Source organism: Oryzias latipes, chromosome 23 (genome assembly GCF_002234675.1).
Source record: "Oryzias latipes chromosome 23, ASM223467v1".
Taxonomy (NCBI): Eukaryota; Metazoa; Chordata; class Actinopteri; order Beloniformes; family Adrianichthyidae; genus Oryzias; species Oryzias latipes.
The window spans coordinates 1341526-1413614 of NC_019881.2; the positions used below are offsets into that span (position 1 = coordinate 1341526).

Genomic DNA, 72089 nt, shown 5'->3' on the forward strand with positions numbered 1-72089 from the left:
TTCCCTCACTGGATCTTTTCTGCCTAAATGAACTCTCCAAATACATTTTTTTTTCTGTTACCGTTGGGGAAGCTGCTTTAAGAAAACGCATGGATTTCAGACCCGTGACCGAGTGACTTGACATGCTCCAAGAAGGAGTTAGATGTGGGGGGGGAAGGAACTAGTTTTTCCACAATGCTTTTTTTTAATCAGACTTTTAATGTAATTATTTTCTATTTCAATTCAATTCCGTTTTATTTGTAAAGCCCAAAACCACAACAGCAGTCGTCTCAACGGGCTTCAGTAACTGTAAAGTAAACATCAAATCCTAAGGATCATGAAAACAGAGAATTCAATAGAAAAATACAAAGTACGATTTGTCTTTTTGTACTGGAATGGAATGATAATCGTCATCAAAAAACATAATTTCTGCTAGTTTAGTCTATTCTTAAAGTCTCAAAAATCACGGGTCAAATTTGACCCACTACCACTAGAGATGAGGGCAGCTCTCTAACACGTTACAAAGCTTAAGGGTTGTGTGTATTTTTCTTTTAATTAAATAACCTAACAGAGCTTTAAATGTACTTCATACCTCTGGATGGTTGTAGAGTTGGGTGGAGTAAATTCTGCCTGTCCCGTTTCTGAATTCCTTCCATGAACTTATATCCATGAACACACATAGATATAAAAAATCTGAATGGACACAAACAGGTTTTCCCTCCTTGGCATGTTTGGCAGTGAGGCTGTGGCCATCAGCAAACCTTCAGACACACATCCTGAAAAATGTCTGGGACTCGTCCGTGCATAATCCCTTAACTTGTGTTGTTTCTTTGGTTCCACCGGGTTACAGAGCAAAGCTGTTCTCAGCTCCGCTTTGATTCACACGCCGCTGTTCACACGATTGGCTATGCTAACTGCATCAAATAGCAGAACAGTGGACATGAAACAAGCCTTGAAACAAGATTAATATAGGGAATCCTGGGTTTGAAGCACTGGAGTTCTTTCAGGCGCTGTTGAATTCCCCACACTATTGTCCAAATGGGTCAGCTCTTTAATTATTTTTGGCTTTTATGTCTTTGTGGACGAGAATGGCTGGTGGTGGTGGAGGTGGGGGGCTGAATGACAGAGTTAACAGGAAAGACTTTGGCTCCAGCGACCTGTGTGAAATCTAAATGTTATTTCCAATGCATTACCCAGTATTAGAATGTGACCTGTGTGTGTTATTACCTCGCTCCGTGTGTGGCGGAGAATCTTCCTCCCATCATGGCTTCTTGCCAAATATCCGATCTAATGAAGCTGAATTCATCTTCTCCGAGGCAGAATGGAGATAAATGTCATGGTCTTGGTGCAGAAGCATGAATGTCAGCATACCTGAAGACGTTGATCTCCATCACTTTACATCAGGCACATTTTCACTTCTATGTTTAAAAATCAGGATCAGGAGAAAAACTGTGTTTTTAACATCTTCTTGTGGCGTTTTTCTCGTGATGGAGAAAAATGATCAAGAACATTCAGCTTTAAATTGCATTTCTGATTATTTCCTTATTCAAATTGTTGTGAATCAGGATGTCGTTTGAGAAAGATTGTAGCTGTGACGTAGTAAACATGCTGGGCGGGGCCACAAGTCCCTGCTCCGCCCCTTTTCTGATCTTCCACCTGCAGACCAACAGATCCAGGAACGTCTTTGTTTTCCTGGTCCGAGCTGGAATCTGGATCAGAACTTGACGGATGGATCATTTTTATTGCACAGCCAATATCAGTTGGATGTAAGGGGCTGTAGGTTAGTGGGAAAGCACATAAACAGATGGATGACGGGAAGTGGGGGAGGATTTTACTGCGTGCCAATAATGCTGCCAACAACCCAGAAGGTCTGATGGACTCCTGCCACTCTGAAGAAAGTATGTCCTAAAAAACACAGTTTTTTTATTTTGCCTAAAACAGGACAATCAGAAATGAAGGAATACTAGGAACAATTTAAAACTAAAGTAAAGATGATGGAGTGAAATTTAAACTATGTTTAGTGGTTTGGAGTTGATTGGTTGGAGAAAATTGGATCCTGCTTTTCTGAAGGCATCAGAGTCAACTGTATCCATGTATCATTTATTACCTTTGGCACACTAAAAAACACTAAAAATGAAATATGAGTTATTTTCATGAACTCTTTTCAAACCCAGAAGTATGACGACTCCATCTCTGAGGCTCCGCCTTTCGCTCCTTGTGTGTGCCGCCCATTTCATGACATCATCCTGGATCCGGCCTTAGCAGCATGTCTGCGTCTCGCCCACGAAAACAAACAACATTCCAACTTTTCCAAAGATGGATGTTCATATTGGACACAGAAAAGGAAAGCCGATCACCGCTACCTCTGTGGAGAAAGTGGGTGTGTCTGTTAGCCTGGGGCGGGGCTTGCAGCACAGACTCTTCCTGGAAGGGGCGGTTCTATGAATGTGAGAACTCATTTTTGTGGATTGGGAGGGGCTGGTGCTCAGAGATGTGTGAACAGATCAAAATTCCAGTTTGGGGTTATTTATAGTGAGTAATAACATTATAATAACCTTAAAAGCTCAAAATGCTGATTTTGTATGGTGTACAGTCGGGCAAAAAAAGTATTCAGTCAGCCACCATCTGTTTAAGTCCTGCTTAAAAAGATTAGGGAGGCTTGAAATTTTAATCAAGGGTAAACGTCAAGACACCTGTCCAAAACCTCAGACAGTCACACTCCAAACTCCACTAGAGACCAAAGAGCTGTCTAAGGACAACAGAAACCAGATTGTTGACCTGCACCAGGCTGGAAGACTGAATCTGCTACAGGTAAGCAGCTTGGTGTGAAGAAATCAATTATTAGGAAATGGAAGACATACAAGACCACTGAGAATCTCCCTCCATCTGGGGCTCCCCCTAAGATCTCACCCCGTGGGGTCAGAATGATCACAAGAACGGTGAGCAAAGATCCCAGAATCCCACGGTGGACCTAGTGAATGACCTGCAGAGAGCTGGGACCAAAGGAACAAAGGCTACCATCAGTAACACACTACACCACCAGGGACTCAAACCTGGCAGGGCCAGACGTGTCCCCCTGCTTGTGCAGAACCGTCTACAGTCTGCTAGAGAGCATTTGGAGAATCCAGAAGAGGATTGGGAGAATGTCCTGTGGTCGTATGTAACCACAATACAACCTTTTGGTAAGAACTCTACTGTTTGGAGGAGAACGAATGCTGAGCTGCATCCAAAGACCACCAGACCTACTGTAAAGCATGGGGGTGGAAGCATCATGCTGTGGGGCTGTTTTTCAGCAAAGGGACCAGGACGATTGATCCATGTAAAGGAAAGAATGAATGGAGCCATGTATGGTCAGATATGGAGTGAAAACCTCCTTCCATCAGCATTGAAGATAAAACATGGCTGGGTCTTTCAGCATGACAACCATCCTAAGGTCATGTTGCCTGGGTAACGAAGGAGGGGGATTTAAAGGTCCTGGAGTGGCCTAACCAGTCTCCAGATCTCAACCCCATAGAACATCTCTGGAGGGAGTTGAAATGACGGCCCTAAAACATCACCGCTCTAGAGGAGATCTGCATGGAGGAATGGGCCAAAACATCACCGCTCTAGAGGAGATCTGGATGGAGGAATGGGCCAAAACATCACTGCTCTAGAGGAGATCTGCATGGAGGAATGGACCAAAACATCACTGCTCTAGAGGAGATCTGCATGGAGGAATGGGCCAAAACATCACCGCTCTAGAGGAGATCTGCATGGAGCAATGGGCCAAAACATCACCGCTCTAGAGGAGATCTGCATGGAGCAATGGACCAAAACACCACTGCTCTTGAGGAGATCTGCATGGAGGAATGGGCCAAAACATCACTGCTCTTGAGGAGATCTGCATGGAGGAATGGGCCAAAACATCACCGCTCTAGAGGAGATCTGCATGGAGCAATGGACCAAAACACCACTGCTCTTGAGGAGATCTGCATGGAGGAATGGGCCAAAACATCACTGCTCTAGAGAAGATCTGCATGGAGTTATGGACCAAAACATCACTGCTCTACAGAAGATCTGCATGGAGGAATGGGCCAAAAAAAATCACTGCTCTAGAGAAGATCTGCATGGAGGAATGGACCAAAACATCACTGCTCTAGAGGAGATCTGCATGGAGGAATGGGCCAAAACACAACTGCTCTAGAGGAGATCTGCATGAAGTTATGGACCAAAACACAACTGCTCTAGAGGAGATCTGCATGGAGTTATGGACCAAAACATCACTGCTCTAGAGAAGATCTGCATGGAGGAATGGACCAAAACATCACTGCTCTAGAGGAGATCTGCATGGAGGAATGGATCAAAACATCACTGCTGTAGAGGAGATCTGCATGGAGGAATGGACCAAAACCCCACTGCTGTAGAGGAGATCTGCATGGAGGAATGGACCAAAACATCACTGTTGTAGAGGAGATCTGCATGGAGGAATGGACCAAAACATCACTGCTGTAGAGGAGATCTGCATGGAGGAATGGACCAAAACATCACTGCTGTAGAGGAGATCTGCATGGAGGAATGGACCAAAACATCACTGCTGTAGAGGAGATCTGCATGGAGGAATGGACCAAAACATCACTGCTCTAGAGGAGATCTGCATGGAGGAATGGACCAAAACATCACTGCTCTAGAGGAGATCTGCATGGAGGAATGGACCAAAACATCACTGCTCTAGAGGAGATCTGCATGGAGGAATGGACCAAAACATCACTTCTCTAGAGGAGATCTGCATGGAGGAATGGACCAAAACATCACTGCTCTAGAGGAGATCTGCATGGAGGAATGGACCAAAACATCACTGCTCTAGAGGAGATCTGCATGGAGGAATGGACCAAAACATCACTGCTCTAGAGGAGATCTGCATGCAGGAATGGACCAAAACATCACTGCTCTAGAGGAGATCTGCATGCAGGAATGGACCAAAACATCACTGTTGTAGAGGAGATCTGCAGGGAGGAATGGACCAAAACATCACTGCTCTAGAGGAGATCTGCAGGGAGGAATGGACCAAAACATCACTGCTCTAGAGGAGATCTGCATGGAGGAATGGACCAAAACATCACTGCTCTAGAGGAGATCTGCATGGAGGAATGGACCAAAACATCACTGCTCTAGAGGAGATCTGCATGGAGGAATGGACCAAAACATCACTGCTCTAGAGGAGATCTGCATGGAGGAATGGACCAAAACATCACTGCTCTAGAGGAGATCTGCATGGAGGAATGGACCAAAACATCACTGCTCTAGAGGAGATCTGCATGGAGGAATGGACCAAAACATCACTGCTCTAGAGGAGATCTGCATGCAGGAATGGACCAAAACATCACTGCTCTAGAGGAGATCTGCATGCAGGAATGGACCAAAACATCACTGTTGTAGAGGAGATCTGCAGGGAGGAATGGACCAAAACATCACTGCTCTAGAGGAGATCTGCAGGGAGGAATGGACCAAAACATCACTGCTCTAGAGGAGATCTGCATGGAGGAATGGACCAAAACATCACTGCTCTAGAGGAGATCTGCATGGAGGAATGGACCAAAACATCACTGCTCTAGAGGAGATCTGCATGGAGGAATGGACCAAAACATCACTTCTCTAGAGGAGATCTGCATAGAGGAATGGATCAAAACATCACTGCTGTAGAGGAGATCTGCATGGAGGAATGGACCAAAACATCACTGCTCTAGAGGAGATCTGCATGCAGGAATGGACCAAAACATCACTGCTGTAGAGGAGATCTGCATGGAGGAATGGACCAAAACATCACTGCTCTAGAGGAGATCTGCATGGAGGAATGGACCAAAACACCACTGCTGTAGAGGAGATCTGCATGGAGGAATGGACCAAAACATCACTGCTGTAGAGGAGATCTGCATGGAGGAATGGACCAAAACATCACTGCTCTAGAGGAGATCTGCATGCAGGAATGGACCAAAACATCACTGCTGTAGAGGAGATCTGCATGGAGGAATGGACCAAAACATCACTGCTCTAGAGGAGATCTGCATGGAGGAATGGACCAAAACATCACTGCTCTAGAGGAGATCTGCATGGAGGAATGGACCAAAACATCACTGCTCTAGAGGAGATCTGCATGGAGGAATGGACCAAAACATCACTGCTCTAGAGGAGATCTGCAGGGAGGAATGGACCAAAACATCACTGCTCTAGAGGAGATCTGCATGCAGGAATGGACCAAAACATCACTGCTCTAGAGGAGATCTGCATGCAGGAATGGACCAAAACATCACTGTTGTAGAGGAGATCTGCAGGGAGGAATGGACCAAAACATCACTGCTCTAGAGGAGATCTGCAGGGAGGAATGGACCAAAACATCACTGCTCTAGAGGAGATCTGCATGCAGGAATGGACCAAAACACCAGCAACAGTTTGTGAAAACCTTTTGAAGACTTACAGAAATGTTTGACTGTATTGAGCTGAACTTTTTTTTTTGACAAAATACTTTTTTTCTACCATAATTTACAAATAAGTTCTTTAAAAATCAGATTATGAAAGTTGCACAATTTGGTGGCTGACTGAATCTTTTTTTGTCCCACTGGAGGCCCAGTTTAGGCCTTGGTGTTTACAGTGGATAGCAGGGAGGGCCCCCCTGTTTTTCTACTATCAATCTATAGGAAAAGGCTTGGTGTGAATCGTTGAAGTGGTGAACATCTTGTAAATCTTCTTTCACAGTTTGATTCAGACGTTTCAAAGATTTGGCGTCCTAGAATTCCACCAGGACACTAACCGCATTTTTAATTTCTCCTTGATGATCAATTTTTAAAAGGTTGGCACTTCCATGAGTTCAAAGGGACGCCATCCATACGTCATCACCAGATCTGAGTCCCTGATTGGTCAAAGTTTGCCCTGGTTTATCTCTTAAAGCGAGTTCAATGGATGGACGTTTTAGACATAGTAGAAATGTACCAAGCTACGCTTGAATGTGAGTTTTGAACGCGGAAGCCCAAAAACATGCGTTTACATAGACTTTTCATTGAAAGCAGTCGCCTCAACACGCGTTACTGAGGGCGCAGTGAGCAGAGCTTTACAATCCCAGAGAGATGTCTTGGAGCAGCGTAGGTATCTGAGGCCGTCAGAGGCTTCTCCTCCATGGTCTGCCACAACAAATGAGCCCGGAGACAAAGAAAAAGCCCAAACGGGTTTTCTCCCTTCCTTTTTGGTTTAGCTTTGGATTCTTCAACACTAAACTGTTTTGTTTGGAGGAGACAGCTGAGCACTATGGGGCAAACATATGCTGGCGCTCAGTCGCACAGCTGAACACGTGCACAAACGCACACGGGAGCACAGCTTCATGCAACTTGACTGAAAATCTCCACCGGCCCACCACACCCTTTGTGTCCTCAGGTAAGTGTGCAGTCTGTGTGTGTGTGTGTGTGTCTGCGGTGCATGCTGCTTTCAATGCTTAGTGCTGTCAGTCACTATTAAGGGTGTGTGGTCTGTGTGTCACACATACGGCCAATCCAGCTATTGTTCTGCAGAGCGCGGAGAAAAGCAGAACTGACAGTCTGCCACTTTGGTGATACTTTAACACAGACAGCGCTGCACACACACAGACAGGAAGGAGAAGCCAAGAGGAGGGCTGTCGGTGCTGACGGTACACTCTGCAGCCTCACACCGTGCACGCTGGTTGCTACCAACACAGCCTACTGGAAACACAAACTTTTTGGTGGTTTTTCACGGCACGTCAGGAGGGACAGAAACAGTTTTTATTTTATTTCAGAGTTTATTTCTTCCCTGTAAGGCAGAAAGATAAGGAGGTAGTTTCCTTCCATAAAACCTTTATGAAAGGTGAGTAGTTTAGACGCAGAGTGTCTGAAGGAAAAAAGGAAACCTGTGACGACTATTTAGCAGACAAGAACAGAAATATGGTTGGACACCAGATTGTTTTTGTCATCATATTCTTTGAAAAACACCGTCTGGGACAGATTTCATCCGAAGGAGTTTGCAAGAATTCAGAGGGGGACTGGACAATGGTGTAGTGGTTAGCGCTCTAACTACATGGGAAGAAGCCCCGGTTCAAATCCCAACTGGGACCTCTCTATGTGGAGTTTGCATGTTCTACTGGTACACGTGTGTGTTTTCTTCAGGCTCTCCGGTCTCCACCTACAGTCCTCATTTTGCTCAACCGTGGCTGGGATAGGCTCCAGCAACATTTCATCAACAGAGAGGGAGGGGGGGCTCAGAACATGGATGGATGAAGAGTTCAGGGAAAATGTCCATATCATCACTGAAAGTGGAAAATACAGAATGAAAAACTTTATGATGTCGTTGACAATCTTTGCCAAAAACAGAACCAAAAGCAAAAAACAGCATCAGTCTGATGAAGCTGCTTGGTTGAGCCGCAAAATATTCCAAGAAAGGTTTTAAGTCCAGCTGAATGTATGAGAACACTTCACCGACAAAACCAAAAGCAGAAGAATTCAAAATGATGCTTTTAGTCTCGACATGCCAAAGTTATCAACTGTTTATGTCACAGATCAGAGCAAGCCTCGATTTATTGTCTGTTCTTTCATTTGAAATAAATCCCAACTTTCCAAATGTTGCAGTTCCTCAAACTACCACCGGGGGATGGCTTCAAGGAGAGCAGTTTCCCACGGAATGCAAGTTTTCCTTTACACCCAATGACACCTGTGTACAGCCTGGTATCAAACACGTCTTCTCTGTTTACGTACAGCGAAGGTTCCCGTGCTGAACAGGAGTTTATCACTGACCATTTGAGTGATAAATTGTATTCTTTATTAATATTGTATTGTTTTAATGTATTTTCATTGTTGTAAATACTTAAATTAAATGAAGAAGAAAAGCTTTTTTAAACTAATCTTTTGTGGGGTTTCAGGTCTATTTTTGTTCTGCAGCATTCTCACATATATTCTCACATTTGGGACTTTTTCTTGACTTAATAAAAGAGTAAATGTTGTCCCTAAACTCTGTACAAATAGATTTAGATCAATTCTTCTCAGCTGTGTTTTGTTAACCAAACTTTAAAAGACAATAATGGAAAAAAATGTAAACTGTCTTCTGATATTAGTAAAGCAGAAATTTGTTAAAGTGCAGATTTGATTTAGACTGAACTCTCTCTCATTTAAGTACTGGCCAACATTTAATTACGTTTGTACAGAGTACTAGAATATGAAAAACTCAACCTTAAATGCTGCTGCAAAATGCATGAAAAATAAAATCTTTTTCACAGACGCTCAAAGATAAACCAATCAGCAAACGCCATAAACAAAGAGAAACGTCTCCAGATGAAACCTTCTGGACCCGACAGCCTCAGAAGTTTGACATCATTTGACAAACACACGGATGAGGCACACATGAGCGCCGAGCCCTCTGCTCTGTGTTACAAGAACATTTCAGCTCCAACAACAATCAGCGGCATTAGTTTTCTATTTACCTAATCTAATTCATGGTCAAATGGAGGGAATACACTGGAATGGCTAAATCTAATTGCATTCCCGACTAAATTGGGCCCCTACTGAACACCGCATTTCTCCTCGACCCTGTAAACATCAGCAAAACCAATGATAACCACATTTGCGCATTACAGAAACTTAATTTCTCCATTATGCGGCCCGGTCGACGGCAACCGGCCCACATAACGGAGCAGCGCTGACCTGGACGCACCTCTTTCCCAACTTGACCCCTCGTTTGAAGACCAGCAGGAGGTCGGCGTGAAGCCGGAAATGCACGAAACTGCGGATGAAGAGGAAAATGCAAAACAATGAATGGAAGTGTTCAGGAATTCTTTATGTAGATGTCACGCAACAAGAAAGGAGGAATATATGAGGACAGAAAAGCGGAGCCAAAGCTGAGAGTGTAGTAACAGGGAAATAATTCACAGGAGGGGCCGGAAAAATATTCATACAACACTAAATTATTTGTGAACTGAGGAGAAATGAGAACGTAAATGTGCTGGCAGGACACACAGACTATTACAATGACACCGTTGACAGGGATCTAACAGCTCACAGCATCAGGGAGCGACAATATGCAAAATGCAGGGAAACACTCCTAATCCCCAAACCAGGAAGTCAAGAGCAGCACACTTCCTAAAATGTTTGGAAATCTCCATATGATGCAAATCTGAAGACACAAACATGCAAACTCGATGGGGCAGATTGCTGGTTTTTTGGCCGTAGGAGGCTTTTTCTGTAATAGATCAAGGTAGTATCTAAAAGGAAAAACAGAAAAAAAAATTGCAGTCAAAACTGTAAAGCCTGAGGTAACGTTTCTGAAATGTTGCTTTAGATCTCAGTTTTAGGACAAACAAGTACAAAAGTTTTCTTAACTTTTCATTTGTGGAGTTTTTCAGAGTCAGAACAAGTTTATTTTTTGTTTTTGCCCACCTCATGACTTTGGATGTTGCTTAACCTTCCAAAGCCCACATTATTAAAGAATTGACAGAAAATTCCTATTTTCTGAATTTAGGGTGTTTCTTTAAACCTTTGGAGCAAGATTCTGACAAAGCAAAGCTCCCTTTATCCCGCCTCGCCATTGACACATTGATCTATGCTAACATAGTTCAAATTTAAATTCAAAGTTTAAAATAGTTCAAATTTCCTTTTTAAAAGGTAGTAATGCAACTAAACACAAACTCTGTAGCGCTTATCCTGGCAAAATAAACTGCATCCACTGCTGACTGAAACAAACAAGAACAACCAAGCAAGAAACCCTCCCCTGTATCTTACAGCCAAAAACACGTTACTTTAGCGTCCAACAAGTTCGCATGTCATTAATATTTAGCAGCATGTACTTAGCCTAAAACCATTTGTATCATATTTGAAAGACATTTCTCTGAGACTATTATCTCCTTAGCATCATCCACACTTTTAAAAAAACTCCATTGGGTAGAATTTGCACCCTGTTTTCTGTCTTGTAGTGCATCATCATTCCACTAGAGGCAGTAGAAGGGCTTTTCCTGCTCATTTCATAATGGATTGTTTCGTGAAATCCCAAAAACACTTTTGACGGGAAATGTTAAGCTAATTTTCAACTTTTATGGTGAGAATAAATCATTTATCATCATTCTTTTTTTAAAGTCTTTTTGCTATATTGAAATAATGCAAATGTTGTTGATAATTACTGTATAATACATTTATGGCAAGTGAATGTGTGGATCAAATTTGATACAGTGGATAAATAAGGTGCTTTTTTTCCAGAACACTCATGCTAGCTCCGTCAATGTGCTTTATGATGCTAAGATGCTAACACAGCGGGTGCTGCGGCCTTGGTTATTAGGAGAGTACGATTTATTTAACTGTTCAGAATAGCATCTGAGGGAAAAGTGGGAATCTAAGCCTTCGAAAACTTGTAAAAGTCGAGGTTTGAAAGTTACACTTTAGTAAATGTAAAGCATTATGACAAGATCTGCGATGATTCGCTCACGACAGAGACATAAAATAGTGTAAAAATATATATATCTATATATTTTCATTTTATTTCAAAATAAAAGTTGAACAAATGTACATATTGGGGTAAAACTGACATCAGCTGTCCTCCTATCCAAGCCAACATGGTTTGAAATGAGTGTGAGGGATTCAGACACATTGTCTCAAACAAGGAGAGGAAATTCAGATTCCATTCATGTCCCAAAAGTCTCTTTTTTTTTTAAAACATCAGCCGTCTTGTGTAAATTCTACCGTTGCTCTCCACCTGTCTTTTCAAGCTCAGACTCTGTCTGAGGCCAGGTGCCTGTATCAATACCTCTGCCCCCCCCCTCCCCGCCCCCACATCCTCCAAGAGAAGAGAGGAACAACCGGCGTGGAGAGGCACAAGCCCCTGTGAAGTGGCTTTATCGTGCAGGCAGAGGACTCTGTCTGAAGACTGAGTGGCAGGCGGTAGAAGCCATTAAGATAGAACCGCTATCTCTCACTGCCAGGGCTCTCTGAACACAAGCAGGGGCTCAGGACGCTGCCGTCCTCACTCACACACACACACACACACACACACACACACACACACACACACACACACACACACACACACACACACACATTTGTGGAATGGTACTTGCAACCACATGTATGTGCACGTGTGTGTATTCATTTACAGCTACAAGCAGGGCTCCCTCTTTATCTCTGTGTCTCTATTTTGCAATCCTCCATCCCATCAATCCCTGCAGGGGCCGGTGAGCCGAATGGATAAATGGTCAACCAGACAGAAGGAGACCCAAACATTTACTGCCGTCTCTGCCAATTTTACCACAGTGTTGCTGGTTCAATGATGTAATCTGTGAAGCAAATTTGAAGGTAAACTTGTTACAGACTCATTTATGATTTTATGTTTTCAGTGACATTCAAGACTTTGGTTTGGTTTTTGATTGTGTTGTGTTGTGTTGTGTCGAGCACTTGGAATGATTGTTGTTCTGTATCAGTAATTTGACTTTGAGTGTTGATATCTGCTTTGAACTTCAGCTGATTATGACTTTATATTTGAGTTTTAGTCCATGTTTGTAGTCAAAAGGGTAATGTTTTTGCCCATTTAGATTAAATGTTTTTGTTGCTTTCTGTAATTAAACTTTTGCACCAGTGTCCTTGACTGGTAACCGGTCCAAGGTGTACCCTACCTTTGCCCCATGTCAGAATCAGAATCCTTTATTGTCGTTGTACATAATAATACGATGAAATTGGATCAGCCTTTGAGTGGTAAAAAATACTGTAAATCTAATCAAAATATGTACAGAAAACAAAGAAATGTATGGTTAGTTGGGATGGGATGAATCAACCCCTATTTCTGTACAGGATCTAGCTATGAATTGAGGAGTATTTTTAAGTGATCTGTTCTGCACCCAATCAATTTGACCCCAAAGCTCTTTTTGCTGGACTAGTGGGGGACTTAATTCTTTGACTAACATGACCGAGTGGACTCTTTCTAAGTCCATGACTGACATGACACACCATCCTACTTCTGTAGTTAGTTAACCAAAAAAAAAAGGTGCAAACTTCCACACAACACAACAAGACACTTTGTTTTAAACACAAGAAACAACTTGATAACACAAATGCAGGGAACTCCATTTCTGTCAGATTCGTGGGGTACCAATGAAAAAAACGTGGCTAGGTCTTAAGTTGCGTTCATGCCGATGAAGGTCAGGTTTGTGTCGGACGCCTCTCTTTCGACGTGCATCAAGTTTACTGCTTGCCACTTTTCCAAAAATGAATTTATAAACCTGATGCTCCTGACGCGTGTGGGAGGAGTCAAATGTTTTTAGCCTGATCGCTACATGGAAACATTGACTGTACATCTAATTTACAGTCAATCCATGGAAGACACGGATGATGTCTAGAGATCAGGTTCATTTGTTTTACAGAGCTCTACAAAAGCATCAGTAACCACGCCTCCATGTCTGAGTTCATGACATCATTCCCGGTACGGTGAGCTTCACCGTCTGCTGCAGGCGCTACGTCTGAATGACGGACACTCCCAGATGGACTTTAATCCGTCTGTGACCAAGTTGATGACTTGCTGTCACCACATTAGTCACAGGAGGGAAAAAATGAGAACAAAATAAGAAGGACCTTTCATTTTTTCTTGAATCAGAAATTAACCCGCTGGTCCCAGAAAGCTGAAATCCCATAGATTTCTGTTGTGAAATAAACAGCTAGTCCTGTCAGTCAGTCATTGTATTTGTGAGAATCACCAGAGGTGCTCTCATAAATCTTTCTAGCATGTTGCCGCTAATCCTAATATTGTTTTATGATATTTTGGCCGTAGTAGTTATTTAAGTATAAACTGACCAATCAGAGGCCTCAAGAAAGGCAGGTGGTGTCACGTCAAATGTTTGATTCACAGATTTTCCTGAGCCCGCCTTCAGTGGAGGGGGTGTGGCCTTCTAACATGGTCTCTTCTGATTGGAGAGAGTGGTTGCCACTCATGGTGATGGCATGTCGTGTAAAAATGACGACTAAATTGACTACTTTGGTTGGAACTAAAGGGAGTCATTTTCAATGGGACGTCTCAGTCGCTCAGTCCACTTCTCTATATACAGTCAACGATGAATTCACGCTCGCCACGGTTCTATGTGCAAAATATCTTTGATCGGATCAAAGATCAGATTAGAATTGAACTGTGTACATGGGCTCAGAAAGTCTTTAACCGATTGTAACAATTGTTGACACACGCCACACTTTTGAAGATGGGCAAAACTCTCTAAAATACCAGAAACGACTATAGAAGAAAAAATATTGAGTTCCGTTGTAAACAAACAGGCATAGAGTGAGATGATCTTCTAATATAATTTAAAGCTTATCATTTTTGCTTTATTCTTGACCGCACAGACCTGGAAGAAGGTTAGAATTAGGCTAATACGTGCCTAATTCATGCAGTCAAAGCTGCAATCTGCATCTAAATATGTGCAAATAACATCAGCTTTTATTCTGTCTGGACACGACTGGAAACATGAATTCACAGGATTGTTTACTCGGTTTCTCAGGACTGGGCTGCATTTCTGCATTCAAAATCTGCCTCCATTAGCTCACAAACCGTCCCAAAGCCGCTCCTCTGCTCTGAGAACCGGTTCTCCACAGTTCTCCACGGTTCTCCTGAGTCCAGCAGCTCCTTCACGCAGAACGGCGGGATGGACTGCGGCCCGAAGCCTCCTCTGGAGCGCCACACCGTGACAAAGCCCCCTCCCCTGCCCGCAAACACAGAGCTATGCGTCCGGCTGCTGTGCTCAGAGACATGTTAGCTGGCGGTCCTGTTGGCGCTCCGAAGCCTCCTCTGGAGCGCCACACCGTCTATGCATGACGTAAACCAGAGCAGCAGTGACCCACGATCAGAATGAACTGTCTATATGCACCACGATCAGATCAACAATCAGCATGACCACCGATCTCCATCAGAAGGAAATATTGATCTGAACGAGTCTGATCAGGGCAGAGTGACGCTTTTTTCATCTGATCAGGCGTTCATTCCGATTACTTCTGTCCGTGTAAACGCAGCTATTGAAAGTGGACACAGTAAATGTAGCTTTACAGGAGAATAGAAGCATTCGACTGCATGCGCTCATACAAAGTACTGCCAGTTTGCACACTTTGCTGTCAGTTTAACCATATTGGCTCAATCCTCAACCATCCTGTAGAATTTTGTTGGTCTAAATGTGTTTCTGCGCTGAAATAATCACCTTTCAGGAATATGCAGCAGCCTCTCAGCTGACAATGGCAGCAAGGAGCTCCAACAGACAACCTTGAAGAGAACAAAACGCACAGAAGTTGTTTGGTTTCTTTCACAAAGCTATAGTGAAAAAACTTTTTTCTTCTTTAGTTGAGGTCATCCTTTCATCTGGTTCCATGTAATCAGAGTATTTTCCGCTTCTTCTGGGCACATGCAATATGATGAAGACCTTTCCCTGCTGTGCCCCCTAAGTGCACCCTGCTGCTGCAACCGCTGCGACAAACAATGCCGTGTAAACAAGCTGTTTTCCTCACCGGCAACAATGGCTGTGTGGGGAAAAAATGTAATTACCAATCTGCACTCTTTGTATAAATCTTAACTCATTCCTAATTAGCTCCTCTCCTTGAAAACATCAAGTCAGTTAATTATGGCTGAGAGAGAATGGAGTGTTTCTGGTGTCACGCATTTATTAGTAATCTGCAGTGTTGTGATGGAGAGACCGCGGCTGCAGCACACAATACAAGGACTGAATAAAAGAGAGTCTCTGTCACAGCAGGGTTAATGAAAAACTGACCCGGGAAGATAAAGTAAGTCGTTAATGATTTGCAAAAATATATATGTATATCTGTACATCTTGAAAAAAGGCACCGCTGCAATCATACATGTCCTGAAAGTAACGGAAAGTGAAGACCTTTCTAGAAAACATCATTCTTTGCAGCGTCAATCGAACCTTGAATCCGTTTAAATCTTTTGAAAAAGAAAAAAAAACACCTGAGAGAAGAAAATCTCACAAATGGTTTCAACCAGTGCAGCTTGGAATTAAACCAATTGTGTTTCAGGAAAGTAGGGCTACATAAAACACACCATTTTTCTTTCACAATGCATAAACTAACCCTATGTTTTGTCTGAGGCTTAAAATAACCACAAACAACACAGATGCTGTGCCGACCTTTATGGATTTCTCTTTAACAAGAGGCTTTTTAGTCCTTCAGTTTGGTCCAAAGCAAAATACAAAAATACAAAAAAGGTAATCTCAGAGGTCAGCGGTCTGTTTTGATCTGTGCAATTTGGTGAAACCATTACTGAACTGGACTGAGTGGCCCCTCCCCCCGTATGTTCCAAACAGGAAGTACCTGCTGGTTCTAAGAAGCCCATTGACTTTTATAGAGAAATAAACAGCTGTTAGATAGTTTTTGTATTAGTCAGAATAACCATTCTTGCTCTGCTACCTTTTTTTGGAGATGTTTTTGGTAATCCTCATTTTTTTAGATAATAATTTTTCAGAATGTGGAAACAACTGATCCAGTTAATCAGCAGCTAAGCGTGAAGGGAGATCTCAAGACCAGGAACCACACTAACAGATGCAGATGTCAATCATTTTTCTGCAACAAGATACTTCGAATGAATGTCACCAACCATTTCCATTCTCAAAATGTTGTAGTTCCTGTTCCTTTAAGGACACATAGGTGAACTCTAGCATGGCTGCTCATAGGTAATGTTGATCAATTACACAAAAGATGTTGATCTGCATTCGTGGCTGCATTCAAACTGCCAACTTCATTGTGGGGAACCCAGGATGTAAATCCTTACACACCCCGTCTGATCATCTTTGGATCGGTTTTATAAGGGTTCTCAGTGGTCTTTTAATTATGATTATGCCATTTTTGGCCAAAGGGAAAAAACTGTCATTCTCTAGAACCTCCTAGAAAAGGAGCTCTGCTGTTTGTCCAGAACCGGGTGGAGAGGATGGTCTGGGTTGTCCATGATGGGTGAAAGCTTGTTCAGTGACCTCCTCTCCGCCACAGCTTCAAAGGTTTCCTGTCTGCAGCCAATGACAGAACCCGCCTTTCTGATCAGCTTATTCAGTCTGTTGTAATAAACATAAAAATACCACGAATCGGGATTTATGTAAAAACAAAATATGAAAAACCTTTTTGGTCTGAAAGATGATCTGAGCCTGGGTTGACTTATCAGTGTTATAATGGCATTCTATGGAAAAAGAAGAAACTGACGCTTTTATTGAATTTTTCACAAATCAATCATTTTACTTCACAGAATCCTCATAAAAAAATAAATAAAAAGTTTTACATTTTTGAATTTTAAACAAAATTTCTTGTTTTAGTTTTTTATTGTGAAAAATAGGCTTTTCGGACACTGGAAGCTAAGAGGTTTTACACGCCAACTTCGGAGCGGTTCGTTCAAATATTGTCAGACATTAAACCGGTCCGTGGCCGGACAAAAGTTGGGGAGCACTGTTCTAAGAAATCTTTTTTTGCAGAGCTGCAGGAGTTCATTAGAAACCTATAAGTTGTGGACGCAACTGTTGAGGTTGAGCAACCCCGCCCCACTTCCCATTATCTGTTTATAGTCTCTTCTGCTGCCTTACAGGCTCTCTCATTTTAGTTTTTCAGTTTGGATCCAGAGTCCAGCTCAGACAAGGAGAACGAAGACGTCTGTCTGTCCACATCAGAAAGGGGCGGAGCAAGGGGCTTGTGGCCCCGCCCAGAGTATTTTCTACCTCACAAATACGCTCTTTCAGACTGCATTTCTCTTGAGTTATGGTTTGAAAAAGAAACATTCAGAGATGCATCTTAAATCTTCACTTTTCTTTATAAATGTCCTCCATGGTCTGAAAAATGCCACAAAACATTTTTAAAACACCAAAACACTTTTTTTTTTAACCAGGATAAGTCTTTAAATAGGTAAACAAAAAAATTATGAAAATATAGCAGAATGTGGATTTTAAACCCCTTGAGCGCCGCTTTTATCCCCAGTTGTTGGTTTGCTGTCCCTATCTCTCAACCCCCCCATACAACAAACACCCCCCCTCCCTCTTCAAAGCTGTCAAGATGTTGCCTCCTTGGGTCTGAGGCTGAATGGGGGGATTTGGCTCCCTTCCCCTTTCCTAACTCGCTTTAGCCATTTTGTTTTTCCTCTTTAAGAACATGTTTATGCACCAAATCTCTTCACTCTGTTTCTTCACGTCAAGACGCCGGCTCACTCTGGGATTGATGTGGCCTGGCAGCCCTCTGTGCACCCGCTCCAAGGAAGAAGTGGGACGACAGAGGAACCGGGAGAGACTCCATCTAAAGTGGAGGAAAAATGATTTCTAAAAACACAGGCTTTGTTGTCCTGGAAGGCTGCTTTGTGTGAGAATATGTGTGTGTTTTTTTGTTTCTTTAAGTCCATTTGCAGAGACAAGGAGAGAAGATTGTGCTATCCTCTGCCTGAGGGCCACGCTGAGCCTATATATATTTAAACCCTGCAATGTTCTGTGCTTAACAATAACGCCTACTAGTTTTGATTTAATTCAGTCATATTTCTCTATATAATCCACTTCCATCTCGGATATCTGCGTTGAAGAAATACATTTAATCTTATCTCACAGCAGACTGAGTGTGAGCTCGGATGTTTTCCTCCTTTATTTCATCTGTTTTATCATTAGGACTTAAGTATAGTGAGGAATGCAGCATGTGTGTAAATAAAGGAAATGCTTTGATTTCATGCCCAAGTTTGGAGGTTTCAACAGTATTTTTGTTAAGATTGTGAATTTTTTCTAAACTTCCAAATATTTCGGACTTCAACATTTTCAAATAGTTTGAGAAGAAACAAAAGAAACTCTGGAAAACTGTAAAATGTAAGCAGAATATATTTAAAATTTGAGTCTTTTCTAAGACAAAGTATAAAATATAAAATGAAGATTCTAATAACCCAAAATGAACTAAATGAACTCTTTGGTTTGACAGATCATATCATGTTTATTCCCATAACTCTGCTTATTTTAAACACTAATTTGTTATTCATAAAACCAAAGAATGTAGCTAAATTAATTTCTGGATATTGTAAACTGATCCAAGTGGTTTAGATGCACTGCAGTTACAAGTCAAAGAGAAAAATATTCATTAACATTACAATATATTTGCAAGTTCCCATAAAATTGCATGAAAATGCATTACATTTATATGAACATAACAGACTCTTTCCCAGTTGTGTGCCTAACTTTAAGCCTGGTGCCAACACGTTACATTTAATTATAAAATAACAATAATTACATTAAGTGCTTTTGCTTAGAGTTTTGCCAAACAATGCAAAAAATGAAACAGTATCAAACTTCACAATAAAAGCATTTAGTTGATGTTTCGACCCATTTAGCAACAAAGGGAAAAACAAAACAGAGACTCATTTAGTCACTTTTCCTGACCGAATGTAACACTTTTGGAAAAATAAGACCTGCTCCTTTCAGATTCTCCCCTCTCTGTTTCTCTGTTGGTTTTGTGTGTAACCTGGTGCTGCACATATTTTTAGGGTTTTCTTTTATATAAATAAACTCCTAAATAAGCAGCGGGTGCTTTTGTTCGCCCCTCCCACATCCCATTCAAAGCAGAGACGGAAAATAAGAACTTTTAAACGAACAATTCGACTCCTAAGTTAGAGCAAGAAAAATGTCCTCAAGATAATAACTGGTGTCGTTTTTTTGACTCAACATGTTAGTTACTCAAAGAATAAATGCTGCTGGATGATGTGAAAAATCCAACCCTGACCCCAACTCCTAACTTTCACCCTTAGGGTTGGGGTTAGGGTGGGGATTGGGTCTGGGTTAGGGCGTAGGGTAAGGTTAGGGTTAGGGTTATAAGGAGTGGGTTGGAGTTAGGGGTGTCATATAAAGATGCACCTTTTTATTCACCATTTTGTCCAAAGGTGCATGGAGAAAGTAGAAATTCAGATTGTGGGACAAAAGATCAATGAGGAGGAAATCAGGATCCAGTAGGTAAAGGAAAAAACTAACAATGACAGAGTGATAATTGTGGAAATTGAGCAACAACAAAAGCAAACCCGTTTCATTGTCTTTGTATGTTTCTGTTAGTCTCGTTGCATGCTGGGTCAAGATGATTCCCTTTGAATCTGAGAAAGGGAACAGCCTTTTATTAATTGTTGCGATCCCACCAATTACCAAGGCTCCATTGCTTTTACCCCCCAAGCTGTAACTTCAGTAAAAGAGTCTCTGCCAAAAATTCCTCGAACAAAGGAACAGCAGAGGCAGAGCTGCTGGACATTTCAGAGATTTGACCAGCCGGCCCACAGACTCTTCATTTATACTTGGTTCCATCATACAGCAGCATGCATACTGAAGTTTAGCAACTGCAGACTATTACCAGACCACATTTTTATAGAAGTTATTAGCATTTCTTTGCTGTGTGCTTAGTGCCCCCACTTCACTAAAATCACTGACATTCTGCATAAAATTCCATAATGTTGTCTTGTTTTAATTTATCTGAATGTTTCATTATCATTCATCATGAGTAATGCTTGTAAACTATCCTAGGCACTTTAACATTGGGAATTGGGTCATCTAGACCCACTAGACAGTGCTCTGAACCTTTTTTCTTCAATGATTTGTGATCTTCACTGGTGTCCATGGATTACATGAAATCTTTCCACCTTTATCCACCTTTGTCATGGTAGGGAGAACACCTCAATGGAAGGCGGGGGGGGGGGGGTCCGGACCCCATAGGATAGCACAAGGGTTAAGCTCAAAAAAAGTATTATTATGATCTTTATATTTCTCCATCCGTCCATTCTCTAAACCCCCCCCCCCCCCCCAAAACACCTTTGGGGCTCACAAGGTTGCTGGAGCCTATCCCAGCTACTGTTGGGCAAAGGGTTAGGGTTAACGTGAACCCTAATGTTGAAAATGAACTAATAAAAAAAAGAAAAAGGGTTGTGGTTGTATAAACTAGTGTCTTATATAGCAACATTTAGTTGAGTCCCCCCCCACCTGCAAGGTGGGGGGCAGCCTTCCAGGAATCAAACCCGCATCCTTCCGATTGGAGGTCGACTGCCTGACACTGCACCACAGCCGCACTTTGGATCGATGGATCGAAGGATCGAAGGATCGAAGGATCGAAGGATGGATGGATGGACTGACATTCTTTCAGTCAGATAACTCATCCAGTAAAGAAGATTTATTCCATATTTCTTTTAGTTTAGCATAAAGCTCCATTCAGGTCCGTAAAACAAAGATCTCCATGGAAAACTTTGGGTATTAAACTACCCCTAACGGAGCTCACAGGTGGAAGCCGGGGGGGAGGATGGGGTGACGAACGCAGAGCTCTTGGAAATGGAAGAAGAGGATTGGACCGCACACCTGGACTTAAGTAGGACACTGAACAGGTGAGTTGATTAGACTGAACCGCCCTCAGGGAGGAGTCACCAGGTAAACGCACTGCTGAGGTGCCTGCCTGAAATACTGCCAGGGTTGTTCACTTGTGGTGGATTTTCTGGCTTTTTTACATGGGAGTCAACATGAACTTACTCCCCTCTACATCCAGACTCTGCTGGTCGACTGCATTTCTGTCACATCTGGTAGTTTGGTTCTGAATTCAGAAAGATCATGTGGGTCTTTTTTTAGTCTCAGTTGTTCACAAACAGGGATGTGGTCTTTGATACAACAGTTCAAATGTCTAACTTTCTGCTTCAGAATGCTCTCACTGAATGAGCTTCAGCTTGATCTTCCTGGTCCCACCCTTTTCCCATTTTTGGAGGTGTGGGGGCTCAGTGACGTCACATTCGTCTAGACAGCTGACAAACAGTGACCAACAAGAAACCAATCTGTCAAACCTGCCTTGATCTCCCTTTGCAATTGATTAGATTCAAATCCATTGTTTTACCAGATAAAGTCACAGTTTTCCAGCCCAAAAGTCATCTAAAAACTGACAAACCCAGCAAAAAAATAAACAGCAATAATTAGCCTGAAAGGGGGGACAGTGTTATGAGTTTTCACCGTACAACACGTTTGCTTAAGCGGACATTGAACCGCTGTAAATCCTCAACACTTTTTTTAATCTTTATTGACAATCTAATGAACATTTTGACAAATTATTATATGCACAAGAGAAAAGGTCTCCCTATGAAATGTTTATAAAGAAAGAGACTTAATTTGTCTCTGTACAAAAATACAAATGAGTAATCGGAAACTATCAAAAACAATTAGAATATTAAGAAGATTTAAAGGCATAACTTCTAACTAACAGACCATCATTTCTGTACTATTTGTGATATTTTATTGGTTTCCAGTATTTTGTGTATTTCCTCATAGCATAGTCTTGAGTATTTTTGCTCAGTTTGGTCGTTTGAGGAAAACAATTTATCATAAACATTTCTATGAATACTGCACTCAAATTTGTTTCAATATTGCTGAATCATCATTCGACCTCATGGTCTGGTTCCTCGGTTGGTTCTGCTTCAACCGCAGGAGTCTTTCTGGATCCTTTCCGCCATTGTCTGCTGCCGAACGTCTCAGCTGAGTTTCAGCTCCGTCCTAAATCACCATTTTCTATGTGCATATGTATTTACGCATGCTTTTGGTGGTAACCTTATCACTATGACTACAACCCCCCCAAAGTCCCCCTTTTGTCACTGTGGGAACACACTGGAACACAGATGGTTAAGCCCACCCTTGTGATGAGTGGGAAGGGTGTGTGTGTGTGTTGGGGGGGGTGCTACAGATGGCACAGAGGGCATCGCCAATCAGCCAACATGCAAACACAGCGCCCGCACACACACACACACACACACAAACCTATTAAAGAGGTATAAAGAGAATGTGATAAATGCAAAGGGTAAGTAGGATAAGGCTGCATGTATAGCTGAAGGTGCATGTGGGCGTGTGTGTCCTGGGGCGCGTTGTGTGCTGTGTACGTGCGATGGCTGGTGTTGATCTAGCGTGGCGCACAAAGCCGTGCCATCTCGCTGGCACCTCTGCCCACGCCATGCCACACTGAGAGGCACGGCGAGGCCTGCCAGAGGGGCTGGCAAGGCAGTCTCTGCCTTTGACTCTGGTCTCCATCCGAAAACGTCTTTGAGGTAGTCATAAATAATGTCTGCTCGCATGAAAGTGTGTCAGAAGACTTGCCTGCGCGGTGACGGACACCTTTTCCGTGCTTGCAGCGTGCAGCGGTTTAAAGGTGTGCATGCGTTTAAGCGTGACCCAATCGCAAGGCAGACAAACATCCCTACCACTCTCATTAGGAATATCCCACTCCATGTCTCTAATGGTTAAGCCTTTGATATGCAATGATGACTAATTCCCTCCTGTGTTCCATTCTCTGCAGACAGCACAGTCATTAGACCGCTGACATGGACGCTCACACACCCTCACAGCTGAGCAGGAGTCTAATCATTTAACCCATCCAGAGGTTCTGATGTTCATCTGTCTTCACCTTATGTCTACCGGGGGACCCGCTCCCCTCACTTGTAATGTAAATAGAACAATATTAACATAAAAACATTTGAATTTACCATTAAAAATAGCTCTTCTTGATGTGGAATGCATCTTTTCTGTTCTTTAAGGCAATAAGGTTAAGCCTAATTTGCTCGTCGCACTGTTGGTGTTGTATGCATAAGTTATTCTGCCATCAATCTTCCACTGTAATGAGCCAGCATTTAAATGCACCTACTTTTAAAAAAAACGTACGGAAAATCTCTGCTGGCGACAAACTGTGGAGTCTTTGTTTGATGGAAAAGTCACAGCGAGCTCCTTTCAAGTTAAAACTGTTTTTTCAACACCATGAGGCTTTAAAAGTCTTCATTTTTTTCCAAAAACCATGGTGCGCCTCATAATTCGGAGCGCCCCGTTTAGGGATTCGTCATGCCGAAGTGATTTTTAGAGAACTACGGTGTAGGTACCAAAACCATTCAGCCTACAATAACCGTTCGGGGTCCTTTCGACTGAGGATACAAATCAGACTACGGTAGCCCCACTTGGACAAACTACATAGCGTGGAAATCTGCTCTGGCTCTACATATTTTCATGTAACCTAAAGTTCTTTTCCCTCTTAAGTTGTGTCTGACATTATTCTTTGTAGTGTTTATAGAGAGATTTATCCACAACCCACTTTGTAAAAAGATCTGTGGCTGTTAGAATGAACCTGCTGCTCCACAGAGAACCGTGTCTCTGAGCAGAGCAGCTGGAGTCTCGTAGCTTCGTGTTTGAAGGCAGGGACAGGGGCAGTTAATAATGTCTGAGTGATTGACTTATCCCCAACTCTTTTGTCTCACATAATGCACCTAATATTCCGGTTTGCCTTAGAAATGATTGAAGTCAAAAATTGATGGTGTGCCTCACAATCCGGCGCGCCTTATAGTGTGGCGAAAGTTTTGGCTTAAATTGTCTAAAACAACAAATTGGGGGTGTTTCCTTCAGACAACCAGTCTAAGGTTTGGCCATTTCTCAGAAAAACTACCCAACTTTTCCCTTTGACTTTGGTCAAATATGTAATATTATGTAATAAAGTGTTGTTTCATCTCTGCCATGATTTTGTTAAAAATGAACCTCCAGAAGGTAAAAGCGCAAGAACAAATGACAGAAATACATTATTTTATGCCTCACAAAGACTACAACAACAACTACCGTGGTGCAGCAGTAGGGCGGTCGACCTCTGGTGGGAGCTTGCAAGTTCGATTCCCGCCTTGCTCGCCCATGACTCAAAGTGTCCTTGGGCAAGACACTGAACCCCACCTCGCCTCTGGTGGTAGGTTGGTGCCAGTGTTCGGCAGCGCAGCCGCCACCAGTGAATGTGTGAATGGGATGGCGACTTTAAAGCGCTTTGGGCCTTGGAGGAAGGTAAAAAAGCGCCATTTAGCCTACTTCCAGTTATATTGTTATCAAATGAAGTGTTTAACTTTGGTGGAAGTCCATCATCAGATCCTGCCTTGTCTTCACCTCCATGACTAAGTCCTCACTTCAGTCACTACCTACTGATTCATTTTCTCTCCTCTTTTTGGTCTTTCCATAGTCACTCCACCAACTTCCTTCTTCCGTAGCATCTTCAGTCGATCTCAACATCCTCGCCGTAATCATCACCCTGCTCTCCGGGGCTTTTTCTGCTCTTTCTCTCCTTCCTAATCCTCCCTTAATCCAGCCCTCCTCTCAACTCACCCTTTTCTTTTTTCCCCCCTCCCATATTCCTCCTCTCAGCCCCAGCTCTGTTATCACTCTATTACCGTGTGTTCAGTTCATTCTGTGGCTATTAACCTGGTGAACAGCTTCACCCCTGCTGACCCCGGCCAGCTAATGCAGCTCTCAAACCCTCACAGTCAGCTGTCTGTTTGGTACACATCCTGTCTGCCTTCCCTCATCCCCGTTCGTTTAATCCTCCCTGATGGAGGGGAAAGGAACATTTTTGGGGAAAGTAAAGACACGCTTCCAGGGCTCCTCTGATCAAGCAGCCATCTAGGATTTGAATGAAGGCATTTTATTGTAATTGTAAAAAAGCTCACCAAGATGAGCAGATCGGGAAAGAGGACAAGGACAGTGACTGTGCTGAGAAGTGACACCAAGTCAGGGGTTGCTGCTGTTGGCCGAGGAAGTGCAAAGGTTTTGGTCGAGGCTCACAACAGGCGTGGAAATGTGGCCATTAAAGTCTGACAGGAACAATGGTTGCCACAGTTACCACTTATCACCAGTGTGCCGGTGGGTGAGGGCAGAGGAGCCGGGGCTCCGGTCAGCTGCGAGGGACCAGTAAAGCTCAGATGCTTGATTGATAAAAGTCGGTGGCGGGAAGTCACCAAATGGTGGGGGCAGAGCGGTAAACGAGTCGCTGCAGAGGACGGCGTTTGGTGAAATCTGAAAGGCCTCCTTCTGCGCCAAACAAGACTTTCTTGGCTGCTGCTGATTGCTCTGCTTGTATTCAGACTCTGACTGCATAAATGTTTTTCTTTAGGTTCTGTTTTCTGCCCTGATGTGAATTTCCCTCCTTCTTGAAGCATGTCCATACCATTGACTGACGCATTTATATTTGTAGGTATAGAAAAAGCAGAGAGAGCTCAGCACATCCGAGGCATTGACCCCCAAAGTCTGGTTCAGTTGGGGAGTGTGATTGCTCCGTTCCCTACTCAGATTAAGCTAGACCCCCGTATGGCCGGTTTCAAGAGGAGGGGGTGGATTGGCAGAACAGATTTGCAATAATCGCTGATCATGCCTGAGTCCAGTTCTCTAACGATATGATGCAAACTAAAGTACCGCCTATGATATTCACTGGTTGCTGGAAGCAAGTCAGCAAAGGCCGTGGCCGTGGTAAATTTTGATTATTCTGTTTCCTTCTTTGGATTATTTTGCCCACAATGTATAGTTTTTGTGTTCATTCATCCATCCATTTTCAGAACTCACTGGATCCTTTTCGGGTTCACAGGGTTGCTGGAGCCTATCCTGGCGAAGGCTGGGCTAGGCTCCAGTTTCCGTGCTCGGGTTATGGTTAAGCTATTGGCTGCTTGCTGATGCTCTTTTATTTATGTTTTTGGAACTGTACTCATGTTTTTAACTTCAGGTGAGTTCATAAAACGTTTTTTTTATTTTCAGTGTCCACCTCTAGGTTTTCTAACATTCGGGCCTTCCCCCATTTCTGGACAGGAGTGGTCTCCAACCATTGGTGAACTTATTGGTGTCGGTTCATAGATCATTTACAGATGCACGGAACAGAACAAAAGTTTATGCCTTTGTTCTCAAAGGGTAACTTCATAAAGTGGAAGTGCACAAAGAGCACTTTAACAGCACTAATGGGCTCAGTGTGCAGCCATTACTTTATTACTTTTTACCATTACTTTTTAACGCACGCCGTGGAAGCCTGATCCATCCGATGCGAAAAACCGTTAAAAAGTAATGACGCACACTTCGAAGGCCATTAACTAGCTTATACCATGTTCACTTACAAAAGGAATACATATTAACTAGTTTTAGTCCTTAATTCTTGTTTTTTTTCCGATTTCGATCGCTTTTCTCACAAAAAAGCATTGCGCCGCATCACGTAACATATAGTCTGTGTTGCGCAGCACCACCGCTGCAGTCAAGATTCGGCGATATATTTATATGCTGATATTTCCGATGGCTTGATGAAAGCATTAGTTCAGAGAGAAAGTTCACCTCTTACCGCTTATTTTTGTCCAGATGATGAAGCAAAAGGTTGTTTTAAAGAAGCCGGCGCAGTGATACGAAACATTCTAGCTAGCTGACTGAACTTCTTCTTTCACCGTGCGGTTATCAGGTTTTATACCACGGTCCGGGTGAATACTTGATTCTGATTGGCTGCTGGGTATGTATTAAAACCTGATAACCGCACGGTGAAAAAGAGGTCAGCTACCTTAAACCTGGTTAATATGTATTGCTTTTGTAAGTGACCATGGTATAAGCGGGTTAATGGCCTTCGAAGTGTGCGTTATTACTTTTTAACACATTTCGCGGAAGCAACCATCCTCCGCTTTGCTTCCACGGCGTGCGTTAAAAAGTAATAACCGCACACTTCATCGGCCATTAACCCTTACTTAATGCACACCCAGCAGCCAATCAGAATCGAGTATTCAGCAGGACCATGGTATAAGGGTTTGGTACGACCTGTCGTCCGCGGCATGGCCCCAGAAAATAATGTGCATGAACATTCTCACCCTATGAGCTCAACAAGCGGTCTACAACCCTGATATTTCACGGGACCCCTGCAGGCCCCATACAGAGTTGACCATTTTTTGCCCACAGGCAGGGCATATCCACCCATAAGGGCAGTTGGGATGAAGGACTTAAGTTAGTAACCTCCAGCCTGTAAAATCCCCAAAAACATTGAGCACCACATATGCCATTTGGACTTTGCATCCAAAAAGTTTCTTAAACTGACTGACTGATCACAGCGGTTTCAGGTTGTTTTCAGTCCATGTTTGAGCTGCCTCAGCCTTTAGTATAATTTTTCCATAAAGGTAAATACTTATATTGTGCTTTACTATCTTCTAAAAAGCTACAAACTGAGGAGGAAGCATCTTGCTGCTGGTTCGAGAGCGATTGTGGCCGTTGACAAACTGTACGTGGACGGACGGCTGTTCCGGGACCCGGAGATCACCCCCTGGCTGTGCTGAAGGCTTTCAGATCCGCGCTGAGAACATCTGCGCTGCCCAGAAGAAACCCGCTAAACTTACTTCAATGAATGGAAAACAGGATCATCAATAATCCACACCTCGATCGCAGGAAAACAGTCTTTTTTTTTTCTTCGTCACTTCAGTCCCACTGATGTTTCTATTGTTGTTTTGTTGTTGTTTTCGTTTTCCCTTCTATCTCTTTTTTTCTTTCCTTTACTCTCCCCCCCCCCTCTCCCCCCTCATTATACGTAAATCACCTGGAAGCAACTCATCCTCGGTAAGTATTTATTTATGCACGGAACGGGCGCGCGCTCACACAAGCGCACACAGGGGCGTGCACATGCGATCCCGCACACACACGCTGACATACTGCAATCACCTCACACAGGCTCTCATAGGACGCACGCGACACACAGCTCACATAACCAGAAAACGTTCACGCGCACAGCGCTTCTCAAATGCGGGCACGCGCACACGGACTGGCACACAAGCACTACTTAGCTTTACACCTTTTCAGTCAGAGCAGTTATGAACAGTCTTAACATCGTTAGCTGGAATGTGCGTGGACTTGGCTCTGAGCCAAAGAGACTGAAAGTGTTAAATCACCTGGATGGTCTAAAAGCAGATATAGCTCTACTGCAGGAGACCCATTTATCAGATTCTTTGAATCACCTTATGTGCTGCTTACAATTTCCAGTTATATACTCTGCCAGTTACAACTCCAAACAAAGAGGAGTTGCTGTTTTAATTAATAAAAATCTTAATTTTACTCATAAGGATACAGTTACTGACCCAGAAGGCAGATTTGTAATCATTAATATATCCATTCAGAATAAGGACTATTGTATAGTGAGTATTTATGGTCCTAATGTTGACGACTCTTCCTTCTTTCACAGATTCTTCACCTCACTCTCAGTTCACTCTGACTCCACAATCATTATAGGAGGAGACTTCAACCTTGTTTTGGACCCTGAACTTGACAGACTCAGCACAGCAGCAAACCAGCGTACATGGCGGTCTGCAAGTATTCTAAAGCAGTACATGAATGATCTGGGTCTCTGCGACGCGTGGCGCTCATGTCACCCAAGCACTAAAGGGTTCACCTTTTTTTCTCCAGTTCACTATTCACACTCCCGTTTAGACTATTTATTAATCAGTAACTCTCTTTTAAAAAATATTCAAAGCTCCAATATCCATCCAATTATTATCAGTGATCATGCACCAGTCTCTGTAAACATTTCTAGGGAAAAATCCACACCCTCTGGTACAACCTGGAGGTTTAATACGTCTCTGTTAAAGGACCAGGAATTTCTTGAATTCTTTAAAAAAGAGTGGGCAACCTTCTTAGACTTCAACAATACTCCAGACATCCCACCGTGCGTTCTTTGGGAAGCAGCAAAGGCAGTCATGAGAGGGAAAATCATTTCTTATTCAACGCACAAAAAACGCAAAGAGAAAGCAGATTTATTAGAATTAGAAAATAAAATCAAAACCCTGGAGACTGCTTATGCTGCTTCTGCACAGGAACACATTCTGGGAGATCTGAAAAATTTAAAGCTGCAGTTAAATGACATCATTAATAAACAAACACAATTTCAAATACAAAGGCTACGACTTGAAAGATTTGAAAACTCTAATAAATCTGGCAAATTTCTGGCTAATCAGCTTAAAATTAACAGAGAAAAATCATCAATCACCTCTATTATGGACCAAACAGGAAATGTCACCCATGACCCGGTCAAAATTAATAACGAATTTGAAAACTTTTATAAAAACCTGTACACACCGCAGATCAATCCGTCAGAGCAAAGTATTGACTCATTTCTTAATAATGTAAACCTACCCAGGCTAAATGAGGATCAAATCACAAACTTAGATTCTCCGCTCTTGCCGTCTGAACTTCATGAAGCTCTGTTACTTATGCCCAATGGTAAAGCACCAGGGCCTGATGGCTTTCCTGCTGAGTTTTATAAAGAATTCTGGGAACAACTGGCACCAACATTTTATAAAACTGTCACATCTATTAATGAGAGCCAATCAATGCCACCTAACATGAACTCAGCCAACATAATTCTTCTTCTAAAACCAGACAAAGATCCCACTAGTCCTTCAAGCTATCGCCCCATTTCTTTAATCAATGCAGATGTAAAAATTATCTGCAAAGCACTAGCACAGAGAATAGAAAAAATCACTCCTCACATAATTCACTTCGACCAGACTGGATTCATCAAAGGCAGACACTCGGATGATAATGTCCGTAGACTAGTTAATATAATAGACTTTGCCACCATTAAAAAACAGGAAATGACGGTACTATCGCTGGATGCTGAAAAAGCCTTTGACAGAGTTAATTGGAAGTTCCTTATTGCTGCCCTCCATAAGTTTGGTTTTGGAGAAGCATTCATCAATTGGATCAAAATATTATATCACAACCCCAATGCATCAGTTAGAACTAATAAACAGACTTCAAACAGGTTTTTTCTTGGAAGAGGAACCAGACAGGGCTGCCCACTCTCTCCTTCTCTTTTTGCTATATTCATTGAGCCTTTAGCTGCAGCAATAAGACAGAATGAGAGCATTATAGGAATAAAAACCAAACACAGCCATCATAAAATTAGTCTTTATGCGGATGACATATTACTGTTTTTAAGGAATTTACATTCTGTAAATGAAACAGCAATGATCATAAATGAATTCTCCTCCATATCAGACTATTCCATTAATTGGAATAAGTCTGTTTTATTACCACTCAACAGGAATATGGAACAAAGACTCACAATTCCAGTTAAAACAGGAAATATCAAATATCTGGGTATCTACTTTTCCCCCAAACTATCAGAACTGGTGCAGCTAAACCACACCCCATTACTGAAAAGCATACAGGACGATCTAACACGCTGGACCAACCTGCCTCTGTCCCTTATGGGCAAGGTAGCCACGGTTAAAATGAAAATCTTACCCAAGGTTAATTATCTCTTCTCAATGATTCCCACACAACCGCCATTAAAATGGTTCAAAACATTAGACTCATCCATATCAAGCTTTCTATGGAACAACAAACCTGCAAGAATTAGTCTAAAAACTTTAAAATCTGCAAAAAGCTGTGGAGGATTAGAACTACCTAATTTCCACAAATACTTTCTTGCAAATAGATTACAATATATCTTAAAATGGTTAAAAAATAATCCAGAAACCAACTCATGGTTAGACTTGGAACAGGTGTTATGTGGAAAGATCAACCTGTCACAGCTACCATTTATTAGCCAAACAGTTAAAAAACAGGATTGTTTCAAAAGCATTAATATAAATGCCACCTTAACAGCCTGGTGGGAATTTCTCAAAATATCAAAATCATCAATTCAACCGTGCAAAATGACACCCATCTGGAACAACCCGGACATCCTTATTAACAAAAAAATGATTCACTTCCCAGCTTGGCAAGCAGGGGGCATAAAACAACTAGAGCACGTAATTATTGATAGAAGATTCATAACCCCCAGGAACTTCAAGACAAACATGGAATAAATAACTTCTTGGAATATCAGCAACTTAAATCAAGTATTACTAAAAAGTATAAAATTAAAGACGACGATTTAAAGCTACCAGATGTAGTTACCACTCTGATTAATTTTTCAATGAATAGAACTCTCTCCAAAATATACAAACTTTTATGTAATTTAGATAACAATATTGCCCTTCCAACAAAAAAATGGGATGCAGATTTGAGCATCAGCACAGATGAAAGCTTCTGGTCAGAACTTTGTCTAAACACCTTTAAACTGACAAAAAGTCCAAATCTGCAGCTAATCCATCTCAAAACTCTTCACAGAATTTACTACACTGGACAGAGGATGTTCAAGATGGGTCTCAGTAACTCAGACATTTGCGAGCACTGTGATAATAATCTACCCGACAGCTACATGCACGCACTGTGGTTCTGCACTCCTGTCAGGGCTCTCTGGCAGCAGGTATGTGCCGATTTATCAGTCTGGCTTAAGGTTTCAATCACTGCCTCACCGTCACTTTGTGTGCTTGGTGACATGAGTGCCATCGATATAGAAGAAGGATTAGCATCTATCATTTTCATAACTCTTTGTATTGCCAAAAAAACTATTTTAATAAATTGGAAAAACAAGAAAAATATAAACATAAGTCAACACAGAAATCTGCTGTTTGATCATATCAGCTTGGAAAAAATGTCAGCCCAAAGCTCAAGTAACTTTGAAAGAATTCAGTCTCTCTGGTCTCCTGTGGTTGACTCCATGACTTAGGGGGTGGAGGGCCTGGTCGTCGCTGCTCCTTGCCCTTCTGCCGTGGTTTGGGGTGGGGGTCGGGGCTTCCGGTGCCTGGCGGGGGCGGTGGGGGGCTCCGTTGGTCGGGGGGTCGGGTCCGGTGCCTGGGTGGGGCGGGCTGGGGCGCTGCGTGGTCCTCTGGGCTTGGGTGTGGGGGTGCGTGGTGGGGGGGTGGGGTGGTGGTCTGGCTTGGCTTGGGGGGGTGGTCCCTTTGCCTGTGCTGGGGGGGGTTGGCGGGGGGCCCTGCTCGGGTGGGGGGGGCCCAGCGGCGCCGGATGGGCTGCCCATCTGCACCTGGGGCTGGGATCGGCCCTTCCCTGGCTCTGGGACGGGACGGGACAACCCTCTCGGGGCCCCCGGTCGCTCTGGGTGTCACCCGCTTCGGCTGCGGGGTCTGGGGTGGGGTGGGGTGGGGGGCTTGTCGGCCCTGTCCTGTGGGGGGGCGTTCTGGGGGGGAGGGGGGGCCCATTATTAGTACGGGTCGGGGGGGCTAGCGGGTCGGGGTCTCCGCTGAGGCAATCAGTGGTTGCCTCGGCCGGTTGGCCTCCTCGGTCCCGTCGAGGCCTGACCAGAGCTCTTCTAGGGCCGGCGTCTGGGGGTGGGGGCCTGGGCTTGCCCCGGGGGGGGGCGACGCTTTCTGGCTCCTCTCTCTCTGTGTGGGGTGGGTGGTGCCGGGCCTGGGGTGTCGGCGCCTCCGGGGGTGGGCCCCTGGGCTGGGTGGCCCTGGCCCCTTTGCTGGGGGTGGGCTGGGGGACGGCTGTTTGACCACCGGGGGACAGTCTACCAGCTGTCCCCAACTTACCCCCTTCCTTATATAACCTCATATTAGGGTGGGGGGTTTAGCCTGCGATGCGCCTTGGGGGGGGGGGCTACTTGGGAGTGGCCCCCCTCCTATGGTTGCCGTATGGAGTGGGCCCCCCCTCTTTCGGTTTTATTTGCACCTTAGACACGTAGGGTCCTTGGTAGGGGGGGTGCTTGGACATCACTGCCAGCAAGCAGCAGATGTCCTCCTGGCACCCTACCCGCCAATTTTAACCGCACCTTAGACATTTAGGGCCCCTTGGTGTGGAGGGTGAGGGGACATCACTGTGAGTAATCAGGAGATGTCCCCTTAGTGCCCTACTCGCCAATTTTAACTGCACCCCCCTTAGTACACACACCCCTCCCCCTTCAATATATACATTCAAACATAAACACACACACATGCACACAAACACCCTCTCAAACACCCATACACGCACACACATTTTACAAGGAAGGTGGGACCTGGGTCCATCTGTCCCCTACCCCGTCCCTGGTGGGGGGTGTGGGCCCCTTGGCGATGGCGGCCGTGTCCCTTGGGTGCCGGCTCCCTGGGCCCGGCGGTGCTCTCTCCGCACGGTGGGGGGGTTCATATTACACCTGAGCCGGGGGTGTTCGTGTCCCTGGGGGGTGGGTCCTGGTCCTTGCCCCTGGGCGCTGGGCCCCGCCAAACTTCCAACATGGCCGAGCCTGGTCGGGCCATATTTATAACATCCCTTATGGGCCGCCCTTTTTTCCCCGGGGTTCCCCCCTCCTGGGCGGGGGCGGCGGGCCCCTGCCTTGCTCCTACCTGGACCAACCGTGGGCCGGGTGGGTGGCTGCCTGGAGTGCGGAGCGGGTCTCCCTTGGGGGGTCCTGGCTCGTACCTGGGGTCGGGGCGGGGGGATGCCCGGAACTCCTGGGTGGTGGTGGGGTGCTCGTCTGGGGCTGTGGGCGTCCCTCTCCGGTGGGGCCCTGCGTTGGGCTCTTCCGGCGCGGCGGGGGGCTGCTTTCCTGGCTGGGCTGGGGCGGCGCTCTCTTTCCCTCTGCGCCTCCCTGCTCTCTGGCTCTGGGGGCCTCGCGGCGGTCCTGCTGGCCCTGGCCTGGGTGGCGGTCTTGGTCGCCCGGGGGGCGGTTGTTCCCTGCCTGTTCCCGTGTGGCGTTGGGGGGATTCCGGCTGCCGCTGCTGCTGCGGCGGGGGTATGGGTGTGGGGGTGGCTGGGCGCTCCTCCTCCTTCTTTTCACATTCCACCATCCATTTTAGAAGAACATAAACACTCACCTGAGCACAGGTGTTAGCTCACCTTTGCACTAATAGTTTGCATGATTGAATGAATGAAAGATTTCACACTAGTTGGTTTAAAGGCATAAGTATGCGTTCGTGAACACTATCTGTTTTGTGTGCATGTTGACATGTGGACATTTCTGCGGCTAGCAGGTGTGTTGATAATATTTGAGTGTGTGTGAACAGGCCCCGCCCTTTTTGTACTACATTTGAACCGTACCGTAACGATAAACAACCAGTAAACCTGCCTGCTCTATGCTGCTTCATGGTCTTACCCCCCTTCCCCTCCTATTATCACCCTCCTACCCCCCCTCTCTCTAACGTCCCTCTCTCTTCTTCCCCTCTTTCCTTTTCCGTCCGGTCCAACACCAAAGATTTTCAAACATGATTGAAATTAATAAAGTTTGGCCTCAATTACAAAAGGGGTTTATTCAGACATACCTTTGGTTTGTCTGAAGATGAATAACCCCTCTTGTTAGAATAAAATATGTCCAACACAAGAGGCCCTCAGCTCTCATCTGTTTGCCTAGCTGTTGGACAGGACAAGTTAAAAAAAAAAAAAAAAAAAAAAAAAAAAAAAAAAAAAAAAAATAAATAAAATAAAAAGCTACAAACTGCTTCACAGTTCCATTCACCACTTCACTCACTGGTGCCAACCTTTAACCACCAGCAGCAATGGGGGGGTCGACACATGGGCAGGCAGAGCGGGAACTGAACCTGCAACCTTCCCATCAGAGGATGACCGCTCTACCTCTGCCCTGAGTAAACGGATGAACTAAGTGTGCAAAGATTAGTCGCTAAATGCTTCACTGACTTAGCAGGCTGTCAGTCAAAAAAAACCCCAGTCATTTGGGGTATTAATGAGGGCAAGACGGCTTTTATTAGTTTGACTCCTAAAAATAATCAAAGTATTTCCAAGAGAATAGGAGCCGGAAAGCATGAAATCTTCGGTAAACAAGGCAGTAAATAAACGTAAACGATTGGAAAACTGTGAAGCAGGAATTGAAAGTGCAGTTGTGCTGGTGGAGCTTCCAGCTTAGACAGACAGAAACACAATGGCTGTCTAATACAACTGTTGGCGACACAGTGGCACTCAGAGCTGTGTGTGTGTGAACCCATCTGAACGTGTGTGTGTGTGTGTGTGTGCATATGCATGCAGCTGCAGCGGCGGGAACGCCGGGCTGCCGTCGGGTGAGTGGATGCATTAAAGAAGCTGTTTGGGCGCCCGGCTCACTCCCTGCCAGTGATAATGAGGATGTTTTCTGTCTTCGGTTCAATCGGCGCTCCCGGCTCTCTGAGAGCGCGGCGCTCAGCAGATGCACGCCGCGCAGCAGATGTGTGCTGTTGGACAGACATCTGAAAAGTAAAACTCTAGAGCCTTTTTTGCAACATTGTGTGCCGCCGCTCAGATGCCGATTCTTGTCCGATATCCAGGAGACGCTTGCAACGAAGGGAGCAAAAGAAAGACGAGAGACAAAAAAGAGAAGGGAAGGAGAAGAAAGGGGGGAATCTTTGGCGAGGCTCTGGTGTTTTAAGTGATTTGGTGAGAGATGGCATGCCAAATAAGAGAGTTGAGCTTCACACTCTCCACTTTGACGACACATGAAAAGCAACAGGGACAAAATAAAAAATCTCCCCACAAAAGGAGACTCTGAAGAAGCACCCCCCTGAACAACACAGATTAGTCTGATCGCTTCCAGTTTGCAGAGTTTGAAAGTTTTGGACCGTTCAAAAGCAGAAAAAGTACAAAAAGTACATTGATCGTCGTCTTTTGCTCTGTGGTAAAACACTTTCCAGTGGTTTTTTAATTACGATGATGCCGTTTTTAGCCCAAGCAAGCAAACAAACAAACAATCACCATATCGTCTGAAAGGACATAGTTTCTGCAGAGCAGCAGGAGTTCATTAGAAATTCACCTGAGTTCTTGACGGGACAGTTGGCACAGGGCAACCCCGCCCCCCTTTCTTGTCAAGCTACTGACGTTTTTAGCGCCATCACTACTTGGAGGCTTTGACTGTTTATCTCGTTTTTGATGATGTTGAGAGATCAGGTTTATTTCTTTGGAGGAGCTCCAGGAAAGCATCGATAATCGGGTCTCCATGTCTGGTTCATGAGATCATTCAGTCTTTTTTTTTCCTTACCTTCGCTGCCTCCCAATGACGGCGTATTTAGGCGTTTCTCCGTCTCTCTGTGACCCAGTTTGATGACTCGCATTAATCCAAGGGAAGAAAAAACAGTAACATTTAAGCTCCTTTTCACTTTTTCTGCTCCTTATTTACAATGACTTGAATAAAGAAATGTTTAAAAATGCTGTTTTAAGCTTAATTGTATGTCCTCACTCATCAGAAGAAAAAAAACCAGAACGTATAAAAACAAACACTTTCATCAGAGTGGATCTCTAAGAACAACTGTATTAGGAAACATTCCCCTAAAGATCTCTCTTTTTAGATCTCAGATTTCTACCTCGGTAAGGAGTTGATGGAGTCCCTATAAGCCACAGGACATTCCCATTACATTCTGCATAGCACCTATGCGGAAGTGACATTTTTGTTTCTATTGATCATTTCTGGCTTGTAAGGTTCCATCAGTGACTTCTTGTAGGTTTATTTTACAAATATGTAAACTTTTGGTTCGTTTTAAACCTTCATCCAACCCGTTCAGTAGTTCTATTACAAAATAATCTGTTTGGATGGGGTCTGAATATTTGATCCATAACTCCAATAGTGATAAAGGAAGAAAATGCTTCTGTGATCCATTCCTGCCCTAAGATTGGAAGCTTGAAGACTGTCAGAGCGATTTATGAAGGAGACAAAGACGAAGCGGCTCCTTCAAGCCTCGGGCTAATTTAGATTTTGTGTAGGTGAATGTAAATAGATCAGTGGGCACACACGAGCGTTCTTCACGCACACACACATTGTGGCTTTGAGACCGATGCATTGTGTGAGCATATATGGTGTGAGGCTGATCGAGAAGGAGTTTCATTGTTGTGCCCACGGGAGCAGATGTCACTGGCACTTACTCAATACTTTCTCTCTGTCCGTCCGTTTGCTCCTCGTCTCTGTTTTTGTGTCCGTCTCCTTGTGTTTCTGCATCGGCCAGATGGAGAGATGCTCCGCTCCGAGCCTCAGAGCTAAGGATCCTGATGCTTCCAGAAGTTTCTCCCTTTTGGTTCTGTCTGTCCCTCCATCCCTCCCTCCATCCATCCATCCCTCCATCCATCCATCCCTCCCTCCATCCATCCATCCCTCCATCCATCCATCCCTCCATCCATCCATCCCTCCCTCCCTCCATCCCTCCATCCATCCATCCATCCCTCCATCCATCCCTCCCTCCCTCCCTCCCTCCCTCCCTCCCTCCCTCCATCCATCCATCCAGACGTGCTATTTCTACCTCTTTTAACCCCCTCCTTCTCCCAGACAAAAGCCTTTCATTTCTGCCTGGCCACTTGTTTTCGGTGCTTGTACTGTACCAAACTGGCCTCTTGTTGTATTCGCTCTGTGTCTCTTGCAAAGAAGTTGTCTATCCCCCCCCCAGCTCTGAGACAAGGGCTCTGTGCAGAAGTTGGCAGGGGTGGGACGGGTCCATGTGGAGAATGGCAGACAGAATGGGGAGCAAAGGCAAGTATATTATTTCATTAAGTGCTTTGGAGCTCGCCGGGGATTGGGGAGTAAAACCTCGCAGCTCTGTGTGTGACAAGGGCACGACCCCCCGCAACCTGGGAACTCCATCCACACACTGTGCTGCTTTCTTCTGATGCCGGGGGGGTGTCGGCTCTCAGTCACCGATGCCGGCCGGCCGGCCGGCCGGCTCGCTCAGGATGCTAAGCTTTTTAGTCAGGGCCGACAGAACGGAGGAAAAGGTGGCGAGTTGGAAGGAGACGGAAGGTAAAGTGAGTGGGATTGGGGGCCCGAGGGGGGGGTGGAGGATGAACAGAGGGGTTTCAAAACGCCCCGGTAAGACAGAATTGGGCATTGTCGCCAAGTCGAGTCGAGCAGAGCGAACCCATTCTGTTGATCTGAGCAGGATCCCAGAGAAAACAAAACTGCATTGTTCCCCGCAGATGGAAGCCAGTGTCTCCTGGGTAACAGCATTAATCTCCCCTTTTCTCCTGCTTCCTCTCTTGTCGGGGCCATAATCGGTGGGCTCCTTTCAGCAGCCGAGCCAGCCTCAAAGCCCGGGCTCCTAACTAGCCTCCTAATTAGCTGCAATTACAATGAAGACAACATGATGAGATAATAGAAATTTGCAAAATAATGACATACCACGGGAAAATATTCCTCCTCCCCAAGCACCATTTTTTTCCCTCCGGGAGAGGCACAATGAAGAGCCGGGGCCCTTTTCTGAAAGCGGGGAGCTCAGAAAAAATGGTGGCGCATTATGTGGCATAGAACCCCATTGTCTGCCTTCTGGTAGCTTCAATCAACAGGCCATTGTCTGGCTGCTTAAATCAAAATGACTCAAATACGGGCTCCGTAATGATGCCCTCTCAGCTCTGCATACTGAACACAGACAGACTGAGAGGAACGGCGGAGAGAAGAGCTAATCATGCAACATGGAAGACAGGATGAAACGGCAACAGAAGAAGAGCCGTCAGACGTTCGGCCTCGCTGGAAATCTTCGCAGCCCAACGGAATCGACATGAGAGAATCAGCGAGGATGGAGGGATGAGATGATGGTAGACAGCAGGTGGTAGTCATGCACAGAACAACAGTCAACGTTTGAGATGACGTTCATGCTTTATTACGTTAAAATCATTGAGTTTATCTGTGTCAGGAGCTGCAGGTGGAGGACCTAAAATGCAGGAGACCAGGCTTGGTGACAGAAAATAAAATATTTAATCAACAAACGGAAACCATGGGGAGAAACAGAAAGGTGACAAAGTAAAGAAAACTTCAATAGGAACTGAAATGATGACAGCTGTGGACCATGATGGACCTGGAAACAGCGTGACTGAGGGTTACTCAGAAGATGACCAAAAACCAAACAGAACCACAGAACCCTGTATGTCTCCAGCGTTTCCTATCTGTCTACATGAATAATGGATCCCAAAATATGTATAATTGGCAGAATGCATGATGGTTAGTTTAAGCTTGTGGATGGAATTCACTCTCGTTGTCCTTACATCACACTCACACACTCACACACACACTTTTCCTTTTATCTAATTTTTTTTATTTAGTTATTTATTTTCCTCCTGTTTTTGTGTGTTAGCATTGAAAGTTGTCTTTTCCAGTTGTCGTTTGTTTGTTGTTGTTGTTGTTTTTTTCCCTTCTGTTGTCTCACTGAAATAAAAAAAATAAAAACAGCAACAAACAAACACAGAACTCTTAAAACGTGACAACTGGACTGAGTGACCCCCCCCCCCCCCCTCGCGTTCCAAACAAGAAGTACCGCTGGCTCCAAGACGCCAAATCTTTATAGAGAACAAAACAGTTTTATCCAAAACAAACAGACAAAAACAAAAAAGGTCATCTCATTGGTCATTGGTCTGTTAGGATTTCTTGTAATTTGGTGAAACCATTAGAGCAGCGGTCCCCAACCCCCGGGCCTAAGACCGGTACCGGTCCGAGAATCATTTGGTACCGGTCCTCACAGAAAGAATAGATAACTTAGATTATTTCCGTTTTATTTATTTAGGAATCTGAAAGGTGTTTTACTTTGAAAAATTGCCTGATTCTCTGTTCCATCCGTCTGTCACTCTTGACGCAGGCCGAGGCGCTCCTCTCGGTCACGCGATAGGTTACTGCTAAAATAAAACCCAGGAGCTAAAATGAGTAAAAAACAAACGGCTTTGGAAAGTTTCTTTGCCAAAGAGAAAACGTCCAGCCAGGAGACAGAAGAGGAGCCTTCCACTCCCAAAAACAGAAAGCTACATTTGATAGACAGTACTTCATTTTTGCACCATGAGTGAGGGAAGGGGAGAGGAGGATGACACCTGTGGGATGTATGATGTCATGCGTGTCAAAATAAATGTTTTGGTTACGTCTTGTCATGTCTGTTACTCCTTCATCGTAGAGTTTCTATAATAACTGTTCGCCACATTTTAAAGATCGAAATGTTTGTCTGACGTCAAACCGGTCCACGTCGATTAAAAAGGTTGGGGACCACTGCATCAGAGAACTGGACTGAGTGGCCCCTCCCCCTTTTGTTCCAAACAGGAAATCCCTGCTGGTACCAAGAAGCCAAAACCTCATAGACTTTGACAGAGAAATAAACAGCAAATTTCTCAGTCATTCTGTTGGTCAAAGAAACCACTCTGCTCTCCCAGATATCTTTAACATGATATTTTTTTCATGATATTTTTTCTGTAGTTGAAGTTATAAACTGACCAATCAGACGCCCCAATAAAAGTAAGTCTTCTCATGTTAAATGTTCAAAGCGTTTGAGTGACAATGGTTGTGTACGAATTCCTTCACTACTGCCTACATAGTGCACTATATAGTGTGTTTGCCATTTTCTAGTGCCATCTACAATCCCAAAATCGAGTAGCCTAGAAATTACCCAGAAGGCTCTGTGAAAAACCAGTGAGCATTTATGCTCAGTGGAATGGGTAATATAGACCACAATGCATTGCACTTTAACAAGCTCTGACTTTTGGTCCTTCAAATCCTTGAACTTTTCCAGATATTCCAGGATTTCCAGGATTTTTGCCTCCATTGAAATAAATGGGGGATCCTTGGTGCAGAATTTCACTGGTTCGATAACCGGCTATGGAATTTTTCACAAAAATATCTTTTTTGTTATTGTGCTGTTTTCACTTTATTTATGGTCAACTTTGATCATTTCTTTATAAAAATGCCAAGTATTATCCTTTAAGTTTCATTTTCATTTAGCAATATAACCTGCAGTTTCTTCTGGAAATGCATCTCCTTCTAGTTTTGATTAAATATTCACCTTGCAACATTATATTTAGTGTTTAGAAAAAAAATCCTTTTAAAATCCAGGGCACTAGATAGCACCACGTCGAATACTTTTTTTAGTCATTAGGGAGGGAATTTAGACATGACCTGGTTCTCCTGAGCCTGCTTTCAAGTAGTAGGGGTGTGGACTTCCAACAAGCTCACTCCTGATTGGCGAGAGAGGTTGCCATTGAAATGCGGACTTAGATCGACTCGGATCAATTACTGCATACCGACAATATTTGGTTCCAACATGGGGACGGATTCATCGCAAAAAATTGGCGACTGAATTGACTTGGAAGTAAGGAAGTAAGACAGTCCAGGTCTGATATTCAGTGGATGGTTAAAACGAGTCTTTGTCTGAGACGTGTTTGAGCTTTCTGCTTAAAGCAATGCAACCACGTCTCCATCCTCGTCTGCATCTGATGGATGAACTACCCTCCCCTCACATCTCACCTGTCATGCTGCCCGCCACTCTCCCCCTTTGCTCCGAGCAGTTTGGGGGTGTCTGAAGAAGTCGGTGCGACACAGAAACAAACAGCCACACCGACATATTGACAGCTAGGCAGACAAGGATGCAGACAGACAGCATGCATATGGACAGACAGACAGGCAGATGGACAAACAGCAAAGGTTAAGATGGACACACACACACCAACACACACACACACACACACAGACTGGGCGCGTGACATATTGATGCACCAAATCATCTTTCAGAAACACTGATGTAAGTCATAAATCCAAAACGTCCACAACAAACTTGTCTTGTTTAACAGTTATTTTTATAATCTGTGTTTTATAAGGCATACATTAGATATGTTTAATATAAATATGGGGTCACGATGGGTGAAATGAAGCATCAGTTCAGAGAGAAAGTTCACATCTTACCGCCTCTTTTGTCCAGATGATGAAGATAAAGTTGGTTTAAAAGAAGCCAGCGCAGTGATACAGAACATTTAAGTTATGTGACCAGAACTACTTTTATAGGTGTACAGTATCACTTTTTAATCTGCAGCCAATCAGAATCGAGTATTCACCCTCAACATTGGAATTACACAGGTTAACATCGTGGATAACCCCACCAGGGATGACGAAAGTTTAATTGTGGAAGTTGAAAAACATAACATCACATATGAGACAAAATATGTGTTTGACAAGGACTCGGTTAGGAGGGGGATGGCACAGGGTTTGGTTGTTTAAGTGTTGGATGAGCGAAGAGAGCACGACGAGCTACTCGACACGGGGGTGACACCACCAACCACTCCTCCTGGATCCAGGGGGGGCGGAGTGGAGACGCTACAGAGTCAGTGTGAATGACGTGACGGTCGTGAGATAGACTCCACGTGCAACGGATTGGAGAGGCACTGCAGACAGACCAGTGGAAACTCAGGGGAAGGGACGTCATTAAAATGGAAGGTACAATTGTCGCGTGTGGCAAGTGTACGTCACAAGCTGTGAGGTGCACGTACTGGCCATTTACTGACGCACAAATGTGTGTAGGCTGCGCGTTAAGCTCATGGATGAGCAGGGAGGTACTTCTCCGTTTTTTGGTGTTTACTAGCAAAATGTCTGCCATCTTCCGTTGAAAGAGGCTTGGTGTGAAATGTCAAAGCGGTGCGTAAATCTGGCTCCAGGCTTTTTCTTTCACAGCTCTATTCTGATATATGAAACACTTGGTGTCAAAGACACACCTTCCTATTCATTTGAATGGGACTGGGCAGTTGTGACTGTAACTTAAGGGAATAAAACTTTCTCAACTCCTAAACCTCGCAGGAAATCAACTGTTTAACTGTTTTATATCGTATCATTGTACACAACTGATATAAATGATTGTTATGATACTTAAAAAAAAAACAGTGAGTACAGGCGTACCAGGGTTCACGTGATCTTTTCCACCTGCCTGAACACAAAATAAAAGTCCGGTCTACACAAAACAAAGCTGTTGTTTCTGCATCAGTTAGAGACACTCTGGACGGTTGGATGGGATTTCAGAAGAACTATTCCCTCCAGCCGAGTTTGTTGGTCTGAACTCATTGTCTTTTTTAAAGTTTGCTGTGTTCATCTTCTCATGGCCTAAACTTTGACTGCAGGCACCTGTTATTCTGCATCATTTTTAGTCCCATTTTATCGGTAGGATTTTGCTGTGAGAAAAGACTTTCAGCAGCTTTTTGTCACTCTGGACTTGTCCTTCATTCAGCCTCATTGCTCTTTCCTGCTCTTGCTGCTGCTATTCTTTTGCTCCAGTTCTTTGCTGCCTTCTCTTTTCTAACTTTTCCATTGATTCAAATCTATATTTTCTATATTTCCTGGAGTTTGATTGTATTTTGACTCTGGACCATGACCTTCTTCTGTCCCTGAACTCTGTGTCTTTCTTCTGCCAGGATCTGTCAGTTTGTGGATCTCTTACCAGGTTTTGCTTCATTAGCTTACAGATCTTTGCTTCTTGGGTTTCCTCATAAATCTGGACTTCAATGACTCAATATTTGAGCTGAATGAACATAATACTGTGCAATTTGTGGGTTGTCCATCCTTTTGTACAGCATTTATTTATAAGGCTATTAAAGAGAAGTACATCCATTAGTCTTTGCATAACTCGATAAATGTTCAAAAGACTGTGTTGTGACGGTTTCCATCCATCTTGTAAACCTGCCTCATCTCTATCAAGGTCACAGGGTTCCCGGAGCCGGTCTCGGCCACCGTTGGTCTTTGGTCTGTAAGGATCGGAAGAAAACTCACGCACGGATGGGGAAAACATGCCAACGGTCCCGGTCTGGGCCTTCTTGCTGTGAGGTGAGAGTGCTAACCACTGCGCCATGGTGCGGCCCCACCATGCGAATTTTTACTATAAAAAAAAGTTTCAAGCAGAGAAAAACCTTTGGTCACGCTGGTAAGAAGACATGCCCGGTTTTTTCCCTTGAAGACCTACGGTAGCTTGTTATTACCAAAAAGTCTGACCATGTTTGGGGTTGGGCCAAATCATCTGCAGATTCATATTCATATAGAGTTCGTTGGTAGCCTACCATCCTGTCTTGACCCACTTGTTTGGTCCAAACTGAAGCTCACTGAGTGAATTCACACCTGCACATCCATTTTTACCCAAACCAATTAAGGCAGGCATAATTACAAACCTATAAAATACACTCCTGGGACAAACCATGATTAGTGCGTTTTTATAAGGCATACATTAGATATGTTTAATATAAATATGGGGTCACGATGGGTGAAATGAAGCATCAGTTCAGAGAGAAAGTTCACATCTTACCGCCTCTTTTGTCCAGATGATGAAGATAAAGTTGGTTTAAAAGAAGCCAGCGCAGTGATACAGAACATTTAAGTTATGTGACCAGAACTACTTTTATAGGTGTACAGTATCACTTTTTAATCTGCAGCCAATCAGAATCGAGTATTCACCCTCAACATTGGAATTACACAGGTTAACATCGTGGATAACCCCACCAGGGATGACGAAAGTTTAATTGTGGAAGTTGAAAAACATAACATCACATATGAGACAAAATATGTGTTTGACAAGGACTCGGTTAGGAGGGGGATGGCACAGGGTTTGGTTGTTTAAGTGTTGGATGAGCGAAGAGAGCACGACGAGCTACTCGACACGGGGGTGACACCACCAACCACTCCTCCTGGATCCAGGGGGGGCGGAGTGGAGACGCTACAGAGTCAGTGTGAATGACGTGACGGTCGTGAGATAGACTCCACGTGCAACGGATTGGAGAGGCACTGCAGACAGACCAGTGGAAACTCAGGGGAAGGGACGTCATTAAAATGGAAGGTACAATTGTCGCGTGTGGCAAGTGTACGTCACAAGCTGTGAGGTGCACGTACTGGCCATTTACTGACGCACAAATGTGTGTAGGCTGCGCGTTAAGCTCATGGATGAGCAGGGAGGTACTTCTCCGTTTTTTGGTGTTTACTAGCAAAATGTCTGCCATCTTCCGTTGAAAGAGGCTTGGTGTGAAATGTCAAAGCGGTGCGTAAATCTGGCTCCAGGCTTTTTCTTTCACAGCTCTATTCTGATATATGAAACACTTGGTGTCAAAGACACACCTTCCTATTCATTTGAATGGGACTGGGCAGTTGTGACTGTAACTTAAGGGAATAAAACTTTCTCAACTCCTAAACCTCGCAGGAAATCAACTGTTTAACTGTTTTATATCGTATCATTGTACACAACTGATATAAATGATTGTTAGAGAATTCACACCTGCACATCCATTTTTACCCAAACCAATTAAGGCAGGCATAATTACAAACCTATAAAATACACTCCTGGGACAAACCATGATTAGTGCGTTTTTATAAAATATCTAAGACTTAAAAAAAAGTATTTTGCATGACAGAAGTTTAGCGTCTTTGTTGCTCAATTAAGTCACTGGATTAATATTAGCTTATTTGTTTTTATGCGAATGAGGAAAAATGTGTAGAAATTCTAAATTATTAATAAATATTCAAACATCTGAATGTTTTCATTGCATAAACGATCATTATTTTTAATTAATTTGCGGACCTTGAAGGGTTATGTGTTTTCACAAGGCTTACACAAAGGGGAGAACCGTGAACACCAATTAACAATATTTTACAATTATCACACTTTCACACCCTTAGGAAAAAACTTATGCTTGAAGGTGACAATGTGACAGAACATAAGCAAACAGGAAACACAAAGGCGCGGCCCCCCTCTGACAAGTTGGCCTTAATTATAGCAGGCATTCACAGTAGGACAGTGAATTAGTGCAGTTACCTCTCATCGCTACTGTAAAAGCCTGAGGTCGAAAGATTAATGCGCACATACACACTTGCTGGACAGACATGTGCGAACACACAATGCAGGACGCCGTCACATGGTCTTAGCAGCTTTCAGGGTGACGTGGGGTGACATGAGGGTCAGGATTCTTTCACTGTCAAACAAGCTTAAATTGCACCGCGCTGGATTTTGAAATTATTCTTTGTTCATTGTTTGTCCGTCTCTTTAAAGACACTCATTCTTGTATGGTTACACACATAATAATGGAGAAGTACTTAAAGTTATTTGCATCTTTGTTTTTTGACTCGAACATGGTTTTCTAAACATAAAAGGAACATTTTGAAAAATAAGAAATAGCTCTGGAGTGAGGGGAAAGTCTTTTTCTGTTGTCTTCATCCCTTCAGTCAAATTGCATTTCATCTAAAGCTGCTTCGTTAAACGGAGCTCAGAAGGACCTGCAGTCAGACTTACCTGGAGCTAGATTTGCCAGATATCTGCGGCATGTGGCACCAAACCTCTTCCAGCTGTGGGGGGTGGACATGTGCCAGTAAACGGTAGCAAAAGGGAAAAGATCCCTTCCCTGCTTGTTTAGTGTGAACACCACGGGCTGAACGCGCGTTCAAGAACCCGCATGTAGCACATTCTTGAACGCACGTCAAATGCCCGGCGTGTTCGTGGCATCAGAACGCTGCACACTATCACAGCAGGTGGTTTGGTGAGAAGTAATTGATTTCCCCACAAAAAGACACGAGGGGTTGGCGGGTGAGGATGTGGACACGTGTACTACGGTGTTTGTGCCGTTTCATGTGAAGTTGTTGATTGACGGCATTAATTAATGCAGTGCAGATGAGTCCCCTTTGAGCCGTCTAATTAGACATTAGCATTGAGATGTAATTACCTGAGAGGGCTTAACAGGTTTCACTTAACTATTCTCCCCCTGCTGCATGTCAGATGGGGCCGCTGGAGCCGGTGGTGGTAAAGCGGCGTGCAGCCACAACGCGACTCTGTGTGTTCTGGAGGTGTACGGCGTGTTTAGGTACAGTCCTGATAGCAGTTGGTGTTTGGATCTGACAAATGTGCCATCCCTTTCCCTTTTTATTAACAAGCAACTGTGTTATCTTTTTTCGTTCATGCTTTTTCCATCTCTTTGTAGTTTGAGTCGAAAGTGCATTAGGAAACTCTACGAAGCACCGTGGGTTCAATTCCTGATCAATATCCACCACTCAACTGGCAAAAAAAAATAGAAAGAATGAAGCCTGTTTGCTTTTCAGTTTCCAAAAGCCTTTTTTTCCACCCAGAAAGGGAAAAAAAAAAGCTCTGATCTGTTAGATGTGTTTGCCAGCATCTCCATAGCAACCATCAGCACCAACCTTGACACTGCAGTTGCATTGTTTGGGACCCTGACATTAGCTAAATAAATTACACAACCTTTGGTACCATCAGACAAAAATGCACACTTTTTCTTCCACTTACAAACACAACACAACAGTGATATTCTGTACGGCGTTTAAATGTGAACCTATAGGCAAGAAAAAGCCAGCCATCTGTACGTACACCACCGAAAAGCTTGGTGAGCCACACTCACACAAACAGTTAGCTCAAACACTATCATTTTCCAACCTTGATGATAAAAACAGACTGTTAGGGCGAGCCAAGTGCAGACTGTCAATACAAGACAACAGATTGTGAGAACCCTGTGAACTCCGATGCAGCCTCCAACATACCTCTCAGAAGCACCGGGAAGAAATCTATGGGGCGCTGCGAGCATTGTCTTCTGTCCTTTGGAGGTTCTGTCCCTACCTCCGATGGGGATCAATACCATTATCCTGTCTGACAGAAAGACAAACAGACACAGACTGACAGGAAGCAGCTAAAGACTTTTGGACAGAGTGACAGCGACCTACTGCTTTCATTTGGCGTTTTCTTATATTCTGATGGTTCCCATAATGACCAGTGATGTGGAAAAATTCAGAGATCACTTTTGACCCTCACCCTAATCCGCATGTTGGGAATAATATTGAAGTTTGAATCAAAACTTTTTAGATAATATTTATTAATACATGTTTGCCAACAAACCCATGAAAGGCGAATTCACAAATACTGGGACATTAAAAACTATTTAGTTCCTGGTGTATTTGTATCTGATCTTTTATTATTCTTAAATCACATATTACACATTCATATTTATCTGTCAAGAATTTCCACGCATTGTTTTTTGTTTTGTGTTGCTGTTTGACATTAGTAATAACACCTCAGCTAAAATAACTGCTGTTGATGTCATGGTGCCTCTGTCAGCTCTCCTCCCCCTCCCCTCTCCGCTTGGCTCCTGATTCATCTCAGCTGTGTCCACTCACCTCATCACCCACCAGACCTTCATAAGGAGATCCAGAACCAGCATTCATGGCCAGTTCGTTGCCCCTGATGGTGCTTAACCTGGTCTCATGTCTAGTTCCGTCCCAGTGTTCATGTTCAGGTATAACCTTGTTATGGCCTTGCCTTGAGGACATTCTAACCATGAGTGGACATCTGAGTCACCAGATCACCTGAGCCACAGAACCTCTCGGAACCTCAAGACCCTCCAGCCTTGCCATGAGCCCACACTGACCTCCAGCCTCGGCGTGAGCCATATCTACCTCAAGCTACTTCACCTGCTTCGCTTCGGCCTCCAGCCACATCAAGATCTCAAACAACTCTGAATAACATTAAAACTTTACTTACCTACTTACTCACCTTGTGTTTTCCGTCCGGGTTCCAACGCCTGGGTCTGCCTCGCCTAGCTTGCCATGACAGATGAAATATAACAGAATAATAACAATTATAAACCAGTAGGGGTGTTAGAAAAAAATCAACTTGTACAATGTATCATGATATTTCATTTGGCGATTCTTGTATCGAATCAAAATGCTGTCAGCAGGGCCGGCCCTGGTCTTCTGGGGGCCCTAAGCGAAATTTAATTTGTGGGCCCTCTAACTGGTCAGCAGCACCAAAAAACGCAACTGTTGTTGTAATATAAATGAGATATCTCTATTAATACATTTGTGAATTATGGTTGCTGCCAAATAATTGAATACAGTATATTGCCTGGATGTTGGATGCACATTAAGTGGTGCCAAACAAATTTTAAATGCAAAGAAAAAAAATCAATGACAAATGTATATAGATATATAGATATATATTGTTTAATGTATTATTAGGCAGTCAACAAATGACATTCACAAAACTCCAACTTATTAAAAACAGCAACTTAATAGCAAATCAAATGACAATAAAACAATCCAACATAAAGAAAACAACAGCTCAATGAGGGGGAGTTTGGAAAGTCAGAGTCTCTCAGTCTGAAAAGGACCTCTTTGCACCAAATCCATTCTTACTGGATCAGAGAGTGTGGTTGGTCATTCATCTGGACCAACTGGATTTGAGGAAGGTGGAATCTTGGATCCAGTCGGCTCCTCTTCCATATACGCCTCTCTTGGAGCCCCTGGAACATAAAAGACAGAACTTCAATAAAAGCAAACAGTGAAAAGTCAAACAGTCAAATGTTTCCCCTTTCAACAGTAGATGTGGTGACAGCAGTTTCTTCTGCAGCTAAAAAACAAGAATTATTATTATACAATAATCAATGATAAAGCTAATAAAATATCTTTAGCAGAATACTAATAATACTTTAGTGGCTCATTTAAAATCTGTGTGCAGGTTTTTCACAATTTCATGATCTTTTGATATATTTATGAGAGGTTTATTGTTTGATTGTATATTTGCATAAGGTCATATTTCATTAATTTAATTATGAACACTTTGGAGCTCCATACTCTTCAGCTGCTGTTTATGAAAAAAAGGGTTTATGCAGACACTGTTTTTTTATTACTTTACATGCTTTTAAAATTACCTGAGATGAAATCTTCAGTGAAGTCAGGAACATCTTGGGATGTGGACGCTGCACCACCTCCAATACTTTTGATGCTTTTTGAGAGCAGAAGAAACTGTCGGCTGAGACGGAACTGTGCAAAACATCATCATTATGTAGAATCAAAACTGCAAAATACAAATAAGAAATAAATGTACCTACTTAAATAATAAAACGTGAACACTAATTTGAGAATAAGTGGAAATATAAGCCTTTTATACACTTCTTTTTGTATTATTTTGTATGTTCATAATTTTAAAATTAGTACATTTATTTTGTTTGTCATTTATAGATGAGAACCTTTATTTCCTATGTATTTGGTAGTTTTTATTCTCCATATTTCATGCCAATGCAAGATTTATGACACACTCATTGTTGTAAAACTCAGACTACCTGACTACCTGTCTATAACAGATAAACAGCAGTTTTTATGCTGTAATAAACCGGAGAATGCAGAACGCACTAAATATGTGTTAGCAAAACAATGAAACAAAACGATAACGTGAGTTAAAACATTTTTCAGCCACCATATAGTTGTCATTATTTACTTTTCTTTACTTTCCGCCGTTTTAGAAGGTCATGTCCAACCTCATCTTGGAAACTTGGGTATCAAAATTATTTTCGAGTTTTCCATGGGAAATTACGACAAAGGGGGTCGTTTATGTGCAAACTTCACCTCAGATCGCTTCGTATTTTACGTAAATTGCGCAGCTGCACAGAAATGCTGGATAATGTAAAAATAAAGCCCCAACATCCTCCAAACTTACCTTGTGATTGATGTTGAAGTTCTTTATCTTTTTTTAGCTCCTGGTGGTGGATAAAGTCTCTGAGGCATGACGTTTTCTTGTTGTCGCTTTGATCAGCGTGACAAAATGTGCTGTTTTTTTTTCTTTTCCCCAACTTTATTGAAACAAAATGCGCTCGTAAATGCACACCGTGCCAGACTCAGATGCAATTATGTTGACCAATCGTTGCTAAATGGTGTAACGTCATTATTTGGGTTGCCAAATTGGTTCATGTGTGCTGACAGGGGGGATCATTAAAGTGCAGGCAACTTTCTTTTGCACAACATTCAGAGCACACGTTGGTAAGGAAGTTCTATGAAATGGGTTGCCAGATTTGGGTCTTTTTTAATTTAATTTTTGTCGCCACTTCGGGGCCCTGCTGGTGACGGGGGCCCTACGCGGCTGCGTAATTCGCGTATAGGGAGGGCCGGCCATGGCTGTCAGTACGATATATCTTTAATTATTTCTGAGCGTCCTTCAGCGTCTGACTCGTTTCCCACTTCAACCTCCAACCACTAGTTGGCAGCAGAGAACACTGAGCCTCTTAGAGCAGCTCTACAACACAAAACAACAGAAGACCTCAGCTAGAGGCAGCTTTTTTCATTGTTATGAGACATGAAATACTTAGTTTTTTATTGGGATGGGATCCAAACAGAAACTCTGTTCCATGTTGCTGCCAGTAACATAAAAACGTGGATTGCTGTGCTTTTTAGCAGATTCAGATCAGAACGAGTGAAGCTCTGCAGCTGCACAGCGACTCATAGGCTAATGCGTTAGCATTGGCTAAAATGCTGTCGGCAAAGCGGGCCAAGGTTCTGTAGAACCTCCAAGCAATAGATTTTATGACCTGATGGATCAGAGTGATGTGTACAACGCTCTGAAAAAAGGCCAACGTTGTGTCGATGACCGTTACTAGTTTCCTTCCATGTGAGAAGCATGGCTGCACTGCAGACCGATGTATAAACAAAGCACCTTTGTCAAACTAAAGCAACTTTCCTTCATCCTGTCATGCTGCCTCATCATCATCACACTTTATTGTTTCTGAAAAGAATCAGTGTGCCCCCCCCCCCCCCCCCCCCCTTTATTTTTGAAGCACCGTTCAGACTCCTGAACCATTTAAAAGTTCTGGAAAAGCTACATTAAGCAATGTTGAAAATAAACAGCATTTTATTTCCCCAATAGAAACTTATTGGTTGAGGCACATTCATTCTTTGCTTCTTTTCTTATACTGAAAAATATTTTGTTGTGGAAATCAGACAATGTTGACCGTTCTCTTTCTATATTTTTAGTTACCAAAATAAAAGCACTATGAATTTGTTTTGGTAAAAGCAACTTATGTATGAGATACAGTTGCAGTGCTTAACATTGTGATCATTAAATAAACTGAATTTGACCTTTTTTTTCATAGGTTAATTTCCTTCCACTCCCGTTCAAGCAATAATTAATTTGATGTCTAATTATCCCAAGCTTGACATGTCATTGTATGAAAGTATAACTAATGATTGTAATGTTTTTCTGTACTATTCTTATTTGATTGTTGAAATAAACCATTTCAAATCAAATTAAAATCAAAAATCTAATCAAAAATACACACCCCTTTAAAACCGTTTGGAAACCCTATTTTTGAACCTTTCATCCATTCTGCCGTTCTCATTTGCCACCCTTCTGAATAAAATGTTAAAGCTCTGCCACTGACATTTTAAAATGGTTTGGTCCACTTTCTAGAGTGACGTCTAAATGCAGGATCATACCAAATAAAAATCCAGAATGTTGGGACATCACCTGCCCATTCGAACTGAATCTACTGGACCACTGTGGTATGAAACCACATAGAAGTGTGTGATAAAGGGGCTTTATGGTGTTCCACACGGCTCACTAATGGGGGCTCATTGAGTTTAAATCAAATGGTTTATTGAATGAACCATTCATTTTCCCCTATCACCTTTAGTTTCTCATGTATTATGGACAATATTCACAAATATTCTTTTGCTGTAAATCACAACAGTCTCTTTCTAGTCTTACGTAAAAAGTAACCATCAAATTAATGACACCAGTTTACTTCAATTTCCTTTTTTTCCATTCGATTATTCTTCTGCCATTTGTGAAAGTAATTTATCTGCTTGTCAATCAGCACAAGAAATGCGTCTATAATTGTTAATTATTGTTATTATTGTTTTTCTATGGAAAAATGGACCGTATCCTCTTATCGTGACCATTTGTTTTAGCTATTATACATGATGAGAGCATAAAAGCAGCCTGAAATCGTCCTTTATGCTCTGGGAGAAGCAGCTAGAGCTTCAGCAACAATCCTCCTGCTGGCCAGGCGACGATGATTGGCTTAAACAGTTCCGACTTTACAGCATTAAAGTTGAAAGGTTGTTGACTTTACCGCAGCGGCTGAGGCTAATGGAATCACAAAGCAGCTTATCATGGGAACGGGAACAATGATGACGACACAAAGCAGAGACAAATCCATTGTAAGCGTTGTGGAATTATGCAGGCTCAGTGGATTATGGGACGACATGATCCAGTGGAAGTTGGAAAACATGACGCCTATTCTCTCATATTTTCACACACAAGTGCACGCAGATTATGGCGTGTCAGAGACACGCGAGCAAGAATGTGCACTAATTTCAACATAAATGCACGCAGATATGCGTATTATACAAGAGTCATACAGACATTACTGTCAGACCTTGATATCTATTCATGCTGCCAGATAATTGAATTAATTCAGCCGAGGAACAACTTCACAGATTAGTGACTTAACTTTTCAATAAAAAGAAAAAAACTCAGCCACACGTGATAATTATATTTGTCTCAAATGAGGGCAGCCGTCGGAATGTATTATGTACTGCTATGCGTCCACTGTTGAATCCACACGCATGCAAGAACACACACAGACACCTCCCTTAAGTGTCTGAAAGAGAAAGGAGGAGAGAAAGAGAATAGTGGAGACACGGTCATGGTGTGAATCTTTGAGACAGAGTCGACATGTTTTTTTTTACTTCAACAATGACTCGTTTATGCTGCATTTTTACGTCCTTTCATGCAATGACAGATTTAAAGTTGTAGTTTTCCCTAAAGATGGGGATGTTTCTCCTTCCTTCATCCAGGGCTAAAACCTGATGCGCTAAATGAAAGGTTTGATGTCCCATGAGCAAAAACGACAAACTCCAATTTAAATGAGGCTTTTGTGTACGTAAAGCTATGTTCACACCGCCCTGCAGCCACTTCCAATCAACAGTCCATGTGAATGCGCAGATGCATTTGTGCATTTCAAAACTCTTGTGTTCCTGCGTAGCTACGCACATTTTTAAGAACTTTTTGGGGTCTATGTACAAAACACTGGTAGGATCCTGGTCTTCCCCCACACCTACCAGGGAATCTTCATCACTCCTTCTACCCATCTTCTCATCAGCCTGCAGCCTCCATATGGACTCCTCAGCCGTCAGCCGACGTCAGTCCGTCTGCTTCATGCGGTAGCGTTCAGACCCGTGTTACGCTCTATGTCTACGTTTAGTTCTATGCTGAGTGCCTCATGCTGCAAGCTCATCCACTCTATGTCTGCCTCTCCAGGAATCACCACCAGCTACGCCTCCACCTTTGGTCACCATTTGTCACTCTTCAGGACTCCAAGCAAGGCTCAATTCCCTCACCTGCCAAAGCCACAAATCTTCCAAGCCTGAACCCCCCACCACCACCAGGACTCAATAAAGACCACTTATTCAGCCACCTCCTGTTTCTGTCCTGCTTCTGGGTCCAGCCACGCTCATCATAACAAACAATCTGCCAATGAATTCAAAAATTGAAAAATTGATTCATGATTTTTCCTAGTGAAACATAATTTGCACGTTTTAAACTTTTGATACTTGATCAATTTTTGCTATGAAGATTTAAAATACTCCATCAGGTGTTCCACAGGGCTCTGATCTCTGCACTCCTGTCTTCTCTTTCCACGCCACTTCTCTGAAATCGGTCATGGATTTAAGAGCATGATCATATGTTTTGTTCATTTCTTGCTATGCTGATGACACACAGTTCTCACCGTCTTCCATCAGCTGACTGCATGTACCACATTTTTAGGTGTCTTTAGAAAAAGGGGCCGCTAAATTACTAAATGAAAATATCTGTATACCTATAAAGTGAAGGGGCCTTTGCTTAGAAGAACCAACTGTGAGCATGTCGATTTTTGTTCCTACTATTTTCATTTCAACCTCAGGCATCTCTTGGAAAGTTGCTGACTGTTACCTAAAGTTTTTCGATTCTTTTTTGGGTTTGGAGAGATACTGCTCTGCCAGGACTTAAAGGTATGGTCACATGTACCAGTGCGGGGTTTGCCCCATTACGCCTGTTGTGAGTAAAGCAGTCGTCACAACTGCTCTCACAGCTAGATGTTGGTGGTCTGTTGACAAAAAATATAGAAAATCTTTACGACATGCCTTCATCTGACCTTTTACACTCTACTTAACCTTGTCTCTGTGTTCGCTACAACCTGTTCCCTGCAGCATGCCAGTAGAAATAGCATATTTGCTAAAGTGGCTCTGTAAACAGTCTACAACCTTGACATTTCAGCGCCCCGTACAGGTTTGCCCATTTTTCACCTGTTTCCACCCGTCGAGGCAGAAGGATTAAGTAATTATTGCTGTGTGAGCAAATTTACTACCGGTAAGCATTTAAACATCAAACTTTTGAAATTAAACATTTTTGTTGGTACAATGAAATAATAATAGAATAGAAGTTTAGATCCAACCATCCCCAAACGGAGGATTACAGGTTTTTCTTCTCTTTTGCGGTTTCAGGGAGGCGCATAGATAGACTTATCAGATTGTGAAAGTAATAAACAGTAATTTACTTAGACATTGAAAGCTTCCAATCTGATATTTCAGAGTCAAAACCATAATCTTCTGCAAACAGAATATAATATGAAATGTTTTGAAATTTGGTACACACTTAACCAGAACCTAGAGAGAAACGTACACTCTGCCCAAAACTAAAGTTGACCTTTGTAGTTCTTACCTTGGAACTATTGATACTAAGCTAGGAGAAAATCGGAATAGCCAAGTTGTGGTTAAAAAACGATCCTTTAACCCTTGTGCTATCTTAGGCACTTTAACATTGGGAGTTGGGTCATCTAGACCCACTAGACAGTGCTCTGAACCTTTTTTCTTCAATGATTTGTGATCTTTACTGGTGTCCATGGATTACATGAAATCTTTCCACCTTTATCCACCTTTGTCATGGTAGGGAGAACACCTCAATGGAAGGGGGGGGGGGGGGGGGTCATCTAAGATAGCACAAGGGTTACGTTCAAATGAATATCGTTTCAAATTCCGATCCCAGAGAGTGATAGGTGCCAGGACAACACAAACCTGAAACACGTCCATCATGAAGTGCATTTGTTTCTTTCAATGTGGCTTTGTGACACAGAAGCGGCAGACTGAGAATGATCTGTTTTCAGCAGACTCCTGACCAGTTAAACATTCCCTGACCTAAGGCATCGTTTTTGTGATAAATACAGCTTCCGCTCGTGTCACAACTCTGGCCATAAAAAATGAAGTGCTTTGATTGTTGCTTGGTGTTTAGAAAGAGAAATCGACTTGATGTTTTTCATTTTCATCCATGCAACAATTTTCCTTAAAGACAGGTGTTTTGGGTGTTTTTAACATTTTCTTGTGTCATTTGTCTGATGATGGAGGACTTGCTGAGTTTTTCTTTACTTAAATTGTTGTGAGTCAAGAGCAAATGAAAAGTGACGTTTGAGAAAGTTTGATGTGATCTAAAACCTAAAATCGGCATTCCACAAGCTCCCTGCCTTACTTCATTCCGATGCCTCCACTTGCAGACAAATAGCAACAGCAGTAATGTTAGATCAGGGGTTTGAGGGGCTGTAAATTAGCAGAAGAACATGTAAATAGAGGATAATGGGAAGTGCGGCATGCTTACTCTGCACAGACAGTTCAGACCACAACTCAGAAGCAAATTTTAAAGATACTTCTGCCGCTCTGCAGAAACTATGTCCTTGAAAATGAAACAGTGTTTTTGATTTTGGCTAAAAACAGCAGAATCATAATTAAAAGACTGGAAACAGTCGACATACAGATGATCAGAGTGGGACTTTAAAAGCCTGGAACAGTGGACAGAAATCCCAATTTGTTGACATCAACTCTGTAATTAATATATATTTGAGCATCATCTTCATTCCTAGTGTAATCAATCCATTCAATTATTCATTTAAAAACGGGACACCCTGTACAGATTCCCTGCTATGTGTGTAATCTTGGGAATAATTGGAGAAAGGTACGACATAATTCATGACCCCGTGACACTGGATTCGGAAAACAAGCCATAAAAATTCCACAAAGCTCATTGAGAACGTCTGTAGTCACCCTGCAAACCTCGCCATCCATCTGAGCCTCCTTGTTCTGCCTCTCCTATTTTTGTCTATTGTTAGTACAAAGCGTCACATTCAGGCCTGAGTGACTTCTCGTATGGCCGACATTGGTAGGCTCAATGTACAATGGTCGCATGGAGACAAAAGACGGTTTATTAGGCAGAAGGGCGACACGCAGACACAGTTGAAGAGGGAATGAAAGAGTGGCACTCTGCCTTGCATTGTGGCTGGATGCACATCTGGTAGCCATGTGTGACCAGAGCAGAGGGGCTAATGATGGTCTTCCTGGGGCCAGCTCAATTAGGCCAGGCCTCACCGAACTGAAGGAGAAAGAGTTGTAAGAGTGATGACTATCGACGTGCTGGTTTACCGTTTGTGTGTTTGTGCTTATGGGGTAGTCTGCTAAAAGATCCCGCCTTATTTGTGTGCTTGCTGCTTTCAGGCCGTTGTGTTGGCTACACTTCCCACTGACAGGGTCTCAGAACAGACTTTTCTTTACTTTTTTAGCTCAAACAACACCTTAGCACATAAATGCATCCACGAAGAAACACCCTCCTCCTGAGCGGGTTAAGACCGACTAACAAGCTGTAAAGCCATTTATGGTTAAGGCACCTCTTTGAAGGTGCAAGTCAGCACTTAAACTATAGAAGCAGGAGCAAAAAAACATGACAAGAGCGTCCAAACCATGTCCTCGGGCGTGTGTGCCAGTGCACATGTGTGATGTCTGAAGTCTGTGTGTCACATTGTGTACCAGTAAGCACTGCAGATGGGCTCCTGCCACAGTAGCATCCCCTATTATTCCTGCGCCGCAAACGCTTCTGTCCAGAAGAAACAAACCTAATAAAGAAGCAAAGAAAAGCCTGTCTGTCCGCACCAATAAAAGGTTTTATTCTGGAAATTTGTTACCAATTCTGCTCATCCTCACGTGCTACTGGTCAGATGTGTGTAATTAGTGTTAAATAAACAACTGCACAAAAAGACTGGGGTCATTTTAGGCATTTTTTACCCAGGAATTGATTTTGATATTAGGCTGAGTTTTTGTTTTTATTCATATGTGACCTGTTTTGACAGGAAACCATGACGGTACTTATAGAGCCGCTCCAATGAAAATTCAGTTTTTGCTGTTATTAACATGTTCTTGTGGCATTTTTCGGATGATCGAGGACACAAGAAAATTAAGGTCAGTAGAGAATAAAGTAAAAAACACTGTAATTTTCTTAACTTTTACTGTCAAAAGATGGCTACTGGTTTGTCCTGCCTATCGGCAAAAACCATTAGAGCCTTATTTCTGCAACTAATATCAAATGGCAGACTGATAAATTGATGAAATGAAGATTTACAGATGAGAGACGATATACTGAAAGGCTTTTGGGTTCTGTGTGACATACTTTAGGTAAACTAATCTGGAACGTAGTTTGCAATCTTTGAGCCTACATTTATTAGGTTTGTTTCATTATTAAAGTAATGTGGTCATGGTTATCTGTGTATTTCCGGTTAGCTTTAATCATTATGTTGTTAGGGCTGATGTGTTTTACAAGGTTGTGGATTTTTTTAAACTCTGTAAAATATGTGGTTTGTGGCTTAGTTTTATTAGCTCTATGATACTTTTGATTATTGTACTATGATAGAAAGACTCAATCATCTCTTAAGTTTCTTTGGTTCTGCTTTAAAACGGTTTTCTTCGTCCCTCACCAACAGAAGCGTCATTTCTTCTACAAATATTTTTTGTTCTATAACAGCCCAAAATTCATGAAGTTTTTGGAGCAATCCTGTTTTTATGTACTCTCACTGGAACAGCTGCCAGTACACAAACATGTACCATTACCTCTTTGACGACATCCTACTGAACAGCTCATTTTACACAAATGTCCAGACTGACCAGCTGCATCAAGGAGTGGTTATGGCTTAGATACAAATAGTCTGCGGGCAAAAAATGGGCAAAGCTACATGTGGCACGCAGGTGGCCCTTAGGAAACTTAAAGATCTTAGACCGTTCAGTGAGCACGTATAACAAGAAGTGTTCAATCAAAGAAATTTCTAAGATTTTTGTATAATTTCTTTTCTTTTTTACATTTTGTCTCTCACAGTTGACATGTTTCTATGATGAACATTACAGACCAAAAGCCAAAGCAGCCATAATTCCACCCACTGCTGTATAAGAACCTCCAAGGGCCTATACATCAGAGAGTTGATTAATGTTTGGCCTAATCCAGAGACCCCTACACAAACAAACACAGTAAGAGGGCAGCTTTGTTGGTCATCAGGCTCAAACTGTACCACCTGCTACAGCAGCAAACCGCTGCCACGTCTCCCCTCACTCCCTTTCTCTGCCTCCACAGGAAATGAGCAGACAGAGATAATTACAGAGCAAACAATAGCTGTCCTTTCTGCCCACATCAACCTCCTAGCCCTGCCTTCCCACCAACAAGCGCAGACTACAGGAATCTGTGGCCACGGCAGACAATAGAATCAAAATTTTGTTCCAGGCATCAGTAGATCTATCTGTACGTCTGCCGTACGTCTATTTCTACATCTGCTGTAAGTCTATATCTACGTTTGCTGTACGTGTATATCAACTTCTGCTAACATCTATCTAGCTTTACGTTTGCTGTACGTCTATATCTCCGTCTGCTGTACGTCTATATCTAACGCTGCTGTACGTCTATGTCTACGTCTGCTATATTTCTATATCTACATCTGCTGTACCTTTAGTTCTACGTCTGCTGTACGTCTATATCTAATTCTCCTGTACATCTAGCTTCACGTTTGCCATACGTTTATATCACCGTCTGCTGTACGTCTTTATCACTGTCTGTTGTACGTCTATATCACTGTCTGCTGTACGTCTATATCACCGTCTGCTGTATGTCTATATCACTGTCTGCTGTACGTCTATATCACTGTCTGCTGTACGTCTATATCACTGTCTGCTGTACGTCTATATCACCGTCTGCTGTACGTCTATATCTATGTCTGCTGTACATCTATATCTACGTCTACTGTACGTCTATATCTACTTTTGCTGTACATCTAGCTTCACGTTTGCTATATGTCTAGATCACCGTCTGCTGTGCGTCCATATGTACGTCTACTGTACGTCTATATCTACGTCTACTATACATCTAGCTCTACATTAGCCGTAAGTCTATATCACTGTCTGCTGTACGTCTATATAACCGTCTGCTGTACGTCTATATCACTGTCTGCTGTATGTCTATATCTATGTCTGCTGTACATCTATATCTACGTCTACTGTACGTCTATATCTACTTCTGCTGTACATCTAGCTTCACGTTTGCTATACGTCTAGATCACCGTCTGCTGTGCGTCCATATGTACGTCTACTGTACGTCTATATCTACGTCTACTGTACATCTAGCTCTACGTTTGCCATACGTCTATATCACTGTCTGCTGTACGTCTATATCTATGTCTGCTGTACGTCTATATCTATGTCTGCTGTACGTCTATATCACTGTCTGCTGTACGTCTATATCACTGTCTGCTGTACGTCTATATCTATGTCTGCTGTACGTCTATATCACTGTCTGCTGTACGTCTATATCTATGTCTGCTGTACGTCTATATCACTGTCTGCTGTACGTCTATATCTACGTCTGCTGTATATCTAGCTCTACGTTTGCCGTACGTCTATATCTACATCTGCTGTACATCTAGCTCTCATTGTACTTTTTTTTTTTAGAAACAAAGCTTGTTAACCTTGAGCAGGGAAACAGCTTTGTGCTGGCATCTGAGGAGATATTAAGAGGGTGATTAAGTAAGATTGATGGTGCTTTAATTCCCTGACAAAAATAATGGCTCTCTCCTGTTGTTTAATCTTCAATCTTCATTACATGAGGGGGAAACTCAAGAGACTGTAGTTTTTAGCCAAAGGAAAGCTGTACTCACAAAGGACGCCATCAAGGATAGAGTATTTACATGCTTAATCAAAATGGATTGTAACTGAACAAGCAATGGTAGAGTTTGTAAAAGAAACACACAATAGTTTTAAACAAATAAGAAAAACAACCAATGGGAATAATTGTTCTTTCTTTTTTAATTTAGAGTATTTCAGAAGTGAACTCCAGTTTAACCCCAGAAACTTTGGAAGGACAATCACCAATCTTCCACATTGTGTCTGTTGGGATTTTTATTTTGCTTAATAAAAATAGTCCTTATAATCTAATGAAGTTCTCAATAGTTTTTATTTATGACTTGACATGACGAAAAGAGGCATTTTATCCTAAATGAGAATTTAGACACATGAAATTAATCAAAGCTGTATTTATTTACATTTTCCCGAATTCTTTTTGTAAAAGGTTAACTGTTAGATGGCTTGAGCAGGCTCAGACAAGGACAGTAATTTAGAATTGACTCTGTTGTGCAGGGAGTGTTTGATACACATTCCATTGGTTTTGTTTGCTTTTACATTGCACTTTTGAAAGCAGACCAAACTGCCTGAACAATATTAAAACATCAGCTTGAACGCCAATAAAAATGATATTTTTGGTATTTTCACATAGTGAAAGGACATATTTAAATGACATATGTAAAGAAAATTTAAATTAAAACGGCATTCTTAGTATTTCTTGATGCAAAGATGAAGGGCAACACCGTTCTATTAAGGTAGGGATGGTCAGATTGCAGGTGTGCAAAAAAAATGAGAAATTTCTTAACATTTCCTGCCCATTTGCTGTGTTTTCCAGTATGAAAACACACAAAAAGATCGGCATCAGGTTGGATCAAGAAGTGATCGTAGATTTAGATTCTCAGTTAGACCAGTGTTGGTCCTGCCCCAGCAGATTTTTAAAGAATTGAACTTCGGTCCAGACATAGCACCTTTTAAACCGTAAATAACCAGTTAACACCAGAAATGTTGCCAGCGACATCAAAATAACATTCTTCCTGTGTGAACCGTTCTGGTTTCCCCATCATTTTCCAAAGGTGCTATTCCAAAGTTGACCTTTCGCTCCAAACCCCTATCAGTGAGCAGTTTTTCTTTAGGAGATCACTTTTATGAGGAAAAAAGACCACGAGACGCAGCCTTGGTTACTCTGTTCGACTGCCAGGGCAAACCATTGGGTTAGGTAAAGAACAGCGCTCTCTCTGTTGCCAGGTTTGATTCAACACCCAACTCAACTCAAGGACACTTGGAGATACCCATGTTCCTCTAGTTCAAGGGACGAGTCCTCATTCAGAACAACATACTCTCAAAGAATCTGAACAGAGTGGGTTCAATACCCTCTGTAAACGTGCAAAGAATCTGCTGTATTACAGTTTGTACATCGATGAAACTGAGGCCATAAGATATTAAACTCTGCTTTAAACAACACAACCTTCAATGAGCATAAAGGTTTTAAAGCGTTGATTTTTCTTTGTTGTGGTTCATAATGAAAAAAATGTGATTCTCTTCACTGACATATTCAATATTCGTTAAAGACCCACTACAATGAAAAATGGGGTATGTCGTGTTCCTGAAGCATTTTCCTGATGATGGAGGACATATATTAAGAAAATTAAGCTAAAAATTGTATTACTTTTCTTTATTCATTTCATTAAGAAGCAGGAGCAGAAAAAAAAGATTTTCGACTGGATAGCTCCAATATTACTTGCCATTTTTGTTGCACCGCTAATTTTCCGTTGGGGGGTTTGAGGGGCTGTAAGCTAGCAGAAGAGCGTGTAAACAGATGGATGATGGGATATGGGGCAGCCTTACTTTTTGCCAACCGTTTCACCCAGAGGGCAAATTTCTACCAAACTACAAGCCGCTCTGCAGAAACTATGTCCTAGAAAATTACACAGGTTTTTAGATTTCTTTTTTTTTTTAACTTGTCCTGTCCAACAGCTAGGCAGGCAGATGAGAACTGAGGGCCTCTTGTGTTGGACATATTTTACTTTAACAAGAGGGGTTATTAATCTACAGACAAACCAAAGGTATGACTGAATAAACCCCTTTTGTAATTGAGGCCAAACTTTATTAATTTCAACCATGTTTGAAAATCTTTAGTATTGGACCGGACGGAAAAGGAAAGAAGGGAAGAAGAGAGAGGGACGTTTGAGAGGGGGGGGGGGGGTAGGAGGGTGGTAATAGGAGGGGGGGGATATGACCATGAAGCAGCATAGAGCAGCAAGTTTACTGGTTGTTTATCATTACGGTAAGGTTCAAATGTAGTACAAAAAGGGCGGGGCCTGTTCACACACACACTCAAATGTTATCAACACACCTGTTAGCTGCAAAAATGTCCACATGTCAACATGTACACAAAACAGATAGTGTTCACACGCATACTTATGCCTTAAAACCAACTAGTGTGAAATCTTTCATTCATTCATTCATGCAAACTATTAGTGCAAAGGTTAGCTAACACCTGTGCCCAGGTGAGTGTTTATGTTCTTCTAAAATGGATGGTGGAATGTGAAAAGAAGGAGGAGGAGCGCCCAGCCATCCCCACACCAAGACCCCCGCCGCAGCAGCAGCGGCAGCCGGAACCCTCCAACGCCACACGGCAGCAGGCAGGGAACAACCGCCCCCGGGCGACCAAATCCACCACCCAGGCCAGGGCCAGCAGGACCGTCGCGAGGCCCCCAGAGCCAGAGAGCAGGGAAGCATGGGGGGAAAGAGAGCGCCGCCCCAGCCCAACCAGGAGAACAGCCCCCCCGTCGCGCCGGAAGAGCCCAACGCAGGGCCCCACCCGAGAAGGGCACCTACAGCCCCAGACGAGCACCCCATCACCACCCAGGAGTTCTGGGCATCCCCCCGCCCCAACCCCATGTACGAGCCAGAACCCCCCCAAGGGAGACCCGCTCCGCACTCCAGGCAGCCACCCACCCGGCCCACGGTTGGTCCATGGAGGAGCAAGGCAGGGGCCAGCCGGCCCCGCCCAGGAGGGGAGCACCCCGGGGAAAAAAGGGGGCCCACAAGGGGTGTTGTAAACATGGCCCGACCAGGCTCGGCCACAGTTTGAAATTTGGCGGGGCTCAGCGCTCAGGGGCAAGGACCAGAACCCACCCCCAGGGACATGGACACCCCCGGCTCAGGTGTAATGTGAACCCCGCCCCCGCGTGGAGAGAGCACCGCCAGGCCCAGGAAACGGGCACCCAGGCGACACGGCCGCCGTTACCAAGGGCCCCGTACCCCCCACCAGGGATGGGGTAGGGGACAGACGGTCCTAGGTCCCACCTTCCTTGCAATATGTGTGTGCGTGTATGTGTGTTTGTGAGGGTGTGTGTGTGCATGTGTGTGTGTTTAGGTTGGAATGTATATATTGAAGGGGGAGGGGTGTGTGTACTAAGGGGGGTGCAGTTAAAATTGACGGGTAGAGCACTGACGCGACATCTCCTGATTACTCACAGTGATGTCCCCTCACCCTCCCCACCAAGGGGCCCTAAATGTCTACGGTGCTGTTAAAATTGGCGGGTAGGGTGCCAGGAGGACATCTGCTGCTTGCTGGCAGTGATGTCCAAGCACCCCCCCTACCAAGGGCCCTACATGTCTAAGGTGCAAATAAAACCAAAAGAGGGGGGGCCCACTCCATACGGCAACCATGGGAGGGGTACCACTGCCAAGTAGCCCCCCCCCAAAGGCGCATCGCAGGCTAAACCCCCCACCCCTTCACCCTAATATGAGGTTATATGGGGAAGGGGGTAGGTTGGGGACAGTCTACTAGCTGTTCCCAACCTACCCCCTTCCCCGGTGGTCAAACAGCCGTCCCCCAAAACCCCCCAGCATAGGGGCCAAGTCCCCCCAGCCCAGGGACCCCATCCTCGGAGGCACCGACACCCCAGGCCCAGCACCACCCACCAGGTTTTTTGATTTTTTGCTAAAAACGGCATCATCACAATTAAAAGATGCCAGGATCTCTTTTACAAAAGATCATCAGAGTGGGACTCTAAGGCAGCTAGGAGCTGTATCCATCAAAAGTATTTGTTAGTCTACGGAAAACACCATCCTATTAATTTTTGATTCAAATACAAAGATGGTAAACTGGGTGTCTTTTCCGAAAGGCGGACATTTGCTGTTCGCCACCTTTGCGTCACCCTTCAATGCAGCGCTTTCTGTCAGTTGTAAAGTCGCCTAATGACTGTTTGCAAGAAAACTGACAGTCGAGCAACAAACAGCCCGTGCACATAAAAGGGGTCCCGTTGAGCCACGCCAATATTTTGACACCGGATCTGGACACGTAGGAGCGAGCCCGTTTCCACTGGCGCGTGGGCGTGGGTGTTGGTGCATAAATAAAAAGGGGGGTTAATGAACTGAATTGACTGTAGACTGTGTTTAAAACACAGACCTCAGTACAATAGGGAATATAGCAGCAACAGAAACAATCCTTTTAATCTAGCGAATCCTTGGCGGCGTCTCGGTCTGATGTCGGACTGCACAAAGAAAGGTCAGGGAGGGCTCGGATTGGGTGGGTGGAACAAACAACCGGGATGTGCTGTCTTTCTGTCAAACCCTCCCTCTCCGTTTCTCTGTGGCTTTGGCGTACAGTTACAGTTAGTGTACTGGTCATCAAAGCAAAGCCAAACTTCTAAGCTCTCTAATAGAGTTATGTGTTTGTGTGCTTCATGTTTTGGCAGTTAAAAAAAAATTTAAAAAAAACGAGCGATGGCGATGTTTTTTTGCTTCCTCCTAACAACTGAGCTGCCTCAGTAAAAAGTTTACTAACTTACTTTTTTAAAAAAAAGTTTGGTCCTCTGGGTTTAAACCATTTCGTCGTCCAATTTACCCGTTTGCTCGTTACATCTGTCACACAAGCTCAAAGTTTGAACATTTAATAACCATATCTGCTCCCAAATCGGTCTGGATCCCTAACTCAAGCTAACGGTGGCGTGCAACGCCCGCCGCCTAATCCAGTCCAGAGTTCAACACGGTTTATCGGCATGAGACGAAGGAGAGAAAGTAGAAAAGGAGGGTGGAGAACGGGGAGGGTCGGTGGAGGTGGAACAGAGGCGATGAATGCGACCCCTGTTCCTTTGCACCGTCTCCAGCGAGGCCTGGGTAAACAGGAAGTACAGCTGCGCTCTGTGACTCCCCGTCTTTCACCTCCCTCCTAAAATACTCTGCATTCACATTAGGACGCTCTCATTATCTGATCTGTGGACGTTGGGATGCACAAAGGGGCAGGGGGGGGGCAAACAAACAACAAACAACTGGGAGAAGATCTAGTTCCCTTCTAGTCACATGGCGAGGAGTCATGATAGTTGGCAATCTGGACACGCAGTTCCCCTCAGTGGGCCTTAATCCCTCTATTTCTTTAAGAGACAGAGGGGAAAGAGAGAAGGAGAAAGGAGGCATTGTGACTGGAGACAGTGCAGTAAAAAGAGGAGCGTACAGTACCAAATTGAGGTCGCCGCAAGACAATGGCTGCCCTTCACTGGCTCATTCACACATGGTCTCCACACAGCTCTATCAAACGCCTCTTTCTTTTCTTCGTCCCCTCCTCTGTTCTGTTCTCCCTCTTTCTTTCCCTCACGTCCGCCTTTCTTCTCCTCATCACAGAGGGATGGGGGGGGGGTAATGAGACTCTGGCTCACCCAGGCTGTTCTGGGGCCCGTTGGAGAGAAGAGGAGCTCCTTCTTCCTCTCCTGCCGACCCGCAGAGCTGAAAGTGTCCTTGACCTGAAGTATCTCACTCATCAGTTTTTGTTTATTATAAATCTAGAAATATAGATCAAATATTGAACTGACTGGCTAATTATTTTAACTCAGTTTGGAATTCAACATGATTCAGTTAAATATTGATTCATTTTTTTTTTATAATTTGCAGTCAAACCTAATGTTTGGTTCCAAGAGAACATTTTTTTACATAACGGGATTTCAACCAAACAAAGTCTAAAGAAATCCCCAAAATTAGTCATTTTTTGACCCTAAAGCTACATTCAGACCAAACGCGATGACTTTGAGACATCAGGTTTACATATTTTGAAGAGCTTTGCAATAGTATTGTTGAGTTTATGAGATCATTCAGAGGTTTTCTCGTGGGTTTTCCCTCTCTAGGAGCTGCATCGGAATGACAGCGGTACGACTTGCTGTCCCGCATTCGTCCGAGGAGGGAAAATTCAAATGAGAATAAAATGAGACTAACTGTTTTATTATTGTTTTGACACAAATTCACAGAATAGGATAAAGTTCAAATTCTCCTTCGTGTCGGTTTTGGACTCCACCCACTCACTACATCGTCAACATGCCATTTTTGTGGATGTGTATTGACTGAACACGAAAACCTTCGGTGCAAATGCAGGTTTAAGCTTTCAAGAGTTTTTTTTATTACATGCATTTGATGAATAGATATTGCATTTTCTATATGAAGATGAGTTTGATTTCAATGATCATATCAGAATTCCTCCCTCATTTCTCAGTCCATGTTGTTGAATTTTCATTATTAGTCGATTTTGATCAAATTTAGAAACCTATTATGGTTGAAGTGAAATTATCGTAAGCGACTAACATACATCTCTGGCTATCAGTACTAAGAAACCTTCATGTTAAACATTTCTGCGGAGGAGCAAAGTTTAAAGAAACAAACTGAGTTTTAAACAACGTCTGGTCTTGAGGAACATCTTTCACCAAAGTGGACCCGTGATCCAAAGAATGTTCACTGTTTTCTTCAATCTGTGTGTAAAATCCTGTCGGTCAGATGTTGTTTACTATTCAGGGGAAAAAACTGCTTGAAACCTCTTTGCTTCCACTTCTTGACATTTCATTTCAGTTCTTTGGAATCAATTGAGTTAAAACCCGTTACGATCAGGACGTGCCAGCAGACTCACTAGAATCAGCTGAGAAATGCCAAATCATTTCACATCTTAATTTGGTTTGGTTCACCTCTCTGTTGTTTCTGCAGCCTCTCCTGATCTTCAGCTTCACATCGCATCAACAGGTGCAGGTCTGCCAGTCTGCTGGATGAGAGTGGATCAGGAAAGCTTACAGATCACGTCAAAATCCAGCAAGTGCATCTTACGAGGAAAATATTTAATGGATGCCGTAGTCACAATCTGCAGGGTTTTGGGTTTCCCCTCACCCATGGAGGGTCGTATTGAGGGGCGGCTGCATCTTAGAGGGAGCGCAGGCGTGTCTTTCAGTTCCTTTGAGGTTCATTCGGCCGCCTTAAGAGACGTCATGAAAATGGAATGAACCATTGTTGTGGGTGTGGCAAGTGTATCGTGAAGTATTCGTAAGGATAATGTAAGTTCTGCGCACTGATGACATACAGGTGACTGTTATATGATGTCTTATCCAGCAAATATAATTTAGTAAAGTGGCTCGGACTGACTAAGTCAGTCCTGTTGGTCCCATTGACTGTATGATTGAACTGGACTGAGTGAGTGTGATGTCACCTGAAGTAAATGGTTTACTTCCTCTTCCAATGAAATAAATACATTCCAGTCCATTGGAAGGTTTGAACTAGATGTGGTCAGTAAGCGGTGATTGGTCCGAGTCGGTCCGAGTCCTCATTTCTATGACAACCACTCTCTCCAATTAGAAGTGAGCTTGTTGAAAGACCACACCCCTTCCACTGACAGTGGGCTCGGGAAAATCTATTAATTAAATGCTTCAATTGAGTAACTTGTCCTACAGCCAAAATATCATGAAAGAAATTAGCAAGAAGATGTTCATAAAAGTATCAGATCCAGAACGGAAATTCTGACCAATAGAATGACTGGATAACAGCTGTTTATCCTCAATAGAAGTCTGTGGGATTTTGGCTTTTTGGAACCAGCAGGTACTTCCTGTTTGGAATGCAAGGGGGAGGAGTCACTCAGTCCAGCTCTCTCATACAGTCACTGGTATAGATCGGGGATGTCAGTCTTTCGGCCTCCTGTTGGTTTTTCAGAAGTCCTGCCTTATCTGCTGCTGATCATCAGGTGTGTTTTGCCAATAGGGAGCTACAATGGCCGGCTACCTTGAAAACATACAGGACACCGGCCTTGAGTTTGACACCTGAGTCTCATACAGTCGTTGGTTGACCCTAAGCCAGACCTTCTGATACAATGACTTAGAGCCTGAGTGCTGAGCGCCTTTTCTGCCTCAAACATCTGTTCTCTGTCTGGTCTCGTTTCTGGACATGGATGCTAATCTAGCTGTTGTTGTTTTCTGCAGCCAATAATTTAGGGAAAGTATCTAATCTAGCTGTTTGTTTTCTCCAGACTTTCATGTCTGAACACGACCAACTGGGTCTGCTGGATATTTCTTCTCGTGAAGAGACGTGTCATGAAGCGCCCCCCAGCAGGGGGTTGGTGTTTTGTTCAGGCAGTTTTGACTCCTCCTGGATGCCCCCCGCCCCCCCTTTCCTGAAGTCACCTGAGGTTGTCACAGCTGTTCCCTATCTCTCGTTATACCATGGTCAGGGTAAATACTCAATTCTGATTGGCTGCTGGGTGTGCATTAAAAAGTGGTAACGTACAGTATGCCAAAAAAAGGAGTTCCGGTCACCTAGCTTAAATGTTCTGTATCACTGCGCTGGCTTCTTTAGAACAACCTTTATCTTCATCATCTGGACAAAAACAAGCGGGAAGAGTTGAACTTTCTCTCTTAACTGATGCTTTATTTAACACATCATGATCATCAGCATAGATCAGTTTGTTAATGTAAATGGCCATTCCTCTCAGTGCACTCGAGTCAACTATGGAGTCCCACAGGGCTCAGTCTTGGGACCGATCCTGTTTACGCTTTATATGCTACCCCTAGGAAACATAATCAGGAAACACAGCATTAATTTTCATTGTTATGCCGACGATACGCAGTTGTATTTATCCATGAAACCTGACCAGAATGACCAGATAGAGAAACTGAACGCCTGCATCAGTGACATCAAGACCTGGATGACAATTAATGACCTCCTCTTGAACCCAGAAAAAACTGAGGTCATTATACTTGGTCCTAAAAACTTCAGAGATGCTCTGTCTGCTCAGATAGTCTCCCTGGATGGTATAAGTATAACCCCCAATTCCACAGTTAGAAACCTTGGGGTTTTATTTGACCAGGATTTATCATTTAAGGCTCACATATCTCAGGCGTGCAGAACTGCCTTTTTTCACCTGCGGAATATTGCTAAGATCAGAAATATACTTTCTAAGAGTGATGCTGAAAAACTCATCCATGCATTTGTTACGTCGAGGCTGGATTACTGTAACTCCTTGTTAGCAGCGTGTCCTAAGAGTTCCTTAAGAAGTCTCCAGCTTGTTCAGAACGCAGCAGCTAGATTGTTAGCAGGAACTAGCAGAAGAGATCACATCACTCCTGTGTTAGTTTCACTTCACTGGATCCCAGTTGATTCTAGAATCAAGTTCAAGATCCTCCTGTTAACCTATAAGGCCTTACATGGAATGGCCCCGTCCTATATTAAGGACCTCATAGTCCCTTACCATCCAATGAGAACACTTCACTCACTAAATGCAGGACTGCTTGTGGTTCCTAGAATTAGTCAAAGTACGGTTGGAGGTAGAGCGTTTAGCCACCAAGCCCCTGTCTTATGGAATAAACTCCCAGCTCATGTAAGAGAGGCCGACTCAGTTTCTACATTCAAAGTTAGACTGAAAACATTCCTCTGTGGACAGGATTATTGTCAGACTAGTTAGTATTCAGAGATTATTTAACTTAATGTTAATTTGTTTAAATTAAACTTAATAATAACTATTTCTTTTAAAAGGCTGCTAGAAGTTGAAGCTGGGGTAACTATGGTGCTCTGGGGTTCTGTCCTCTTTCCTTTTTTACTTCTACCCTTCCTCTCCTCTATTCTTGACCATTATTCATCATTTAGTTCTCCATGCCTCTGTTTGGTGCAGTGCGATTCATGTATTGTCCCTCTTTTCCTCTCCCCTCCTGGGGAGTGGGAGTGCTTCCAGACTCCAGTTGGCTCATCCGTGCTCCAGTTCCTGACCGTTTACCTCGTCTCTGCTCCTGCTCCTACACCTGGCTGTGGTTCCTGTCTCTGGCTCGACTCGCGCCTTTGACTGTCCCCACAACCACGGCTGGATGAAGCTCGTCTGCTGGACTTTTATATATGTAGTTGTAGATTTAGATAAGTTAATTCTTCTCTAAGAGTTCTGGTAAATCGCCTGTCCGTCCTGGGGGAGGATCCCTCCTTCATGTGGGCACCCCTGAGGTTTCTTCGTTTTTTCCGGAATCCGTTTTTTTTGGGAGTTTTTCCTTACCGCGAAGGGGGGTCTAAGGGCAGGGATGCCAGTATAGCTTAGTCAGTTTGTTAGTTCATTTTAATATTTTACTATTGAACTCTTTGTATTCATGATCCTTTTAAGTTCATGTTTTACTTCGAAGCCCATCGAGACGACTGTTGTTGTGATTTTGGGCTATACAAATAAAATTGAATTGAATTGAATAGATGCTGCTTTCCTTTGCCGCTGCACTCGAGGTCCGCGCCGGCTGAGCCGGCAAAGGGGCGTGTTATTCTGACAACGTGCCGCACCACATGACAAATAGTCCGCTTTTTGTGAAAAAAGCGATCCAAAACGAATAAATGACAAAAATTAAGTCCTTAAAACTGGTTGAATATTTCTTTCTTTCATAAGTGACCGTGGTAAAAGCGGGTTAATTAACGCACATCGCTGAGGCAACCGTCCTCCGCGGTTCAGGCTTCTACTGCGTAAGATACATAAATCTGTTGTTTTCAAGGACATATTTTCTGCAGAGCAACAGTGGTTCATTAGATATTCACCTCTGAATTGGGGGCGGGACTGTTAGCGTGAAGTAAGCCTGCCGCTTCCCGTAATCCATATTTTTACAAGCTCTCCCGGCATCTTACAGCCCCTCACACTCCCAACTCATCATTAGCAGTGAAACAATAATGGCGAGCAAAAGTGGAGCTCTCTATCCGTACAGTTCAGATCCAGATTCCAGCTCAGACGAGGACGAAGACGTTCATGGAGTCGTCTGGAAGTGGATGCATCAGAATGGAGCGGAGCAGGAAGCTTAAGGCCCACCCAGTGTA

At 43.4% G+C, this 72089-nt stretch overlaps 2 long non-coding RNA genes across 2 annotated transcripts; both read right to left on the minus strand.

Moving 5' to 3' along the window:
- Positions 1 to 236: 236 nt before the first annotated feature.
- Positions 237 to 48042, minus strand: LOC110017646. Its single transcript, XR_002293113.1, has 4 exons — positions 47787 to 48042; positions 9661 to 9729; positions 1207 to 1350; positions 237 to 1136 (listed from the first exon to the last, which is right to left on the minus strand). It is a non-coding gene; the product is annotated as an uncharacterized LOC110017646 (long non-coding RNA).
- Positions 48043 to 49395: 1353 nt separating this feature from the next.
- LOC111946920 lies at positions 49396 to 51162 on the minus strand. The gene is made up of 3 exons (XR_002872733.1): positions 50734 to 51162; positions 49949 to 50060; positions 49396 to 49540 (listed from the first exon to the last, which is right to left on the minus strand). It is a non-coding gene; the product is annotated as an uncharacterized LOC111946920 (long non-coding RNA).
- Positions 51163 to 72089: the final 20927 nt, after the last annotated feature.